The sequence below is a fragment of the Dryobates pubescens genome, chromosome 36, assembly GCF_014839835.1.
Source record: "Dryobates pubescens isolate bDryPub1 chromosome 36, bDryPub1.pri, whole genome shotgun sequence".
Classification (NCBI taxonomy): Eukaryota; Metazoa; Chordata; class Aves; order Piciformes; family Picidae; genus Dryobates; species Dryobates pubescens.
The window spans coordinates 4694725-4764581 of NC_071647.1; the positions used below are offsets into that span (position 1 = coordinate 4694725).

Genomic DNA, 69857 nt, shown 5'->3' on the forward strand with positions numbered 1-69857 from the left:
GGTTTTCTCATGAGCCATTCGCTCCTGTGGAGGGCCAAGCTCCCCGGGATGGCACCTGAGGTGCTGCCTCACAGGAAAGGTCCAGAAAGGCTAAAGGAGAGCTGTGGCTTCTTGCAGTAGGGATAAAAGTGCAAACTGGGCTCAATAGGTTGTTGTCTTTATCATTTCCAAGCTCACCTCTGTCCTATCCAACACTCAGGGCCCACATTTACAAAGAAAGCCACAACCTTTCAAAAGCAAACTCAAAGGAGGAGGACCCAAGAGCCAAATAGAAATGTTCTGTTCTACCTGCAGCTGACCTTTCGTAGAGTCATGGAATCAATAAGGCTGGAAAAGAGCTCAGAGTTTATCAAGTCCAACCTGTCAGCCAACACCTCCTGACAACTAAACCATGGCCCCAAGGGCCTCAGCCAGGCTCTTCTTAAACAACTCCAGGGGTGGGGACTCTACCACCTCTCTGGGCAGCACATCCCAGTGGCCAATCTCTCTTGCTGGGAAGAACTTTCTCCTCACCTCCAGCCTAAACCTCCCCTGGTGCAGCTTGAGACTGTGTCCTCTTGTTCTGGTGCTGGGTGCCCAGCAGAAGAGACCAACCCCCACCTGGCTCCAACCTCCCTGCAGGGAGTTGCAGAGAGCAAGAAGGTCTCCCCTGAGCCTCCTCTTCTGCAGGCTAAGCAACCCCAGCTCCCTCAGCCTCTCCTCCCAGGGCTGTGCTCCAGACCCCTCCTCAGCTTTGTTGCCTTTCTCTGGACACCTTCCAACATCTCAACATCTTTCCTAAGCTGAGGAGCCCAGAACTGGACACAGGACTCCAGGTGTGGCCTCAGCAGTGCTGAGCACAGGGCACAAGGACTTCCCTGCTCCTGCTGGCCACACTCTTCCTGCTGCAGGCCAGGCTGCCCTTGGCCTTCTTGGGCCCCTGGGCACTCTGCTGGCAAATGGCACAGAGAGCTCTCTCCTGGGGAGCAGTGAGCACTGTCTGCCTCACCTCATCTCCCAGCTTTGGCAGCAGGGTAGCAATTATCTGTTAGATTGGAGGTGGTTTTTTGCCTTGTTTTCTCAGCTCAGCCACTTGAGGAAGGACAATCAGGGTTGCCAAGGCAATGCAAGGATGACTTCTTAATTTTGGAGGATTCTTGCTCTTAATTACTCTGCAAACTGCAATCCCATGAAAACTGCTGCCTTTGGAGACTGTCAGTGAAGGGCTGGCACTGAAGGAGAACTTCTAAAGGAAGGAAAGTTAATGAAGACATTTTTGGGCAAAAGAATGGGAGGGGAAGACAAAAAGAAAACCCCAAGGCAAATATGTCAGGGAATTTCCCCAGCCTCTTCCATGTGCTGATGGGAACAAACAGCTGGCAATACCCAGAAACAAGGACCTGGAATGGGTCCTGAACTTGAATTATTCCCAGCAGACAGCTGGAGGGAAGGGATCCATCCAGAGGGATCTGGACAGGCTGCAGAGCTGGGCCCAGGACAGCCTCACGAGGTTCAACAAGACCAAGGGCAAGGTCCTGCAGCTGGGGCAGGGCAATCTCAAGCACTGATACTGGCTGGGCAGGGACTGGCTTGAGAGCAGCCCTAAAGGAAAGGCCTTGGGGGTGCTGGGGGAGGAGAAGCTCAGCAGGAGCCAGCAGGGAGCACTTGCAGCCCAGAGAGCCAAGCAGAGCCTGGGCTGCAGCAAGAGAAGTGTGGCCAGCAGGGCAGGGAGGGGATTCTGCCCCTCTGCTCCACTCTGCTGAGACCACAGCTGGAGCTCTGGGGCCAGCTCTGGAGCCTCTGTGCCAGGAAGGATCTGGAGGGGCTGGAAGGTGTCCAGAGCAGGGCCACGAGGAGGAGCAGAGGGCTGGAGCTGCTCTGCTGTGAGGCAGACTGAGAGAGTTGGGGTTGTGCAGGCTGGAGAAGAGAAGGTTGGGCAGCACATTCCAATGGCCAATCTCTCTGGGAAGAACTTTTTCCTCACCTCCAGCCTAAACCTCCCCTGGCACAGCTTGAGACTGTGTCCTCTTGTTCTGGTGCTGCTTGTCTGGAAGAAGAGACCAACCCCCACCTGGCTACAGCCTCCCTGCAGGGAGTTGCAGAGAGCAAGAAGGTCTCCCCTGAGCCTCCTCTTCTGCAGGCTAAGCAATCCCAGGCCATTCAACTCTGCCAATCTGCTGTGGGTGGCCCTGCTTTAGCAGGGGGGTTGGACTGGGCTGTGCTCCACACCATCCTTGGTGGGGGTGGGGTGGGGGGGGGCTGGGATTCCAGGATGCCTTCAAGTTCTTTCCTAATGTGAGTATTTTTAGTAATCTTTCAAGGAGTCTTCCCTCCCCCCCCACCCTTAATTACTTTAATTGCTTTCATTTCTATACCATTGTAAATCCAATCATCTTATTACACACATCAAAATCCAATCACAGTATCAGCTTCATACACAGACACACACATGTATATATATCCCTATATAAGTCATTTAATAGAGCCAAAGCTCTACTTGGGAAGGGAGAGGTTTTAATTCCACGGGAAGCATCAGCATTCAGCATTGTATTCCCAGCTGGAAAGGCAAACCCATCGAGGCAGCCAAGCTCTCTCAGTTCATTGCAGCTCTGGGTCCCCAACGGCTTGAAGACAGTGGCAGTAAGCAGTTGGGGGATAAGAGGGTCCCAAATGGTCCCAAATGTGAAATGAAGGGAGACTTGTCTGACCATGGACAGAGAATTACAGACTTGTCAGGGTTGGAAGGGACCTCAAGGCTCAGCCAGCTCCAACCCCCCTGCCATGGGCAGGGACACCTCACACCACAGCAGGTTGCTCACAGCCACCTCCAGCCTGGCTGCAAACACCTCCAGGCAGGAGGCTTCCACCACCTCCCTGGGCAGCCTGTGCCAGGCTCTCACCACCCTCCTGGGGAACAACTTCTTCCTCACAGCCAATCTCAATCTCCCCACTTCTAGTTTTACTCCACCCCCCCCCCCCCCCCCAGTCCTATCCCTCCCTGACACCCTCAGAAGTCCCTCCCCAGCTTTCTTGAATCCCCCTGCAGATACTGGAAGGCTACAGTAATGCCACCTCAGAACCTTCTCTTCTCCAGACTGAACAGCCCCAACTCCCTCAGTCTGTCCTCATAGAAGAGCTTTCCCAGCCTGCTGCTCATCCCTGTGGCCCTGCTCTGAACTTTTGGAGCAAAGTTCTTCCTTTTGAGACACTCCCTTTTTACAAGGAATCCCAAAGATAAGGCAGGGGAAGGATGGGGACAAGTTTAGAATAGAATAGAATAGAATAGAATAGAATAGAATAGAATAGAATAGAATAGAATAGAATAGAATAGAATAGAATAGAATAGAATAGAATAGAATAAACCAGGTTGGAAAAGACCTCAGAGATCATCAAGTCCAACCTATCACCCAGCACCATCTGATCAACTCAACCATGGCACCAAGGGCCTCATCCAGGCTCTTCCTAAGCACCTCCAGGGATGGGGACTCCACCACCTCCCTGGGCAGCACATCCCAAGGGCCAATCTCTCAACAACTTTCCTATCCTGAGGAGCCCAGAACTGGACACAGGACTCCAGGTGTGGCCTCAGCAGTGCTGAGCACAGGGCACAAGGACTTCCCTGCTCCTGCTGGCCACACTCTTCCTGATCCAGGCCAGGATGCCATTGGGGAGACTCCCATTGGACTCCAGAAGAAAATGTTACCCCAAGAGAACAGTCAGAGACTGGACTCATCTCCCAAGGGACCTGGTGGAGTGCCCTACACTGGTCAGGTTTTAGACTCAGCTTGCCAGGGCACAGGGCCAGCTCATTTCAGTTACACCATCAGCTAGAGAGGTTGGATCAGATGAGCCTTGGGGTCCCTTCCAACCTGGCTTTCTGTGTGGTTCTTTTTCAAGGGCTCATCACCATGGGCCAAGTGCTTCCTGGCTTATCCTCCAAGTGCCTCCTGTCCTTCTTTATTGCATGGAGATGCTGTGAAAGCAAAGCCCTGTGAAACCCAAGCCCCTGTGGGAATCCAGTGGGGACGCTGTCCTGGTGCTCAGTGCAACCACACTAATGATCTGCTGCTGGGCCAGGGATGGTGAACACCTCCTGGCCTGCAGCCATCACTGCTTTTCCTTTTACTTCTTTCTTCTCCTGATCAGTCCCAGAGGGAAATGTTAAGCCAACAAATTGGCAGCAAACAGCAATCCCCAGTGCTAAGGAGAGGGCTGTGGGCCAGAGTGGTGTGGACCATGTGCTGAATCACAGAGAGGGGGGCAAAATAATCCCCTTTTATCTTGAAAGCAGCCCCTTGCTCTGCCTGCCAGGCCAGTCCTGGCTTTCCCACTGCAAACCCTTCACAGAATCACAGCTTGGTGGTGGTTGGAAGAGACCTCTGGGTCCCTTCTAGCCCAGCCCCCCTGCTAAAGCAGGCTCGCCTGGGACATGCTTCTAGGAGGGCTCTGGTGGGGCTGTGGCAGCAGAGTAGAACACACAGGTGGAGGGACTCCCCTTCATCTCTTCTCCTTCCCCGAAGCAACTCGTTCTCCTCGTGCTTTAGGGCTGCATCCCAACGCTGGGAGGTGCAACGTGGGCTTGAGACACAAGAGGGCAGGCACAGGCTGTGTAATCGAGAGGGGACTCCAGCTCTGCTCCTGGTGCCGCTCAGCCACCCTGCTGCCCTCCTGCCCTGCTCCATCCCTGTAAGGGAGGAGCAGCCGGGGGGCTGTTTGTGTCCGTGTGCGCTTGCGGAGGCTCAGGGCTTCCGGGCCGGCCTGGCTCCTCTGGCCTTGGTGCTGAAGGAGAGCTGAAGCAGCAAGATCTCAGCCGGACATTCAGAGGCCACAGCTGGCCTACGAGCTCCCAAAGCAGTTACTTTGCCCCCCTCAGAGATGCAACTCCCGGCGCTGTGTGCCCCAAGGAAGGGGAGTGCAGGGCTCCTTAGCCATCTCAGAGGCTTCTAAGGGAGTTCCCAGGCTGATTTGTCCCTCCCATGCACATCCACCTGCAGAGAGGTCAGTTAGGTGGTTTGTGAGAGGTGCCAGCACCCCTCACCATCCCTCACAAACCAGCTCCATTCTTGCTGCCATCATCCCCAGGCACAATCAGAGCAGTTTTCTTCCCCTCTCAGGACATTTTGGCCAACAGCAGCTGCTGGGCACAACCTGAGCCACAGGCACTTGCTGCAGAGCATTTGTCCCTCCTGATTTGTCCCCAACCCCTTGAGCAGTGCAGTGAAGCCGGGTGAGATTGTGTCAGTGCTGGGCATGGTGTGCTGGGCATGGTGCTGGGCATGGTGTACTGGGCATGGTGTGCTGGGCATGGTGTGCTGGGCACAACCTGAGCCACAGGCACTTGCTGGAGAGCATTTGTCCCTCCTGATTTGTCCCCAACCCCTTGAGCAGTGCAGTGAAGCTGGGTGAGATTGTGTCAGTGCTGGGCATGGTGTGCTGGGCATGGTGCTGGGCATGGTGCTCATTCCTCCAGACTGCAGCCAGAGCACTCTGCAGAGTTAAATAACTAAAGCAGCAGATGGTTTATGGTGGGAATTACAGACCCAGGAGTGCATGGGGAGCAACTGAAGCCACTAAAGCACCCAGGCAGATGATGCAGATGGTGGGGAGAGGAGGGAGATCTGCAGATGGCTTGGTCATGGGTGGGAAAGAGAGCCCATTCCTGCCAGGGAGTGTTTAGGGAGGAAATAGGCTTGTCCTTGGCCGTGGGGAGATGGTGAGCACAAGGGCAGACAGCGAGCAAGGTCTGGAGCCCAGGAAGAAAGGTGCTGTGGCCACTCTCCTTAGCTGCTTTCACTGTGGCTCACACATTGCTTGGATCTGCTCCACACTGCCTTCTCCACCCCTCCTGGTCAGGGTATGGCAAGGTGCAGGAGGTTTTCTGGCCTGACCTTGGCTGAGTTTCTGTCTATTAACAAAGAGGCACAGCTCTGTTTAGCCACCAGTGGGCTTGCTCTGAGAGCCTGGCTTTCAGTCACCAGCAGAGATGCAGGAGGAGGGAGCAGAGTGTGCATTTTAGGGCTGATGTGGATTCATACCAAGAGGAAACCAGCCTCTGCTGGCACCTCCTGCTCCCTCTGCACCATGGCTAGCCATGGCCTTGATACAGCCCTGGAGCCTTCAGGCTGTGGAAGGAGGCTTCATCTTTAGGGCACTGAAAGACCTGCTGGGAAATTCCACTCATGGCTCTGTTGCAAGATTCCTGCTCACCAGTCACAGAATTCCAGAATCCCTGAGTGGGGAGGGTTAGAAGGAAGCTCTGGAGATCATCTGGTCCAACCCCCTGCTAAGGCAGAGACACCTAGACCAGGCTGCAGAGGAATGAGCCCATTGTCTTCTGTCTGCCTCAGTTTCCCTGCTGTGAAGTGGAGGGAGTAGCCCAGTGCTGCTGTGCAGCATTAGGGAGTAGCTCAGCCCCAGAGATGCTCCCATAGGACAACCTGGGCTGGGAGATCATAGAATCATAGAGTCAGTCAGGGTTGGAAGGGACCACAAGGATCATCTAGTTCCAACCCCCCTGCCATGGGGAGGAAAACCTCACACTAGATAAGGCTGGCCAGAGCCTCAGATGCCAGAGCTGGGCTCACATTTGGCTCCCAGGGCCACAAGTGGCTTTGGAGGTGGCACAAGATGAATCTACCTTCTCTCTGGGTGAAGATTATCAGGGTGGCTTGGGGGGCTCAGGTGGCCAGGGGACAAGGGATTCAGGGGGCCAGCAGTGGAGGTGAAGCACCTGGAAAGCTGAAGAACCTGAAGAGCTGAAGGGGCCAAAGAGTGCAGTGTGCAAAGGCTCTGCCAGGCTCTGCTCTCATGGTAACAGCACTTGGGGGTTTGAACACAAAACCTGAGCTCACTTTGCCCCTGATAATCTTTGGGTTTGTCTTTGAGGTAACTTCCCAGGTGGCAGCAAGTCAATGGCCACCAGACTGCAGGCTGTGATAGGCTCTCTTTCTGCTTTGCCCCTCTGCTTCCACCTCATCCAAGATGGGAAAGTCACCTCCTGGGTGCTGCCATGGCTCCTGGGACCCTCACCTGCCCTGGTGCTGGGTGCTCTACAGAGAGCAAAAATGGGCTTTGCTTCTGGCTCTGAACAAAATCAGGCAAAGATACTGGTCTGCACTGAGGTCATGGAATCATGGAATCATCTGAGTTGGGAAAAGACCATCAAAAGATCATCAATCCCAACCATCAACCCAACACCACCTCGGCCACTAAACCATGTCCCCAGCTGCCATGGCCACACAACTCTTGAACACCTCCAGGGCTGGGGACTCCACCATCTCCCTAGGCAGCCTGCTCCAATGCCAGGTGATATGGGAAGGAGCTACCCCAGAGCCTGCTCACCCTCCAGCACCTTTCATCTCCAGGCTGAACCCCACTCGTTCCCACCTCCTGCAGCGTGCACCAAGGATGTTCATCATATCAGTCATAGTATAGAATCAGTCAGGGTCGGAAGGGGCCACAAGGATCATCCAGTTCCAACCCCCCTGCCATGGGCAAGGACACCCCACACTAGATCAGCCTGGCCAGAGCCTCATCCAGCTTGGGCTTAAACACCTCCAGGGCTGGGGCCCCAACCACCTCCCTGGACAACCCATTCCAGGGCTTCACCACTCTCATGGGGAAGAACTTCCTCCTCACCTCCAGCCTGAATCTCCCCACCTCCAGCTTCATTCCATTCCCCCTAGTCCTATCACTATCCTGAGATCCTGATATGTTCTTGTGTATGGAGGAACCATTACAGGATTTCTGCAGCATCTCTTGGGTAGGAAACCATCCCAAATTTCCCTCCCTCACACCTCCTCCTTCCAAACCTCCTGGCTGAATGCACAGCTGGGAGCTTCTTCTCCAAACACATCCATCACAGCTGCCTTTCTGCAGCAAGCAAAACAGCTGGAGAGCCTGCTGGCTTAAAGCATTCCAGAGTCTTGAGCCTGGGGGTGCATTGGGTTTGGTTGAGTTGGGGCTAGTTCTCCCCACAGCTTTGGCTGAGATGGGGCTGGTTCTCCCCACAGCTTTGGCTGAGAAGGGGCTGGTTCTCCCCACAGCTTTGGCTGAGATGGGGCTGGTTCTCCCCACAGCTTTGGCTGAGATGGGGCTGGCTCTCCCCACATCTTTGGCTGAGAAGGGGCTGGCTCTCCCCACATCTTTGGCTGAGATGGGGCTGGCTCTCCCCACAGCTTTGGCTGAGATGGGGCTGGCTCTCCCCTTAGCATCTTCGATGAGAACTAACTCCATCTCAGCCAAACCCAGTCCAGGAGGCTATAGGAGCTGCTTGGCACAGCCTCCCCGCAGGCACCCCAGCGAGGCACGGCTGCTGCAGACTCCCCCCGCGGCAGGAGCTGAAGGTCTCCGATGGCAGTCCCCTCTCCCTGCCCTCCCCAGGCTGCCGCCCAGCCGCGGGGCTCTGGATCGATGCATGACTCACGGCTCCTTCCCCCTGTCGAGAGTCCTGGAGCGAAGAGAAGCTCTGAGACAGGGAGAGAAGGGATGAAGGATGCTGCAGCTCCTCTCCTCCTGCTGCCCGTCCCCCACCGAGTCCTGCCCTGCCTGGTTTTGTGCTCCGAGCTGCTGTGTGCCAGAAGGGAAGGCTTCCTGCTGCTGTTTTGTGCCCTGCTCCGTCTGCCTCCGTGTGCATGCATGGAACTCAGAAGCAGTCCCCCCCGCCCCCCCGCTTCTCCCCCTCCTATTTTTTCTCTGGGTTTAAGCCTTTCCCTCGCCCTTTTCCTCTCGCACTTCCCCTGCTGACCGACCTGCCCACCTTCCCCCCCGAGAGAAGCCCCTCACAAATAGCACCAGCAGCCTGACGGGGGGGTTTCGGGGGGGGTGGCAATTCTTCGGCGCCCAAAATGGAGGGGGATGGAGGGTGGGGGGAGGCTGAGAGAGATGCCTGAATCCAGCGGCTCCCATCCTCGGAGCTGAAAGCCTCTTCGCTCTGCAAGCCAGCAGCAGCCCTGGGCTTTCTGCACTAGTGAACAGGCTGCGAGCTGCCTGCGCTTGTTTTAAGCTGGCTCGCCGGCTCCATCGCATCCCGTTGGACGCGTGTGTGTGCATGTGTGCCCGGGTAGAGGGGGAGGACCTCCTCTCCATTGGCTCAGCCTTCCCTGCCCACCCCCGGCTCGTCCACATCACCTTGGTGTCTCCCTAAATAAAACCAGCCCTTTCCCATCGCGCCGGGGAAAATCGAGAGCCAGAGTTTGAATGGATTGGAGATAAATATTTACCCCGAGGAAGCCGCCGCGGAGCTCGTGGGGGGCGGGGGGGGGGGAAACTGGCGGCAGCCGGCCTGAGATTCTCCTCCTCTCTGCTGCCTCTCGAAGGGTTTCATTACTTTCCAGAGGGGAGGGGAGAGAGCCGGCTCCCAGTCGCGGCCGCGGACTGACCCCGGATTTAAGTAACTCTTCCCCCGATGGATCTGAAGGACAGCACCAGCGAGGGCAGCATGGGCAGCCTGCAGCCCTCCAGCATCCAGATCTTTGCCAACACCTCCACGCTCCACGGGATCCGGCACGTCTTCGTCTACGGGCCGGTGACCGTCCGGCGCCTGCTCTGGACCTTGGCCTTCGTGGGCTCCCTGGGTCTGCTGCTGGTGGAGAGCTCGGACCGGGTGGCTTTCTACTTCTCCTACCAGCACGTCACCAAAGTGGACGAGGTGGTGGCCAACAGCTTGGTCTTCCCTGCGGTCACCATCTGTAACCTCAACGAGTTTCGCTTCTCCCGGCTCACCACCAACGACCTGTACCACGCCGGGGAGCTCCTGGCGCTGCTGGATGTCAACCTGCAGATCCCCAACCCCCACCTGGCCGACCCGGCCGTCCTGGCCATCCTCCAGGAGAAGGCCAACTTCAAGCAGTACAAACCCAAAGTTTTCAACATGCAGGAGTTCCTGGCCAGGGTTGGCCACGACCTGAAGGATATGATGCTGTACTGCAAGTTCAAAGGCCAAGAGTGCAACCATGAGGACTTCAAAACTGTGAGTAGGAGCAGCAGGCGCGCTGCTTTCCTCTTCTCTGGGCGTGTGGACCACGGCGGTGGTGGTGCAGGGCCAGGGCAGGGTTGGAGGTCCCTGGCCACGCTGTGATGAGTGAGTGGTGGCTGGTGGGCTCGGGCAGAGGAGGAGAAGGCAGCCTGTTGAGCTGAAGTTTGCTAGATGCAGTGCTGATGGGGGTTGTGCGGGTCCAGCCCCTGCGAGGGGCTCGCAGCCTCTGTCCTGCGTGAGGCCCACAGCATCCAGGTGGCTGCTTGGTGTCAGAGCAGGGTGTCAGATGGGTTCTGCTGAGCGTCAGAGGGGGCTTGGGGAGGTCCCTTGCTATGGCCAGTGGACGTCAGCCTGCTGAAGAAAGTGGAGAGGGCTGGAAAGAGGCCAGCCAAGAGAGGCAGATGTTCAGGGTTGGTCTGAGTGGTGTCCATTAGCCAGCTGGATTTCTCTGGGTGTTTTTAGCTCTGCTGAAATCATGGAAAGGGAAATGCTTCTGCTTGTTTCTGCTGGTTGTGTCTCATAAATCCTCGTTTGTTGTGTGGTGTTGGGCAGTGGGCAGCAGCTTGTTACCTTCCTGGTGATGTGTTAAAGAGAAGAGGAAAAGCAAGCCGGGCTCAGCTCTGATCCTGTCTGCTCTCAGGCTGGTGGGGAGGCGGAGTGGGCTGGGTAGCCTGAGGAGCCTGAAGGAAGCAGACGTTGCTCAGTTTACAGCTTCTGGATGACACCCTGAGGGCAGCACAGGCTGGCCTGGGTAGCTTGGCTGGCAAAAAGCATCAGCTTAAAATAAAACCAGAGAGGTGGTTGCTTGGAAGAGGTGATGCCCCACCGTGTGCTTCTGGGCCAGGGGAAGGGGGGCTGGGCCAGCAAGGGGCTGCAGAGGGGTCTGCTTCCCCCTCTCCCCCCCCCAGGCTGGTGGTTTGAGTCATATCCTGGCAGAGATGTGGATGAGCAGGCTGGGGACTGGGCTAAGTTGCACTTTGCTCTCAGGCCATGCTGGCCAGTCCCTGTGTGCTGCTGGAGCTGGCCGGGGGGGGTCGGTCAGCAACGCTCGTCTGTTTGTCTGGGAGGGATGCTGCTTGCCCTGCTCCCTGCTCCGTGTCCTGCAGACAGGCAGGTGCCACAGCGGGGCTTGTGATGGTCTGGTTTGTCAGCAGGATCTCTGGCTGGTCTTAGGGGCAGGGAATGTTTTGTGTCACTGCTGCTTGTGGATCTCCCAGCAAATGAGTCCGACTGACTCACGCCACAAAGTCACCGCCGTCACCTACACCCTGCCCTCTTCGCGCGGCCGAGCAGGAGCGCGGAATCTTGTGCCTCAGTTATTGCCTGTGCAGAACCCTGGTGCCTTGCCCGTTGCAGACTGAACATCCAGGCAAACTGCTGCTCTGCTTCTGCTCCCTGGGCAGATCTGAGCAGAGGTTGACTCATGCAAGTCGTGGGAAGGTATCAAGAAAGTCACCGGGAGAAGAGCTTGCTAAAGGGAAGCCGTGTGCGACTGGGGCTGGGGAATGGGATGGCAAAGGAGGAGCAGATGCAGAAGTCCAGGGGGCAGAAGACTTGGGGAGGGAGGACAGTTCTCAACAGGATGGGCAGATGTTGCCTAACCATGGTGTGGATGTGGGCAGAGGGAGGGATTCTGCCCAGGGGCTTCCCAGTAACGCATTATACACCACCCTAGAGCAAAAGCCTCCAAGCCAGGCAGCAAACAGCTTGTTCACAACATCTGCAGAGCTTAAACCAACAGATCCTGCTCTCAGCTGAGACAGGAGCTCTTGGCAGGCTCCCTGGGACATGTTGGGGTGGCATCTCTCTGGCTATTTAGTCTTTTGAGGTATTTGCTTCTGAGACAAGGATTTTTCTCTCATATCTATCTATCTATCTATCTATCTATCTATCTATTGATCTATCTATTGATCTATCTATTGATCTATCTTTCTATCATCTCTATCATCTATCTACCTATCTACCCATCTGTCTATCTATCTAGTCATCTATCTGTCTATCTATCTATCTATCTATCTATTGATCTATTGATCTTTCTATCTATCATCTCTATCTATCATCTCTCTATCTACCTATCTACCCATCTGTCTATCTATCTATCATCTCTCTCTCTCATCTCTATCTATCTATCTATCTATCTATCTATCTATCTATCATCTCTCTCTCATCTCTATCTTTCTCTCTCATCTCTGTCTTTCTATCATCTCTCTATCTACCTATCTACCCATCTGTCTATCTACCCATCTGTCTATCTATCTATCTATCTATCTATCTATCTATCTATCTATCATCTCTCTCTCATCTCTATCTTCTCTCTCATCTCTGTCTTTCTATCATCTCTCTATCTACCTATCTATCCATCATCTCTCTCTCATATTTATCTATCTATATCTATCTATCTATCATCTCTCTCATCTATCTATCTATTATCTATTAATCTATCATGGCTCTCTCCCTCATCTCTCTCTCTCTCATCTCTATCTGTCCATGTATCATCTCTCTATCTACCTATCTGTCTATTAATCTATCTATCTTTCTCTCTCTATCATCTCTCTCTCATATCTATCTATCTATCTATCTATCTATCCATTCATCTATCTATCTACCTACCTACCTATCCATCTATCAATCTATCTATCTATCTATCTATCTATCTATCTATCTATCTATCTATCTATCTATCTATGTATTTATTTTTCCATAGAGGATACAGTAGTTTCCAGAAAGGCAAAACCTTCCCTGTGTGCCAAATAAATCCATGCTCTGCTGAAAAGAGGTTCAGGCCAGCCAGAACCACATAGGGTATTAGGGGCTGGCAGGGTTTGTCCTGGTCAAAAGTACTGGAGAGAATCAGGAACAGGGCAGTGAGATGCTTCAGTCTGCTCTGCAAAGCAGCTCCTTAGGTGATCCAGGGAACAACATCCCCCCAGCGCTGCCCACAGAGGCAGGTGATTCAGTCTCACCCACTCCGGGTAATCCCTCAGGTGATGGATATCCAGGGAGCAGCACTCCAAAGGGAGGGAGCAGCACTCCAAAGGGACGCAGCAACCCTGCTTTTCTTCCAGACTTGTACCTCTCGGAGATGAAAGGCAGTAGAGAAAGCTGGGAAGCTGAGGAGGTCTTTCCACAGGGAGCGTGCTGGAAAGGTCTTTGAACCGCCTCCGGGCTGAATCAGAACCTCCTGTCCTGGATGGCTCTGGCATTCAATCACCAACGACCTGTTGCAGCGGCACCCGGGCTCCCTGACAGCACACATCCATCCTGCTGCACTGCCAGCTGGAACAAAATAAATCAATTAAAAAAGAGAGAGAGAGAGAGAGAGGAGAAGCATCATCACAGGAACCTGATGGATTGCTTCCCTCTCAGGAAACAGAGGGTGTAAATCCCCCAGTGGTTTTGTGATGCATCATCGTGGGGAGGAACTCCAGCTCCTTTCCTGTGCTCCCCTCCCCCCCCTCTCCCCCCCCAATCTGTGCATCTGGGAGCAGAGGAGGCAGGAGTTTGGCAGCAGGAGGCTGCATCAAAGCAGTGCCCTCTGCAATAAGAGGTTGCTGAAGAGGTAGGAGCAGGGTTGCCAGCTGGTCAGTCAGCCCTTTGCATGAGCAGGGGGGTGTGTGGTGGGGTGTTGTGTGTGGTGTGGTGTTGTGTGTGGTGTCCCCCCCCCGAATTAACCCCCATGGTGCTTTTGCTGAAGCAGAAGCTGCAGTGGCAGTGTCTTGACACTTTGAAAATGTGACTTCACTCTCCTTCCTCCTCCACTTCCCTGTTTCAGTTCTCTGTAGCTGCCTTGTTAACAGGATTGGAGCTCTGCTTGCCTCACACTCCCTGTTCCTTCTCCCCAGGATGATGTCTAATGCCTCTCAGACAACCTATCCCCACTTTGCTCAGAAGAGCAAGTCCCCCAAGCTCCCCTGCAGGGACACATCCAGGGGGAACAGCAAGGTCTTAGCAGAACAGGTGCTGGCTCCTGAGCTGGCATTGGGATGCACTGAGCAGCAGATAAGATAATGCAGACCTCTGCTGTAGGCAAAGCAATGAAGAACAGAAAATTGGCAGAACATGCTTTAGCAAACCCATTCCCTGAGAGTGCTTGGAGGAGGGAAGCCTGATAAGAGCAGCAGCCAAGGAAATCCCTTCCTTCCTTCCTTCCTTCCTTCCTCCCTCCCTCCCTCCCTCCCTCCTTTCCTTCCTCCCTCCTTCCCTCCCTCCCTCCCTCCCTCCCTCCCTTCCTTCCTTCCTTCCTTCCTTCCTTCCTTCCTTCCTTCCTTCCTTCCTTCCTTCCTTCCTTCCTTCCTTCCTTCCTTCCTTCCTTCCTTCCTTCCTTCCTTCCTTCCTTCCTTCCTTCCTTCCTTCCTTCCTTCCTCCCTTCCTTCCTTCCTTCCTTCCTTCCTCCCTCCCTCCCTCCCTTCCTTCCTTCCTTCCTTCCTTCCTTCCTTCCTTCCTTCCTTCCTTCCTTCCTTCCTTCCTTCCTTCCTTCCTTCCTCCTTCCCTTCCTCCCTCCCTCCCTCCCTTCCTTCCTTCCTTCCTTCCTTCCTTCCTTCCTTCCTTCCTTCCTTCCTTCCTTCCTCCCTCCCTCCCTTCCTTCCTTCCTTCCTCCCTTCCTTGCCCCTCCCTGGGTTGAAAATGACCTCACAGATGGCATTTTTTTCTGGAGGAGCTGTGCTCATGCTGCTCACTATGGCATTAAGGTCTTCCCTTCCTGCTGCTGAGTGTGGTAAAGCTGTGGCTCCTCAGCCCTGGAAACACAGGGAGGGTTTGCTGGCTGTCTCTGTGGGTGCCCTGGAGCGAAGACTCTTCCCTGGACCTGCTGCTGCAGCTGGTGGCCCAGCATGGCATGAACAGAGCCCTGCAGGAGGTTATTGTGTGTGGCACAGCAAATGCTTGGGGCTGTGGGGGGAGAAATGTCTGTGGAAAGCCTTTCAGCCCATGAGACAGAGGCAGGGTGACTGAGGGGGTGACCTGGCAGTAGACACCAAGGATGTGAGCAGCAGGGATGTGAGCTGTGGGGGGAGAAATGTCTGTGGAAAACCTTTCAGTCCGTGGGGCAGAGGGAAGATGGCTGAGGGGGGATGCCCTGGCAGCAGACACCAAGGATTTGAGCAGCAGGGACCTGGGCTGTGGGAGGAGAAATGTCTGTGGGGGGAGAAATGTCTGTGGAAAGCCTTTCAGCGCATGGGGCAGAGGGAAGATGGCTGAGGGGGGTTGCCCTGGCAGCAGACACCAAGGATTTGAGCAGCAGGGATGTGAGCTGGGGCGTGGGGAGAAATGTCTGTGGGGGGAGAAATGTCTGTGGAAAGCCTTTCAGCCCATGGGGCAGAGACAGGATGGCTGAGAGGGTGACCTGGCAGTAGACACCAAGGATGTGAGCAGCAGGGATGTGAGCTGTGGGGGGAGAAATGTCTGTGGAAAACCTTTCAGTCCGTGGGGCAGAGGGAAATGGCTGAGGGGGGATGCCCTGGCAGCAGACACCAAGGATTTGAGCAGCAGGGACCTGGGCTGTGGGAGGAGAAATGTCTGTGGAAAACCTTTCAGCCCATGGGGCAGAGGGAAGATGGCTGAGGGGGGATGCCCTGGCAGCAGACACCAAGGATTTGAGCAGCAGGGACCTGGGCTGTGGGAGGAGAAATGTCTGGAAAGCCTTTCAGCCCATGGGGCAGAGGCAGGGTGACTGAGGGGATGCCCTGGCAGCAGACACCAAGGATTTAAGCAGCAGGGACCTGGGCTGTGGGAAAACCAACCCCAGCAGCCAAGGCCTCCCAGCCACCTTCAGAGATGATGCCAGTGAGGGCCTGAGCACGTTCTGGGCTGTGAGGATGCTTTCCACTCAGGCCATTTGCCAGGTGGGACGTGCAGTGTGCGCTTCCACCGCCTCCCAGCCCGTGGCAGAGGGAACAATAACTTAGCTGGTGCCTGCTGTGCCTTCACTGCTGGCTTGTTTCTGGTGGCCATGGCAGTGGAAGGCTACAACTCATTTACTTTTCAATCCACACTCTTGCTGACAGACAGTGGCTGCATAATGGAGAGTAGCTCATGTGAGCATTGCTATTTAGGGACACACAGCTCTGTCAATCTCTCTCTCTTGCTCCATGCCTGTGATTTTTTTTTTGCCTCCCATCCTTTCCAAGCATTACCCTTGGGGTCATTATTCAGTAAATAGCTTTTGGGTTTTGGGCTTCTTTTGGGTTTTTTTTTTCTTCAGTTTTGTCCATTTTCTGCTCTCATAACTTCCACTTCCCCCAAAGGCAAAAAAAAGAAAGGGAAGAGAAAAGGAAAGATCAGGATCTTGCTTCAGAATTGGCTGGCCAGAGAAAGGCAACAAAGCTGGGGAGGGGTCTGGAGCACAGAGGAGAGGTTCGGAGAGGAGAGGTTCAGAGAGGAGAGGTTCGGAGAGGAGAGGTTCAGAGAGGAGAGGAGAGGAGAGGTTCAGAGAGGAGAGGAGAGGAGAGGTTCAGAGAGGAGAGGAGAGGTTCAGAGAGGAGAGGTTCAGAGAGGAGAGGAGAGGTTCAGAGAGGAGAGGTTCAGAGAGGTTCAGAGAGGTTCAGAGAGGTTCAGAGAGGAGAGGTTCAGAGAGGTTCAGAGAGGTTCAGAGAGGAGAGGTTCAGAGAGGAGAGGAGAGGTTCAGAGAGGAGAGGTTCAGAGAGGAGAGGTTCAGAGAGGAGAGGAGAGGAGAGGAGAGGAGAGGAGAGGAGAGGAGAGGAGAGGAGAGGAGAGGAGAGGAGAGGAGAGGAGAGGAGAGGAGAGGAGAGGAGAGGAGAGGAGAGGAGAGGAGAGGAGAGGAGAGGAGAGGCTGAGGCTGAGGGAGCTGGGGTTGCTTAGCCTGCAGAAGAGGAGGCTCAGGGGAGACCTTCTTGCTCTCTGCAACTCCCTGAAGGGAGGTTGTAGCCAGGTGGGGGTTCAGGTTGAGTATTAGGAAGAAGTTCTTCAGAGACAGGATTCTCAGGGTCTGGACCAGGCTGCCCAGGGCAGTGGTGAAATCTCCATCCCTGGAGGCACCTAAGAGCCATGTAGATGCTCAGGGCTGTGGTTCAGTCAAGGACTTGTCAGTGTTGGGTTAGTGATAGGACTGGAGGACCTTAAAGGTCTTTTCCAACCCAGGCAATTCTGTGCTTCTGTGAAAGGAGCAGAGCAAAGTATCTGAGCCAGCTGGAGATCAGAGGGGTTTGAAGTGCAAATGGAGATGAAGCACAGGGAAGGTCCTGGAGGAGGAAAGACAAAGCACTTCTGTGTGTAAGAGCCAGCTGTGGGCTCAGCCTCCCCTTGCCCGAGGCACCAGCTCACACTGTGCACCTGGTGACATTGTCTGGGGGACAGCAAGAACCACTCCTGTCTCCCAAGTGATTCCCATTCATCAGTTACTCATCAGCAGGCCAAGTGAGAGCTCCTCTGTCTCCCCATCCATGCCCCACCTGCTGAGGGGGTCTGCACTCAACCCAGCATCTGGAGATGAAGCAAAAGGCAAACACTGCTCTGGAGGTGAGGCAGAAATGCTGAGCCAGAAGGATGTCATTAGAGCTGCAAGGCCACAGGAGATGCCTGAGGGCTGAAAGGCCTTGTCAGAATCCTCCTGGGAACGACAGGAGGCTTGCCTTTGCACTGGAGGCAGCTCTGAGTCTGGCTTCTTGCTCCTCAGCTCTCCTGCCTGGAAAATGGGGAGGGGGGGGAGGGAGGAAGGACCTTTGTCCCAGGGAGACACTGAGAACTGAAGTGCTGGAGAGCTGTGGAGAGGCAAGGTTGTTAAAAACAGAACAAGGATGATGAATGTCTCTCAGGCAGCATGTCCTGGAGTTCCCTTAGCCCGTGGCTCTCTCTGACTACCACATTTCATCTCAAAGCATCTCCCTGACAACTGGTCTCGGATGGAGGTCTCCTGGGTACAGCTTGCTGGCTGTAATGGATGAAGGGTGAAACCATGGGAAGCATTCAGAACTCTTTGTGCTCTTTCTGCATGTACCAGGCTGGAATCTAGCCATGCCCCAAACTGGAAGTGAAGGCCAGGAAAGACAAGAAACATATTAGTAACCCCAGCTTGGTTTCCAGCTTCTCCTGACCTTCAGCCCCTTGGAGGCTTCCTCCCAAATAACAACTGAGCTCCTGCAGGATCTTGGTGCATCCCAGCCCCCAGTGCAGCCATGCCCTGTGGCAGCCAGGCTGTGGTTGCTCTAAGCCACTCTGTGGGTTTAACCTGGACACTCCTTGCAAGGTCTTGAAGGAGAGGCTGAGGGAGCTGGAGTTGCTTAGCCTGGAGAAGAGGAGGCTCAGGGGAGACCTTCTTGCTCTCTGCAACTCCCTGCAGGGAGGTTGGAGCCAGGTGGGGGTTGGTTTCTTCTGCCAGGCAAGCAGCACCAGAACAAGAGGACACAGTCTCAAGCTGTGCCAGGGGAGGTTTAGGCTGGAGGTGAGGAGAAAGTTCTTCCCAGAGAGAGCTGTTAGCCATTGGAATGTGCTGCCCAGGGAGGTGGTGGAGTCCCCATCCCTGGAGGTGTTGAAGAGGGGATTGGATGTGGCACTTGGTGCCATGGTTTAGTCATGAGGTCTGTGGTGGCAGGTTGCACTTGGTGATCTTTGAGGTCTCTTCCAACCTTGGTGATTCTGTGACCACTGCAGTCCAATGTCCATCCTCCCCACCACAGGAAATGGGCAAAGGTAAAGCCCAGCAGGCAAAAAGTGAGGCAGGAGAAAGTTCTCACTCAGTTAAAGGAGAAAACAGGGCTGAGCAGAGATGCCTTGGGAGGCCTCTTGGGGTCCCTTCCAACTTGGGTTGTTTTATGGCTCTCTGATGTAAAGCAGGTGGTCCCTGCTGGGTCTTAACCCTTTTTACTGGTGCCCTGCTTTGAGCTAGAGCAGAGCTGATTCTGGTCAGGGGTTTGCTCAGCCCTAACCTTCTGAAGTTCAGAGCAGGTTTGCACAGCCAGGGGCTGCTTCTAGCAGGGAGAACACTGATGGGGAGAGGTCCTGCCAAGGCCTGGCTGCAGGCCACTGCTCCATGATGTGTTCTGCATGGGGGTGCAGGGTAAAGCTGCACCTGTGGGGAGGAGTGGACAGAAGAGGTGACCCTAAACTGACCAGCAAGGAATTCAGGCCCATGGCCATCATCTTTGCTACAAAGCTGAGCCATCACCAGGGGCCAGCTATCTTCTTCCTCCTCTTCAATGAGCAGCATCCAGGGGGGACTGAGTCCATTCTGGTTCTGATCCCAGTTCATAAGTTCCTGAATCTATTTCCCATCTGCTGCTGACTCCAGACTGGGACTTCTGCCACAGCACCAGGGGTTGGCTTCAATATTGCTCTGTATCTATTTGTACTCCAATTTATTGCTCTTACTTTCATTGAAGCTGGCTTAGTTTTCTTTTCCAAGCCATAAAGCTCAATCCCTTGCTCCTTTTCTCTTCCCTTTGGGAATGGAGAGGGAGATGGTAGAGAGCATCTGCCAATGGTTGAGTGCCCAGCCCAGTTGGTTTGGGGAAGGGACATTTGTTTCGTGCTCTAAATCCCTGTCAGGCTTCACTGGGAGCATGAAGAGTGAGATCCAGTTTTGGAAGACAGTTTCCTCCCCTCCTGTGAGCCTTGCAGATGAGTTTGAGTTGGCATCAGTGACCTAAGGGGGAGGAAAAAGAGCTGTCCTAAGATGCAGAGTTGTTGACAACTCTATCAGCATGGAGCATCCCAGGCAGCCACAGCTCCAACTCCAGAATAGAATAGAATAGGATAGGATAGGATAGGATAGAATGGAATGGAATGGAATGGAATGGAATGGAATGGAATGGAATAGAATAGAATAGAATAGAATAGAATAGAATAGAATAGAATAGAATAGAATAGGTTGGAAGAGACCTTCAAGATCATCATGTCCAACCCATCAACCAATCCAATTCACCATAACAACTAACCCATGGCACCAAGCACCCCAGCAAGTCTCCTCCTGAACACCTCCAGGGATGGTGACTCCACCACCTCCCTGCTCAGCCCATCCCAATGGGCAATCACTCTCTCTGTATAGAACTTTTTCCTAACATCCAGCCTAAACCTCCCCTGGCACAGCTTGAGACTGTGGCCTCTTGTTCTGGTGCTGCTTGTCTGGCAGAAGAGACCAACCCCCACCTGGCTACAACCTCCCTTCAGGGAGTTGGAGAGAGCAATATGGTCACCCCTGAGTCTTCTCCTCTCCAGGCTAAGCAACCCCAGCTCCCTCAGCCTCTCCACCCAGGGCTGTGTTCCAAACCCATCACCAATTTCATTGCCCTTCTCTGGACACCTTCCAGCAAGTCAACCTCCTTCCTAAACTGAGGAGCCCAGAACTGGACACAGGACTCAAGGTGTGGCCTAACCAGTGCAGTGTACAGGGGCACAATGACCTCCCTGCTCCTGCTGGCCACACTCTTCCTGATGCAGGCCAGGATGCCCTTGGCCTTCTTGGCTGCCTGGGCACACTGCAGGCTCATGTTCAGCCTACCATCACCCAGTAACCCCAGGTTCCTCTCTGCCTGCCTGCTCTCAGCCACTCTGCCCCCAGCCTGTAGCACTGCCTGGGGTTGCTGTGGCCAATGTGCAGCCCCTGGCACTTGGATGTGTTCAGTCTCAAGCCCTTCTGCCCATCTGCCCAGCCTGTCCAGGTCCCTCTGCAGAGCCTCTCCAGCAGCTCAACTCCTGCCCCCAGCTTGGTGTCAGCTGCAAATTTACCTCTGATGGACTCAATGCCCTCCTCCAAAGCATCAATAATGAGCCCATCGCAGCTCCTCTGAGCAAGCCTCTTGTCTTTTCCCGTCTCCTGAAACCCTCCCCGACCTCTTCCGCAGGAGGCAGTGGAGATTCCCTGCTCGAATCCAGCGCTCAGCTCCTCTTGCCTGAGACAATCTGCCTCGCAGCTCCGGCGGAGCGCAGCCGGCCGCACGGCAGCCGGGGCGGGGGAGGTCATCCGAGGCATCCCCGGCTCCTCTGGCACAGCCTGAGCGCCTGGGACCCCCTCCCACCCCTTCACAAAGGCAGTTGTTCAAGCACTGGTGTACCTGGAGTGCCGGCCAGCCTCAGCCTGGCCAGCAGAATGCAGCAGGATTCAGCCTTCGTTGGCACTCCGGGGTGGGGAGGGGGCACAGGGGGTCAGGGGGTGGGCAATGAAAGGGGATACCTTGCTGAGGAGGGTGGGGGGCACAGAGTGTCAGGGGGTGGGCAATGAGAGGGGATACCTTGCTGAGGAGGGTGGGGGGCACAGAGGGTCGGGGGGTGGGCAATGAAAGGGGATACCTTGCTGAGGAGGGTGGGGGGCACAGAGGGTCAGGGGTGGGCAATGAAAGGGGATACCTTGCTGAGGAGAGTGGGGGGCACAGAGGGTCAGGGGTGGGCAATGAAAGGGGATACCTTGCTGAGGAGGGTGGGGGGCACAGAGGGTCAGGGGTGGGCAATGAAAGGGGATACCTTGCTGAGGAGGGTGGGGGGCACAGAGTGTCAGGGGGTGGGCAATGAGAGGGGATACCTTGCTGAGGAGGGTGGGGGGCACAGAGGGTCGGGGGGTGGGCAATGAAAGGGGATACCTTGCTGAGGAGGGTGGGGGGCACAGAGGGTCAGGGGTGGGCAATGAAAGGGGATACCTTGCTGAGGAGAGTGGGGGGCACAGAGGGTCAGGGGTGGGCAATGAAAGGGGATACCTTGCTGAGGAGGGTGGGGGGCACAGAGGGTCAGGGGTGGGCAATGAAAGGGGATACCTTGCTGAGGAGGGTGGGGGGCACAGAGGGTCAGGGGGTGGGCAATGAAAGGGGATACCTTGCTGAGGAGGGTGGGGGGCACAGAGGGTCAGGGGGTGGGCAATGAAAGGGGATACCTAGCTGAGGAGGGTGGGGGGCACAGAGTGACAGGGGGTGGGCAATGAAAGGGGATACCTTGCTGAGGAGGGTGGGGGGCACAGAGGGTCAGGGGGTGGGCAATGAAAGGGGATACCTTGCTGAGGAGGGTGGGGGGCACAGGGGGTCAGGGGGTGGGCAATGAAAGGGGATACCTTGCTGAGGAGGGTGGGGGGCACAGAGGGTCAGGGGTGGGCAATGAAAGGGGATACCTTGCTGAGGAGGGTGGGGGGCACAGAGGGTCAGGGGTGGGCAATGAAAGGGGATACCTTGCTGAGGAGGGTGGGGGGCACAGAGGGTCAGGGATGGGCAATGAAAGGGGATACCTTGCTGAGGAGGGTGGGGGGCACAGAGGGTCAGGGGGTGGGCAATGAAAGGGGATACCTTGCTGAGCTATCCTGCTGAGGTGGGCTCAGGCAGGGTGCCAGAGGGATGTGTTGCTGCCATTGCTATGCCAGCTCTGTGCAGTGCCCAAAAGCTGAAGTATTTTCTGCCTGCTGGGTCACAGCAGACCCTTGAGCCCCCCGTGAAAAAAGGACAGGGACCTGTTGGAGCAGAGCCAGAGGAGGCCACAGCCACGATGTGAGGGCTGGAAGCCCTCAGCTGTGAGGCCAGGCTGAGAGAGTTGGCCTTGGGCAGCCTGCAGAAGAGAAGGCTCCATGGAGACCTTCTTGTGGCCTTCCAGGATCTGAAGGGGGCTCCAAGAAAGCTGGGGAGGGACTTTCGGGGGTGTCAGCGAGGGATAGGACTGGGGGGAATGGAACAAAATGAGAAGTGGGGAGATTGAGATTGGCTGTGAGGAAGAAGTTGTTGCCCATGAGGGTGGTGAGAGCCTGGCACAGGCTGCCCAGGGAGGTGGTGGAAGCCTCCTGCCTGGAGGTGTTTGCAGCCAGGCTGGAGGTGGCTGTGAGCAACCTGCTGTGGTGTGAGGTGTCCCTGCCCATGGCAGGGGGGGTTGGAGCTGGCTGAGCCTTGAGCTCCCTTCCAACCCTGACCATTCTATGATTCTATCATTCTCTAACCAGTGTCAGGAATGAATGTAAGCTTAACCCTTAATTAGCTGAACTTTCACCACCACACTCCACTGCTCCCTGGCACTTTAATAAGTGGTATGTACAGAGGCAACCATCAGTGTTCCTTCCCCAGCCACCTGCCAGGCTTTGGAAGAGCAGTGTGTGTGATCCATCCTTGCCTACCAGGCATGACCCAGCAGTGCTGAGAACTGCTCAGCAGTTTTCCAGTCGTGGGGGAACCTGCTGGAGCTGCACAAGGACATCAGAGAGGCTTGGCTCTGACCTCAGATGGGTGACAGCAGTGCCTTTGGGGGGGTGGGAGGGAGCCATCTGGAAAGCGAGGACCGAGTTGAGGGGGCCCTGGGGCCAGCACAGGATTGTTGCCACCAGGTCTCTTGTTTCCCTCTCCAACTGTCTGAAGCTGAAATGTTGCTGTGGATTCTGCCAGGAACTGCAGTTTCTGTTCCTCACACTGCTGTTTCTCTCTGGACACCCTGCTGGGATTGCATCTCCCAGAACATAATGAGTTGCCTCCTCTTTGGCTGGGCAGGCAATGCCTGGTTGCTGTCACACGATTCTGATGGGTGCATTTCTGTCTTTGAAGCATTTCTTGCTTGGAGATTCTTCCTTACAATGAAAACAAGCCCTGTGTCCAGCTCAGGGGCACCCAGCACCACAAGGACATGAACCTGATGGAGTGGGGCCAGAGCAAGGCCATGAAGATGATCAGAGGGCTGGAGAGCCTCCCCTATGGAGACTGGCTGGGAAGGTTGGGGGTGGAAGAGAAGGCTCTGGGGAGACCTTAGAGCAGCATTTCAATATCTGAAGGAGGATCTACAGGGAGGCTGGGGAGGGACTGTGCAGAAGGGGCTGTGGGGGTAGGATGAGGAGCACTGGTTTGAAATTGGACCAGGGGAGATTCAGGTTGGACTTCAGGAGGAAGCTCTTCATAGTGAGGGTGGTGAAATACTGCAACAGGTTGCTCAGGGATGTGGTTGAGGCCCCAGCCCTGGAGGCATTCAGGTCCAAACCTGATGGGGCTCTGAGCAACCTGTTCTGCTTGGAGGTGTCCCAGCTGACTGCAGGGGGGGGGGTTGGACAAGGTGACCTTCCAGGGTCCCTTCCAACCCAATGCAATCTGTGAGCCACTGCTGTGGCAGCTTCCCAAGGAGCCTTCCCATCTACACAGATCTTTATGTGAGCAATTTAAACCACATTCATGAGCAGCACCAGGAGACAGCCTGTAGCCATCATGCCCTCATTAAGAGGAGGAGTTGCTGTGCCAGGTACTTGTTGATGGAGCAGCATTTGTTGTACTCCACCCTGGCAATGAACCCTACAGCCACCATCCCTCCTGCAGGTGCTCCAGGAATGCTCCAAGTGGCCATTAACTGATGCTAAACTATGATGGAGCACCTCCTGGAATGCATGTGACACCCACATGCACCACAGATGAATTTGTTTCTGTCAAGGCAGTGACAGCAGATTGCAGTGGATTGAACAGGAGTGGTGCTTGCTGCTCCACACCAACTGCCACCAGCTCTCAGCAGGGCAGGTGCAGCCACAGGGACACCAGGGGCAGTGGAAGGATGGTGTGAGTCAGGAGGGGCTGTGGTGGGGATGAATGGAATGGAATGGAATGGAATGGAATGGAATGGAATGGAATGGAATAGGATAGGATAGGATAGGATAGGATAGGATAGGATAGGATAGGATAGGATAGAATATAATGGAATGGAATGGAATGGAATGGAATGCAATGCAATAGAATAGAATAGGATAGGATAGGATAGGATAGGATAGGATAGAATAGAATAGAATAGAATAGAATAGAATAGAATAGAATAGAATTGAATTGAATTGAATTGAATTGAATTAACCAGCTTGGAAAAGACCTCAGAGATCATCAAGTCCATCCTCTCACCCAACACCATCTGATCAACTGAGGGAGCTGAGGTTGCTTAGCCTGCAGAAGAGGAGGCTCAGGGGAGACCTTCTTGCTCTCTGCAACTCCCTGCACGGAGGCTGTAGCCAGGTGGGGGTTGGTCTCTTCTGCCAGGCAAGCAGCACCAGAACAAGAGGACACAGTCTCAAGCTGTGCCAGGGGAGGTTCAGGCTGGATGTTAGGAAGAAATTCTTCCCAGCAAGAGAGATTGGCCATGGGAATGTGCTGCCCAGGGAGGTGGTGGAGTCCCCATGCCTGGAAGGTGCTCAAGAGGGGATTGGATGTGGCACTTGGAGCCATGGTTTAGTAGTCAGGAGGTGTTGGGTGACAGCTTGGACTTGGTGATCCTCGAGGTCTCTTCCAACCTTATTGACTCTATGATTCTATGACTCTATGTGGAATGGGAGGTTAAATGAGACAGGGAAAGGGAACAAGAGAGGAAAAGTGTAAGTGAGGCAGGAATGAGATAAAGCTGTGTTTATGGCAGGAAGAAGCAGAGCCCTGATGCTGGCTCAGAGGCAAACAGACTCTGATCAGAAGCCAGCAGGGGGTTTGGGAACAGAGATTGATGAGCCTGGAGCTGGTCTGAACATTTCCACTGAAAACTTCCCATCAGAAAATGTTTTCTGAGCCCAGCAAAAAAGAAAAAAGATTGTTTCCCTGAAGTGACTCTGACTGGGATGAGATTTCCCATGAGGAAAATGAGCACAGTTTTATCTTCAAGCAGCTTTTCTTATTAGTATTTATTCTAGTCCCTTCCCCCCCCCCCCCAGCCCTCCCCACCCCCACCCCATGAAATTAATTAAAAGCAACTCTCAGAGCAAAAAAAAAATACAATCTGCACACCCTGGGATGTCTCATTAAATGGATGCTCTGATTTCTTTCAGCTAGCTCTGCATTCAGCATGGAAAAGGTCACCCCAGAGCTGGGGAACTTTTCACCACCTGCAGTCTCTACACTTTGGGCTTGCAGCCCAGGTGCAGCCCAGGCTCTGTTTCAAAGTGGGGCTTGAGGGAAAACCTGCTGGCATATGATAGAGCAGAGTAGAGTAGAGTAGAGTAGAGTAGAGTAGAGTAGAGTAGAGTAGAGTAGAATAGAATAGAATAGAATAGAATAGGATAGGATAGACTAGACTGGAATGGAATGGAATGGGGTAGGATAGGATAGGATAGGATAGGATAGAATAGAATAGAATAGAATAGAATAGAATAGAATAGAATAGAATAGAATAGAATGGAATAGGATGGAATAGGATGGAATAGAATAGGATGGAATGGAATAGAATAGGATGGAATGGAATGGAATAGAATAGAATAGGATAGAATAGAATAGGATAGACTAGACTGGAATGGAATGGAATGGAATGGGATAGGATAGAATAGAATAGAATAGAATAGAATAGAATAGAATAGGTTGGAAGAGACCTTCAAGATCGTTGCATCCAACCCATCACCCAACACCATCTGATCAACTAAACCATGGCACCAAGCACCCCATCCAGGCTCTTCCTAAACACCTCCATGGATGGGGACTCCACCACCTCCCTGGGCAGCACATCCCCAGGGCCAATCTCTCTTGCTGGGAAGAACTTTCTCCTCACCTCCAGCCTACACCTCCCCTGGCACAGCTTGAGACTGTGTCCTCTTGTTCTGGTGCTGCTTGCCTGGCAGAAGAGACCAACCCCCACCTGGCTCCAACCTCCCTGCAGGGAGCTGGGGAGAGCAAGAAGGTCTCCCCTGAGCCTCCTCTTCTGCAGGCTAAGCAACCCCAGCTCCCTCAGCCTCTCCTCCCAGGGCTGTGCTCCAGACCCCTCCCCAGCTTTGATGTTAATAAGGGTGTCAAGCTGCACCAGGGGAGGTTTAGGATTGAAGCTTGAGGAGGGCAGATTTAGCCTGGGGATTAGGAAGAAATTCTTGGGAGTGAGGGTGGTGAGACCCTGGAACAGGCTGCCCAGAGATGTTGTGGATGCCTCTTCCCTGGGGGTGTCCAAGGTCAGCTTGGATGAGACCTTAAGCAGCTGAGTCAAGCTGAGAGGTGTCCCTGCCTGTGGCAGGGAGGTTGGAGGAGATGATCTCTGAGGTCCCTTCTCACCTGAGCCATTCTGTGATTCTCTCTTTCAAAGGGCAGGCTTGAGAGCAAAATCCTTTGTGATGGATCATCCTCTGAACTTGCAAGAGGTGGCTCCAGCTGAGCCTCAGCTCCTGACAGTAGAAGACTTCAGCAATTTTGCCTCTGGCTGAGCAGTCTGAGCAACCATTTGGTTTCCACAAGTTTCATGCAAACTGGCAGCTGGGAGAGCCCCAAACTCACATCCACAGAGGACAAGCAGGGTCAGGGATGGTATTACACATTTTGTCTGACAGCAACCAGCTGTCCAACAAACATATGTGCCCCAATTTCTCCAAGAGCAGCCTGGCAGTAACAAGGCAGCTGACACTTCCCTGACAGAACAGGCAGCACCATGGACCAAGAAAAACAACCCCAGCAGGTCCAGGGCTGTGCCACCCATGGGACATGGAGAAACCACCCCGAGGTAGATCTGTGTGCCTATGTGTGAAGCCAGGAACATGGATGTGGATGTTAGCTGCTCCTGGCTTATTCTGCTTTAGCCAAGCTGTGCCAGGGGAGGGTTAGGCTGGGGGTGAGGAAGAAATTGGACACAGAGAGAGTGATTGCCCACTGGGATGTGCTGCCCAGGGAGGTGGTGGAGTCACCATCCCTGGAGGTGTTTAGGAGGAGACTTGATAGGGTGCTTGGTGCCATGGGTTAGTTGATTAGGTGGTGTTGGGTGATAGGTTGGACTTGGTGATCTCCAAGGTCTTTGTCAACCTGGTCTCGTCTCGTCTCTTCTCTTCTCTTCTCTTCTCTTCTCTTCTCTTCTCTTCTCTTCTCTTCTCTTCTCTTCTCTTCTCTTCTCTTCTCTTCTCTTCTCTTCTCAGAGTCACAGAATTGTTTCTGTTGGAAAAGGCCTCTCAGATCATCAATTCCAGCCATCAACCCAACAGCACCATGGCCACCAAACCATGGCCCCAGGTGCCATGGCCACACATTTCTTGCACACCTCCAGGCATGGGGACTCCACCACCTCCCTGGGCAGCCTGTGCGAATCCCTGGCCACTCCTGCAGCAAAGGAATTTTTCCTCATACCCAATCCCATCCTCTCCTGGCACAGCTTCAGGCCATTCCCTCTCACACTATCACCTGATCCAAGGGAGAAGGGACCAACCCCACCTGTCTGCAACCTCCTTTCAGGGACTTGCAGAGAGAAAACATCCCTCATTGCCATCTGGAAGGAATATTTTCTACCAGGCTCTTTTTTTCCCCCCTGTGAGTATTTTCCAAATGGATTTTTCTCTCAAACTTTCCCCTCTCAGCCCCTGTGCAGCAGCCTTGCTTGCTGTGCTTGCAAGTCAGGCACAGGCTGTAGCTGAGCAGCCACAGCTGCTCCCAGCTCTGCAAAGCCCAGATAACTCCTGCAGGCGCCCTCAGGCTAAACAGCATCCCTGAGGGAACCTCCTGCCTCCCTTCCACTTTGGAATGCTGTTCAGTCTGGAAGGGCATCTCTAAGCCTAAGATTAGCCTCCCATTCCCTGTGCTGTTGGCTGCTTGTTGGTGCAATTAATTGCAGCTTAGTCTCCTCCCCTGTTCCGAGACAAGTCTCCAACAGGAGCCCCCCGCAGGGGGCTGTGGTAAAGTGCAGCTGCAGCACTCAAATTCGTGTGGTGAGCTGTTTGTGGGGATGGAGCAAGCACAGCTAAGTCACCAAAGGGGCAGGAGATGTGCTGGGCAGTGGGTTTTGTTGGAGGTGAGGTAGGCATGGCCACAGCCCTCAGCTGCAAAGGAATAGAATAGAAAAGAAGGGAAAATAGGATGGACTGGACTGGACTGGACTGGACTGGAATAGGATAGAATAGAATAGAATAGAATAGAATAGAATAGAGTAGAATAGAGTAGAATAGAATGGATAGGAATGGAATGGGATGGAATGGGATGGAATGGAATGGAATGGAATGGAATAGAATGGAATAGAATAGAATGGAATAGAATAGAATAGAATAGAATAGAATAGAATAGAATAGAATAGAATAGAATAAACCAGGTTGAAAAATACCTTGGAGATCACCAAGTCCAACATATCGCCTTTAGATCAACTCAACCATGGCACCAAGTGCCTCAGCCAGGCTCATCCTAAACACCTCCAGGGATGGGGACTCCACCACCTCCCTGGGCAGCCTGTGCCAAGCCCTGACCACTCTTGCAGCAAAGATATTGTTCCTAATCTCCAACCTAAACCTTCCCCTGGCACAATTTCAGGCATTTCATCTCCATCTATCACCTGAGACAAGGCAGAAGAGCCCAACCCCCAGCTCACTGTGACCTCCTTCTAGGGAGCTGTAGAGAGGTCTCCCCTCAGCCTCCTTTTGGGGTCTGCAAACTGTGTCACTCCCTGCAGCACAGATGGCCACAGCAAAGCACAACCAGAAGAAGCATGCCTGATGGTGTCAGCTGATCTTCTCCCAGCACTGAGCTCAGCTGCTTGCTCTGCTGCCTGTGTGATCTTGAGTCCTGTGTCCAGTTCTGGGCCCTTCAGCTTAGGAAAGATGTTGAGATGCTGGAAGGTGTCCAGAGAAGGGCAAGAAAGCTGGGGAGGGGTCTGGAGCACAGCCCTGGGAGGAGAGGCTGAGGGAGCTGGGGTTGCTTAGCCTGCAGAAGAGGAGGCTCAGGGGAGACCTTCTTGCTCTCTGCAACTGCCTGCAGGGAGTTTGTAGCCAGGTGGGGGTTGGTCTCTTCTGCCAGGCAAGCAGCAGCAGAACAAGAGGACACAGTCTCAAGCTGCACCAGGGGAGGTTCAGGCTGGATGTTAGGAAGAAATTCTTCCCAGCAAGAGAGATTGGCCATGGGGATGTGCTGCCCAGGGAGGTGGTGGAGTCCCCATCCCTGGTGGTGTTTAGGAAGAGCCTGGGTGAGACACTTGGTGCCATGGTTGAGATGATCAGACGGTGTTGGCTGAGAGGTTGGACTCAATGATCTCAAAGGTCTTTTCCAACCTGGTTTATTCTATTCTATTCTATTCTATTCTATTCTATTCTATTCTATTCTATTCTATTCTATTCTATTCTATTCTACTCCACTCCACTCCACTCCACTCCACTCCACTCCACTCCACTCCATTCCATTCCATTCCATTCCATCTTGACTCCAAGAAAGCATTTCAATTCGCGGCAGTCCCTCACTTGCAGGAGCCTCCAGCCCTGGCAGCAGGGCTCAGCTCTGCTCTCTCCCCATCATTTTGATGCCAAACTGCCACAAAACCCAAAGATACTTCCATGCTGAATTTCCCAGCTCTCCTCCCTCCCCTGCTTGTAACACACCACTACCTTCCTGTTGCTTTAAAAGTCTGAGGTTCAGCAAGTAGATAAATCACGCCTCTAAAAACCCCAGCCCCAGCTGTGCAGCAAATATTCCTCTCAGGGAACCATTCCTTCCCCTTGTTATTTCCAGCTCCACCGTTGCTGTTGCCATGCAAGGGCAGCTTCGTGGGGAAGGAGGCTAAATGCTGAGGTTAAAACAGGTTCAAGCATAATCCAGAGTGCCCTTGGCAAAGACAGAAGTGTTTTAGTGGCTCTCATCCATCACTGCCCGGCTGCTAAAAGTGGTGGAGTGGCTCATAATTGTTTTTATATCCCTTTATGAGGGCTGCAAAAGAGTCAGAGAGAGAAGTGCCTCTATTTTCCTCCCTTAACCCCCACTCAAGGGGAGGGCAGTAATATTTAAGACCTCAGGGTGCAGGGGGAAAGGTGTCCTCTTCAGAAACCACATTCCTTTGCATGAGACAAGTGGGGCAGCTCAGGCTCAGCTCCAAGAGAAGGCTTGAGCTGATTTGTGGAGTTACATCTACAACAGTTTTGGAGCTGATGGCCGCTGTGTGGCAAGCAGGAGCAGGGAACTCATTCTGCCCTGTGCTCAGCACTGGTTAGGCCACACTTTGAGTCCTGTGTCCAGTTCTGGAAGAAGTTTAGGCTGGAGGTGATGAGAAAGTTCTTCCCAGGAAGAGTAATTGGCCCCTGGAATGTGCTGCCCAGGGAGGTGGTGGAGTCCCCATCCCTGGAGGTGTACAAAAATGATTGGATGTGGCACTTGGAGCCATGGTTTCCCCTGGCACAGCTTGAGACTGTGTCCTCTTGTTCTGCTGCTGGGTGCCTGGCAGAAGAGACCAACCCCCACCTGGCTACAACCTCCCTTCAGGGAGTTGGAGAGAGCAAGAAGGTCTCCCCTGAGCCTCCTCTTCTGCAGGCTAAGCAACCCCAGCTCCCTCAGCCTCTCCTCCCAGGGCTGTTCTCCAGACCCCTCCCCAGCTTTCTTGCCCTTCTCTGCACACCTTGAAGTCTCTCAATGTCCTTCTTGAACTGAGGAGCCCAGAACTGGACACAGGACTCCAGGTGTGGCCTCAGCAGTGCTGAGCACAGGGCACAAGGACTTCCCTGCTCCTGCTGGCCACACTCTTCCTGCTGCAGGCCAGGATGCCCTTGGCCTTCTTGGCTAGCTGGGACTGCTAGTGCACAGCAAAGGGTTAGTCTCTGACGTGCAGAAGCAGCTGACCACGAAGTGGCACAGCTACGGAGGGAGACCAGGAGGTGGATTAAGCAATAGAGGCACCTGTTCAAGGAGGGAAGATGCTGAGGGAGTAGCTTGCTTAAGCTGTGTGAAGGGCTGTGATTACTCTGGAGGAAACACATCAAGGGGATCAGCGGGGCGAGGGAAGCGGAGCTGCCTCAGCTCAGTGATGCTGCTGCCTCTGAAGCTAGTGGCAGAAAGTGGGGAGAGAGAGCTTGAAACTGGAAGTTGGAAAGGTTGGGTTTGTGGTTTGGGTGGTGGTTGTGGTGGGGTTTTTTTTAATGCTTGAAGGAATGAAATCCTGAAGTAACTGCTCAATGGCAGTGATGTGGATAAAGAGCCTAGCAGGTTTTAAAGCAGGATCATCCCCTGTGGATGGGATTAGGTGATGTGGTTGCCAGTAACAGGAGGCTGCCTTCAAGGACCTCTCCCACTAGATGCACACCAAGGTTGTCCTTTAACTGAAGGAGTGGGTTGGGTGCACACCTGGATTGTGGGTGCTAGGCACTGGGTTCAGCAAGGCAGGGAGGGGTGCCTGGGAAACCTGAAAAACACAGTCCTGTCCTGGAAAGCTCTTCCCCCTCACTTCCTGGGGACACAGAGTGGGAATTCTGGGTTTCTTCATCATGGGAAGGTCATTGTCAGACAAAGAGAAGGGCAAGGAGGCTGGTGAAGGGCCTGGAGCACATGGCCTGTAAGGAGCAACTGAGTGAGGTGGGGTTGTTCAGCCTGGAGAAGAGGAGGCTGAGGGGAGACCTTCTGGCTCTCTGCAACTCCCTGAAGGGAGCTTGGAGCAAGGAGAGGGCAGCCTCTGCTCCTTGGTGCCAAGTGACAGGACCACAGGAAATGGTGGCAGGCTGCACCAGGGGAGGTTCAGGCTGCATGTTGGGAAATATTTCTTCACTGAAAGGGTTCTCAAACATTGGAATGGTCTGCCCAGGACAGTGCTGGAGTCACCATCCCTGGGGGTGTTCAAGCAGCGTGTGGAGCCGGTGCTTAGGGACATGGTTTGGTGTTGACCCCTCAGTGCTGGGTCTTAGATGGTGTTGTGTGAGAGGTTGGACTTGAGGATCTCAAAGGTCTTTCCAACCTGGTTAATTCAATTCAATTCAATTCAATTCAATTCAATTCAATTCAATTCAATTCAATTCAATTCAATTCTATTCTATTCTATTCTATTCTATTCTATTCTATTCTAGCCTAGCCTATTCTATGGACATGGTTTAGTGTTGACCCTTCAGTGCTGGATTGAAGGTTGGGCTGGTTGAGCTTGGAGGTCTCTTCCAACCAGATACATTCTGTGATGCTGTGATCTGGAAATCTGATGAACTCAGACCCTGCCTATGTCTGAGAGGACATATCAATATTTAGCCCATGAGGGTGCAAATCCTTTAGGTGTTTAACCCCATCCAGTGCTACTTGAGGGTCCCACATGGAGGCTGAGTCGGCTTCTGTGGTTGAAAGTGTTCATGCTGCTTGGAGCATCTACCCTAAATATGAGTGTGAGACAGCTGAACTGCAGACAGGCTCTGGGCTTACAGTCACAGAGTCATAGAATCATAGAGGCATGGAATCATAGAGTCATAGAGGCATGGAATCATAGAGGCATAGAGGCATAGAATCATAGAGTCATGGAGGCATAGAATCATAGAGTCATAGAGGCATAGAATCTTAGAATCATAGAGGCATAGAATCTTAGAATCATAGAGGCATAGAATCAGAGGCATAGAGGCATAGAATCTTAGAGTCATGGAGGCATAGAATCATAGAGTCATAGAGGCATAGAATCAGAGTCATAGAATCATAGAGCCATAGAATCATAGAATAATAGAATCATAGAGTCATAAAGTCAGAGGCATAGAGGCATAGAATCATAGAATCATAGAGGCATAGAATCTTAGAATCATAGAGGCATAGAATCAGAGGCATAGAGTCATAGAATCATAGAATCATAGAGATATAGAGGCATAGAATCGTAGAGTCATAGAATCATAGAATCATAGAGTCATAGAGTCATAGAATATAGAATCAGAGTCATAGAGTCAGAGGCATAGAGACATAGGATCATAGAGTCATAGAATCATAGAGACATAGAGGCATAGAATCATAGAGTCATAGAGGCATAGAGTCAGAGGCATAGAATCATAGAGTCATAGAATCATAGAATCATAGAGTCATGGAATCCTAGAGTCATAGAGTCACAGAGTGATTGCCCATTGGAATGTGCTGCCCGAGAAGGTGGTGGAGTCACCATCACTGGAGGTGTTCAGGAGAAGACTTGATAGGGTGCTTGGTGCCATGGTTTAGTTGGTTAGGTGGTGTTGGATGATAGGTTGGACACGATGATCTTGAAGGTCTCTTCCAACCTGGTCTATTCTATTCTATTCTATTCTATTCTATTCTATTCTATTCTATTCTATTCTACTCTATTCTATAGAGTCATAGAATCATAGAGTCATAGAGGCATAGAATCATAGAGGCATAGATGCATAGAGGCATAGAATCATAGAGGCATAGAATAATAGAATTATAGAGTCATAGAATCATAGAGTCATAGAGGCATAGAATCATAGAGGCATAGAGGCATAGAATCATAGAATCATAGAGGCATAGAATCATAGAATCACAGAGTCATAGAGTCATAGAATCATAGAATCACAAAATCATAGTCCTAGAATCACAGAACCACAGAACCATTGAATCATGGAATGCATTGGGTTGGAAGGGACCTGTAAAAGTTGCCTACTCCAACTCCCTGCAGTAAGCAAGGACATCTTCAACTACAGCAAGCTGCACTCTCTCTCAGACACAGATGCTAATGCTGAGGAGCCCCCCTGAGTGGTATCCAATATTTTTCCCTTCAAGGGACGGCGAAGAACCTCCTGAAGGTTTTGCTAATGGCCATTCTGACTGAAGTCAAGGCACTAGATGTGGATGGGATGTTTGTGTATCACCTGTATTGATGTCACACCTGTGAGCCCCCGGGCCCCAGCTGTGTTAGCTGTGCAAAAATGGATCAGAGAGGTGCTCTGTCCTCTCTGTTGCTTAAAAAATAATAGGCTGTTCTCTCTGATTTAAGGGGGCAGCATGGGAGAGGGGAAAGCATGGCCCAGGGTGGCTCTGCCAAATAGCTTTCCAGCGCTTGTAATACAACAGGGAGGGAGACACAATCCTCATTCAGAGAGACAATAACACACTCCCTCTGCAGAAATGAGTTAGCTGGTCTTGATTTCGCCCACCTAGGAGCTCTGATGATTGTCTCATGAAGCAGAGCACCTGGTCTATTATCCCATAAATAAGGCAGAGCAAATGCTCTGTGCTTTCATTACAAAGCAAGGCTTCCCTGCAGGGCTGCCGTGTGCCTGGCGATGGACTGCGGGAGAGGAAAGGCATTTGGAAGCTTGCCCTCAGCTTTCCTAGAGAGACAAGGCTGTGGCAGCAGTTAGAGAAACCTCCCCTCTGCCCACGGGGGTTTCCCTCCCAGGGCTGAAAAAGTGCTTGTTGTTGCTGTTAATTAGAGCTGCGTGGAAACCTCCACAGGCAAGCCTGGAGCACGGCGGACGCGCCTGCCGGGGCTGCGTTAGAGCCTGAAGTCGCAAATCAGCTCCCTTGGAAGCTGCGCTGCGCTGCCTGAAGGCAGCAGGGAGAGAGGCAGAGGGGTCTGGCATGAAGCAGGAGTGCACCAGGGCAAAACAAGGTCCAGATGTGGGCTAATTATGACTCATTTTCTGTTGACCTAGGGGATATTGTCTAACAAGCCTCAGACTGGCGTTCCAGCTCTCTGCTGAACCACAGAATCACAGACGTGTACAATGGGTTGGCTTGGAAGGACCCTTCAAGATCATCCAGTTCCAGCCCCCTGCCATGGGCAGGGACACCTCCCACTAGACCATATTGTTTAAGGCCTCATCCAACCTGGCCTTGAACACCTCCAGGGAGAGGGCATCCACAACCTCCCTTGGCAACCCCTTCCAGTGTCTCAGCACCCTCACTGTCAAGCCTAAATCTCCCCTCTTCCACCTCAAAGCCGTTGACCCTTATCACTATAAGCCCTTGGAAGAAGTCCCTCCCCAGCTTTCTTGTAGGCCACTTGCAGGTCCTGTTCAGGTTGAATATGCAGTTCATAGAAAGAGAGATTGGCCATTGGAATGGGCTTCCCAGGGAGGTGGTGGAGTCCCCATCACTGGAGGTGTTTAGGAAGAGCCTGGAGGAGGCACTTGGTGCCATGGTTTAGTTGATCAGATGGTGCTGGGTGATAGGTTGGACTTGATGATCTCAAAGGTCTTTTCCAAACTGGTTAATTCAATTCAATTCAATTCAATTCAATTCAACTCAGTTCAATTCAACTCTATTCTATTCTATTCTATTCTATTCTATTCTATTCTGTTCTGTTCTGTTCTGTTCTGTTCTGTTCTGTTCTGTTCTGTTCAACCTCCTTTCTTCTTGGTTTTAATGTTGTCACTGAAAGCTGTGAGCCCATTTTGTCCTCTTTTGAATCCTAACCTTAGTGGTGGAAAGCTCCACTCAAAGCAAGGACAGCAATGACTCTGCTAACACCACTTTGGTCAGCAGCCAGAGCTACTACTACTGAAACCCTTTGGTGCTCACTACTCCACTTTATCACCCCAGGAAAGATATGGAGGTGGTGGGTCCAGAGAAGGGCAATGAGCTTGTAAAGGGGCTGCAGAACAAGTCCTGTGAGGAGTGGGGAGCTGGAGTTGTTCAGCCTGGAGAAGAGGAAGCTGAGGGGAGACCTTCTGGCTCTCTACAACCCCCTGCAAGGAGGCTAGGAAAGGTGGGGGTCAGCCTCTCCTTGCAGGTAACAAACAACAGGGCAGGAGTTGTGCCAGGGGAAGTGTAGGTTGAACATTGGCTGGTCAAGCCCTGGAACAGGCTGCCCAGGCAGTGGTGGAGTTCAGGTCCCTGGAGGGATTTAAAGGCTGTGTAGATGTGGTGCTGTGGGACGTGGTTTGGTGGTGAAGCTGGTAGTGCTGAGTCAATGTTTGGACTCAGTGATCTCAAAGATCTTTTCCAGCCTAAATGGTTCTATGACTCCACAGCTTAGATGAGCCACAGCTCATCTCCAGAGGACTAACCCTGATGTAAAAGAGAACTCCTAATGAGAATGACTAATAGAGCCTGCTTGGCTTTCTTCTTTGCTCTGAGAGCCAAGGGGGACAACTTGTGCTTTGGAAAGCCAGCTAGACCTCAGCTGGTCCTGCTGCTAAAGGAGGAGTGTTCTACTTAACCAGTGCAGCCAGCAAGGAGACTAAAAAACAAACCCATGCTGCTTGTTCAGCACAAGGTACAATAAAGCCATTTGAATGAGTGGGGGTAGCTTTGCTGGAGGACCCTTGGACATTGAAATTGCCTCTTCTGGTCAGCAGTGAAAGGGCTCATGTTGGTGAAGATGCTGCAGAAAATGCTCATCACTCTCTAGAGCTACCTCAAAGCAGGCTGGAGGGAGGTGGGGATCAGTCTCTTCTCATGTGCAAGAAGTGAGAGGACAAAAGGAAACAGCCTCAAGTTGCAGCAGGAGGGGTCAGGTTGGCTATTAGGAAAAAATTCTTCCCCAGAAGGGGTTCTCAGGCACTGGAACAGGCTGCCCAGGGGGGTGGTGGAGTCACCATCCCTGGAGGTGTGTAAAAGCTACATGGATGTGGTGCTGAGGGACGTGGTTCTTAGCAGCAGTGGTAGGGTTGTGAGCTCTGGGTGAGTGATTGGACTTGATGATCATGAAGGTCACAGAGTCACAGAATCACCAAGATTGGAAGAGACCTCAAAGATCACCAAGTCCAACCTGGCACCACAGACCTCATGACTAAACCGTGGCCCCAAGTACCACATCCAATCCCCTCTTGAACACCTCCAGGGATGGGGACTCCACCACCTCCCTGGGCAGAACATTCCAGTGGCCAATCACTCTCTCAGTGAAGAACTTTCTCCTCACCTACAGCCTAAACCTCCCCTGGTGCAGCTTGAGACTGTGTCCTCTTGTTCTGGTGCTGCTTGCCTGAGAGAAGAGACCAACCCTCACCTGGCTCCAACCTCCCTGCAGGGAGTTGCAGAGAGCAAGAAGGTCTCCCCTGAGCCTCCTCTTCTGCAGGCTAAGCAACCCCAGCTCCCTCAGCCTCTCCTCCCAGGGCTGTGCCCCAGACCCCTCCCCAGCTTTCTTGCCCTTCTCTGGACACCTTCCAGCAGCTCAACCTCTTTCCTAAGCTGAGGAGCCCAGACCTGGACACAGGACTCAAGGTGTGGCCTGGGCAGTGCTGAGCACAGGGCACAAGGACTTCCCTGCTGCTGCTGGCCACACTCTTCCTGCTGCAGGCCAGGATGCCCTTGGCCTTCTTGGCCACCTGGGCACCCTGTTGGCTCATGTTCAGCCGGCTGTCAATCAGCACCCCCAGGTCCCTTTCTGTTTGGCAGCTCTCCAGCCACTCTGACCCCCAGCCTGTGATTCTATGGTTCTAAGAAGGCTCTGCCCCAGCCAGCAGCTCAGCATCACCCCTGAGCTAGGCATCAGCCTGGGATGTGAGTTTTCCATCTCTCGCTGCTCTATTGCAGATCAATTGCTCTGGCTGTGTGCATATGCTGCCAGCCCACCAGCACCTTTACACAGCCACTTAGGAGGCACAGTGGCTGCTTTGTAACGAGTGTTTGTTCACTGGAGCACTTTCCAGGGAGTGTGTGCATGGCCTGTGGAGCCAGCCCACACTCCAGCAGCCTCCAACACAATCTATGGCCAGGAGTGGAGCTTGGAAACCAGTCAAGGCTCTATGACGGGCCACGTGCCGCCTGCAGTGTGAGACAGAGGGGACTCTGTGAATGGGAGCCTTGCAAAAGAAGCCCTCAGCTGCCCTGCAGCTTGGCTGCTTCTTGGCAGTGCAGTGGGAAAACCCAGGGATAACCATAGCCCCACTGAAATTCCCTTGGAATCCAAACACAGGCTCGGGCGCTGCCACGCTGAAGCATCTCAGCACCTCCTGCTCAAGGTTTGCTCTCTGGGTTGCTCTTCCCATCAGCCAGGTGGAGAATGGAAGCTGCTGATGGCATGGTGGTGTCAGTGTGGCCTTTGAGAAGCACTCCAGGAGCTCCAGAGCTTCAGGAACACAGAGAGAGCCAGGACTCAGAGAGGAAAGGGAAGGCAACATGTGGGCTGTGGGAACACTTCAGAGGGTGCTGCAGCCCAATCGGTTTTGTTGATAGAGCAATGCAAATACATAATTACTGTAGATAAACATGTTGGAGTTAATTACTTCTCCCACTTGATGGCTCTGCAAATGATGCAATGACTAATAGAGGCTGCTTCCCTTTCTCCTTGGCTGGGAAAGCCAAGGCTGCAGCCTGTGCTTGAGAAGGACGTGTTGGGAAAGCCAAGGAGCAGGCAGGAGAATGGATGCTCTGAATCAGAATCAGCCAGGTTGGAAGAGACCTCAGAGATCATCAAGGCCAGCTGATCACCTAACCCTAACCAATCAACCATGGCCCTAAGAGCCTCATCCAGGCTTTTCTTAAGCACCTCCAGGGACGTCACCCCCACCCCCTCCCTGGGCAGCCCATCCCAAAGGGCAATCTCTCTGTGAAGAACTTGCTAAGATCAAGCCTAAACCTCCCCCTGCACAGCTTGAGACTGTGTTCTCTTGCTCTGGTGCTGGTTGCCTGGGAGAAGAGACCAGCCCCCACGTGGCTACAACCTCCCTTCAGGGAGCTGGAGAGAGCAAGAAGGTCTCCCCTGAGCCTCCCCGAGCCTGTGAGCAGGGAGCTGGACTTGGACTTCAGAAGCTTTTACTTCTGCCTCTTTGCCCTCCAACGCAGCTGCTGCTTGGACAAAACCAGCCTGGCTTTAAAGTAGGTCAGGCTCTGCAGAACTGAAGTCACCTCAGGATGCTCTGCAGCAGAGGAAATGCATGTCAGTGTGACACCGCTCTCCGGAGTGCCTTTTAATAGAGCTGCCCTCCACTTGCTGCTCTGTGGGATTCAGACAGTGGCTGCAACACAGAAGGAATGTTGCATCCAGCTGGGACAACCCACGGGTCACAAAGCTCACCTCAAGGGATGGACTCGAGCAGAGAGGAGAAGAGTGGAAGAGAAATATGGGAGTGGAGGTTTGAATCCTCAAGCTGCTTCCACAACTAAAAGGAAAATGGACTTGATTGGAATGGAATGGAAAGAAATGGAATGGAATGGAATGGAATAGAATAGAATGGAATGGAATGGAATGGAATGGAATGGAATGGAATGGAATGGAATAGAATAGAATAGAATAGAATAGAATAGAACGGAATGGAATGGAATGGAATGGAATAGAATAGAATAGAATAGAACAGAATAGAATAGAATAGAATAGAATAGAATTAACCAGGTTGGAAGAGACCTTCAAGATCATCAAGTCCAACCTATTATCCAGCACCACCTAATCAACTAAACCATGGCACCAAGCACTCTATCAAGGCTCCTCCTAAACACCTCCAATGATGGTGACTCCACCACCTCCCCTGGGCAGCCCATTCCAAAGGACAATCACTCACTCTGTGTAGAATTTCTTCTTCACCCCCAGCCTGAACCTCCCCTGGCACAGCTTGAGACTGTGTCCTCTTGTTCTGCTGCTGCTTGCCTGGCAGAAGAGACCAACCCCCACCTGGCTACAACCTCCCTTCAGGGAGTTGCAGAGAGCAAGAAGGTCTCCCCTGAGCCTCCTCTTCTGCAGGCTAAGCAACCCCAGCTCCTTCAGCCTCTCCTCCCAGGGCTGTGCTCCAGACCCCTCCCCAGCTTTCTTGCCCTTCTCTGGACTTGGAGGAGCACCAGCAGCTTTTTAGCAGATTTGGGGGCCCAGATGCCTGGTTACCACTCAGACTCTGGTGTCTCATTAACCAATCCCTTCTATTTTCCTCTTCTTTTTGGGGGGGATAGTCTGCAGTTCTGCCAGGACTGCTTGAACAGCAGAATGGGATCCTGGACACTGCTTTTAGGTCTCAGACACATCATTAGCAGCGGAGGGCTCTGAACAGCTTGTTACTGTTTTGGGAATCAGAAAGGTGACATCAATGAATCCTGATTTCAGGCACCTGCTCAGCAGCTGTGACTTTTGGATCCCCTCTGCTAGCAGTCCCAGGGAGCTTCCAAGCTGTTTTCAGGGAAGCATTTCCATGAACCAGGAGAGGAACTCGTGGGGATTTTTCTCTCCCCGTCGCTCCCCAGCAGCCAAATCCTTCTGCTTCATTTTGCAGGGAGGCAGCAGACCCAGGCACTGCTGAGCTGCAGTTTGCCCTGGTTGCTCTGTGCTCTCCAAATCTGTGTTTAGCTGCACACAGGAAGCCAATCTGCTTCCCAGAGCCAGCTGCAGCTGCAGCCCTCGGGGAGAGTCTGGCAGCGCGGCCGACCTGACACCGCCGCTCCGGCTGCTGGGGAAGGCGGTGGAGGGGAGCAGAGAGGAGGAGGGAGATGGGAAAGCAGATCAGCACACCACCTCTGGGCGACTTTCCCTTCTCCCAGAGCCACCCAGCACTCCACACAACCACAAAGGAGAGCAGGAAAAATAACATTTGCTGACTCTCTGAGGACTGTGAGGCTGAAGCAAACTCCATCTGAGGCATCCATGCATTATTTATGGCTGCCTGTGCTTGCCTGCTAGCCCCCACTGGGTGAGCAAGCTTTCTTGTTCAGAGAGAAGCTCTTAGCAGACAGCTTAAACCTCAAGCCCTCTTTTCTGCACTGAGCTGAGGCTGTAGGACATGAGGGCATCGCTGCATTGCCTTCATCTCCCCAGGTGAGAGCAGCCAGCTGGTTGTGTCTGTCCAGCCGTGTGTGGAACGCGGACCCACGGCCCTGGAGAGCAGAGGGGTTTGCTGCTGCTGCTGCCCTCAGCAGCTCAGTCTGAGCCAGCAGACCCTGCTGAGCCAGGCAGCAATTAGCCCCTGTGCTCTGCCTGTCTAGACAGCCCTTGGAAATGGTGCTTGTGCCTCGAGAACTTCCAGCTGGGGGTTAGGTTGGTTCCACAGCCTCGCCTGAGGCCTTCCCATGGAAATGAAATGCTGCTGCTGCTGCTGCTGCTGCTGCTGCTGCTTTGTGATGGGTCCTGCTGGAGCAGAGCCCAGCCCAACCTGATTTCCAAAGAGGGCTGGGACCAATTCGTGTTGCTGTGCTCCGTGGTGCATGTAAAACCAGTCAGGCTCAAAAGCAGAGCAGCGTGAGGGCAACACTGGCGTGGCCTTGTTTGCATTTGACTTCTTTATTACCATGAAATATGAAACTCTGCTAACCCAGGGTAGGGCTTTCTGTTGTGGTATCACATGTGGGGTTAAATGGGCTCCCATGCCACATACATGAAGTGGGTATTTAGGGTAAATGAAGTGAGCTGGTGATGGTGAAGTGCCATCAGCCCTTCAGCACAGCAACGTGTTCAAAATAAAAGGGGTGAAAATGATTAGTGGGAGCTGGTTTGCCATCCCATAATAAACCACTTGAGCAGTGCTGAAGCTAGACGAGGGGGGCCCCAAGTGATTCATTTGGACTTTTGTCCTGAAGTGGGTTTCACTGAATCAAATGGACACTTGGCTGGGAAATGCTAGGGAGGAGATGATGATGCCACACTTGCCTCTCAAGTGCTTGCTGCTCATCTGCCTCTTCCCAGCCTTGGCAGTGAGCAGCCTTTCCAGCCAGGGCTACAAGGGCTCTGGGAGGTTGGTGGAAAGCAGCAGTCACCATAAAATCATAGATCTGTTTGGGTTGGAAGGGACCTTAAAGCTCATCCAATTCCAGCCCCCAGCCATGGGCCAGGACACCTCCCACAGCACCTGGTTGCTCAAGGCCTCATCCAGCCTGGGCTTGAACACCTGCAGGGAGGGGACATCCCCAGCCTCCCTGGGCAACCTGTGCCAGTGTCTCCCCACCCTCACTGTCAAGAATTTCTTCCTAATCTCCAGTCTCAATCTCCCCTCTTCCAGCTTCAATCCATTCCCTCTTGTCTTATGACCAGAGAAGAGGAGGCTCAGGGGAGACCTTCTTGCTGTCTACAGCTCCCTGAAGGGAGCTTGTAGCCAGGAGGGAGTTGGTCTTTTCTCCCAGGCAACCAGCACCAGAAGAAGAGGACACAGTCTCAAGCTGCACCAGGGGAAGTTTAGGCTGGAGGTGAAGAGAAAGCTCTTCCCAGAGAGAGTTGTTATCCATTGGAATGTGCTGCCCAGGGAGGTGGTGGAGTCCCCATCCCTAGAGGTGTTCAAGAGGGGATTGGATGTGGCACTTGGAGCCATGGCTTAGTCATGAGGTCTGTGGTGCCAGGTTGGACTTGATGATCTTTGAGGTCTCTTCCAACCTTAGTGATTCTGTGAGTGATTGCAAAGGAGAACATTCAGCACCCTGGAGAAGAAAGCCAGAAGTGGAATTATTCCTCTGCTTCCTCTGGCTTGATTTTACCTCTTGGGCTTTCCATGCTGCTGGCAGCACTTGGAGAGCAGCTGTGGCTGGTGTGAGTGTGCATGTGTGTTCATTTGGGTAGGGACATGTAGGTGCAGAAGGGTTCTCCATGAGGACAGATGTCCCCAAAGACCATCCATTAGCTGGTGGCCACCTGAGCCTCCTGATGCACGCCCCCATGGAAAACACCATGCCAGAAACCAGCCACAGATACAGACAGCCCCTGCTGGGTATCAGTCACTACTCCTTTCCTTGGTGGTATAAACCACTCAGAGTGACAGCCTGGGACAGGGGGAGTTTATTTTGCTCAGTTGTGCCTCTGGGTGTTTGGTTTCAGAAGAGCTGAGGGATTTGGGCTGAACTTTGGAGAGCCTGAGTAAATGGAGCAGAGAGGAAGGCAGAGAGGCAGGCAGCTACTTTTCCTCCCTGGAAAAAAACCATCCACAAGGCTCTTCTGGCCTGATTCAGCTGCAGCAAAACTCTCTGAGGCAGCTTTGGGCTGAGATGTGGCTGCTTGAGAGGGTACAGCAAAGGGCTACAAAGGTGTTTTGAGGACTGGAGCATCTCTCTCCTGAAGAAGGGCTGAAGGACTTGGGGGTTTTCAGCCTCCAGAAGAGCAGACTGAGGGGGGATCTCATCAATGCTAATCAATACTTACAGGGTGGGTGTCAGGAGGATGGAGCCAGGCTTTTTTAGTGGTGCCCAGGGACAGGGCAAGAGGTAATGGGCATGAACTAGAACACAGGATGTTCCATCTGAGCATGAGGAAGAAACTCTTTGCTTTGAGGGTGGTGGAGCACTGGCCCAGGCTGCCCAGCACCTGGGACCTCTCAGACTGCAGCTAGTGCAGGTTCTGTCTGCAGTCAGATGCACACATGGTGCAAGGAGGAGCTGTGAATGCTCTGTCCAGGCAGAAAGCCCAAGGAAGGACACCCACAAAGTCAAGAGCAACTGCCAAAAGCTCCCTTTCTCTTCTCCACCAGCACTACTCCCCCTTGGCCACAGCCCAGTTCTCACAGTTGGGTTCATCTGGTGATTGCATACATCCAGGCTCCACTCTTGGCTCCTCTGGTGAGGAGGATTTGTGGAAGCAGACAAGCCAGCATGGGAAGCAATTCTGGGCCAGCATATCTGAGGCTGCTCCAAGGAAGCAGAATAGAATAGAGTAGAGTAGAGTAGAGTAGAGTAGAGTAGAGTAGAATAGAATAGAATAGAATGGAATGGAATGGAATGGAATGGAATGGAATGGAATTGAATTGAATTGAATTGAATTGAATTGAATTGAATTGAATTGAATTGAATTGAATTGAATTAACCAGGCTGGAAGAGACCTTTGAGATCATTGAGTCCAACCTATCACCCAACACCATCTGATCAACTAAACCATGGCACCAAGTGCCTCATCCAGGCTCTTCCTAAACACCTCCAGGGATGGGGACTCCACCACCTCCCTGGGCAGCACATTCCAATGGCCAATCTCTCTTTCTATGAAGAACTTCTTCCTGATATTCAGCCTGAACCTCCCCTGGTACAGCTTGAGACTGTGTCCTCTTGTTCTGGTGCTGCTTGCCTGGCAGAAGAGACCAACCCCCAGCTGGCTCCAACCTCCCTTCAGGGAGTTGGAGAGAGCAAGAAGGTCTCCCTTGAGCCTCCTCTTCTCCAGGCTCTTCTCCTTGCTCTGCAGCATGCCTGCTCTGTAAGTAAAAGCTGTAGTGCTTGATTTCTGAGCTCCTCACCTAGAAGCAGAGGTTCCACAAATCATGGAGTCATAGAGGTGCTGGGGCTGGAAGAGACCTTTGAGATCCTCAAGTGCAACCACTCACCCAGAGCTCACAAGTGCCCCACTGTAGCTAAGCCATTGCCACTGCACCACATCCCTCAGCACTACATCCAGGAGTCCTTTAAACCCCTCCAGGGATGGGAACTCCACCACCTCCCTGGGCAGGCAGATGGAAGGGGAACTCCAAATCTCTAAGGTCATTATTAGACCATGATAAATGTCAATGTGAGTTCACACCAATGGGCCATAAACCTCCTTCACCCCCAAGGATGGTTGGTTTTTATTATCAGTGGGGGAAAAAAACCACTAGAAAGAAGAGATTTCCTTTGGCTCTGTGATGGAGCAAACTGTCCCCCAGATCCCAGCCTGATGGTCTGAGCACTTCAAAAGCCCCTGGTTATGGGCTACCAAAGCAACCACTGTGGCTCCCAAAGCAGAGAGAAGCACCTGGATGGGCTGGATGTATTGCCACAGAGAATCATAGCATGGTCCAGGCCAGAAGGGACATCCAGGTCATCCAGTTTGACCTCCCTGCAGTCAGCAGGGACATCCTCAGGCTGCCCAGAGCCCTCTTCCAGCCATACACTGAATATCTCCAGGGATGAGGCCTCAACCACCTCCCTGGGCAACCTGTTCCAGTGTTCTACCGCCTTCATGGTGCAGAAATTGTTCCTAACACCCAATCTAAATCTGCTCTTCTCTTGTTTGAAGTCATTGCCCCTTGTCCTGTCCCTGCAGGCCTTTGCAAACAGTCTCTCTCCATCCTTGTAGCCTCCTTCAGTACTGGAAGGCTGCTACTAGGTCTGCCTGGAGCCTTCTCTTCTCCAGGCTGAACACCCCCAGCTCCCTCAGCCTGTGCTCATAGCAGAGGTGCTCCAACCCCCTGATCATTTTTGTGGCCCTCCTGTGGACCCTCTCCAGCAGGTCCAGGTCCTTCCTATGATTTTGAAGGTCTCTTCCAACCTGGTCTCGTCTCGTCTCGTCTCGTCTCGTCTCGTCTCGTCTCGTCTCTTCTCTTCTCTTCTCTTCTCTTCTCTTCTCTTCTCTTCTCTTCTCTTCTCTTCTCTTCTCTTCTCTTCTCTTCTCTTCTCTTCTCTTCTCTTCTCTTCTCTTCTCTTCTCTTCTCTTCTCTTCTCTTCTCTTCTCTTCTCTTCTCTTCTCTTCTCTTCTCTTCTCTTCTCTTCTCTTCTCTTCTCTTCTCTTATTGAAGGCTCCAGACCTGTACACAATACTCCAATATATGAGGGGGGGGCCTGCAGCTGTCAGAGCTTGGTCCAAGCACCTGGAAGGCTCTTCTCCTCAACTGCTGCTGGCTTCTCAACCACAGGTATCCCTCTGGCTTTGGAGCCATGGGGGAGTTAATTTTCCTGGCTGCATCCATTGAGGGTTCCAAGGCAGCATAAAGAAAAGCTCTGCCCAGGGGAAGACATCTCATAAGGCACCACTATTTTTTCCCTCTCCCTTCAAGGAGTTCACGCTCTTCATTCCTGCCCTATCCACACCAGGCAAGGGTCAGACCTGTGATGAAGAGGAAACACCTCCCTCACCCCTTCTAGGGGGCTGTCATCAAAAGAGGTGCCCTGTAAATAACCCTTGTTGCCTCTTGCAGCTGTGGGAGGTTTACCTCCTGGGCTGCAGAGATAAACTGACTCCCTCCTCACGGCGGGGAGGGTTGGGAGTGTTTATTTCCAGTGCTCTCCCCCCCCACCTCCACACATCCCCCCCCCCCACCTTGGCATGACAAAGAAGAGGCTGTAATTCTCTGGGAGGCATGCTTTATGGGAAGCAATGTATTTTCCTGTCCAAGCAGCTAAATATTATGTAGCTCAGCAGCTGATAGGAGGCTGGGCAGTATATTCTCTGGCAGCCCAGCCACGACTTTCCAATTCACTGAGCTAATATGGGATGATAAAGAGAAGTCTTCCTTACTGCCTTACAACCATCATTTCCCTCCCCCCCTGCACCATGTAATTATCTCCTCTTTTAACTTTTGCATAAATGCAGTTGTTTCTCCTTCCTCACAGAGGTTGAAGGCTACCATTGATCTGGATGAGGGGATGGAGTCCATCATCAGTAAATGTGCAGATGACAGCAAGCTGGGGGCAGGAGTTGAGCTGTTAGAGGGTAGGAGAGCTCTGCAGAGGGACCTTGCCAGGCTGGACAGATGGGCAGAGGCCAAGGGCATCAGATTGGTCTGTTCTATTCTATTCTATTCTACCCCATCCTATCCCATCCTATCCCATCCTACCCTACCCTACCCTATCCTACCCTATCCTATCCTATCCTATCCTATCCTATCCTATCCTATCCTATCCTATCCTATCCTATCCCATCCCATCCCATCCTATCCTATCCTATCCTATCCTATCCTATCCTATCCTATCCTATGCTACTCTATTGAACACATCCAAGTGCCAGGTTCTACACATTGGCCACAGCAACCCCAGGCAGTACTACAGGCTGGGGGCAGAGTGGCTGAGAGCAGCCAGGCAGAAAGGGACCTGGGGGGACTGGTGGACAGCAGCTGAACATGAGCCAGCAGGGTGCCCAGGGGGCCAAGAAGGCCAAGGGCATCCTGGCCTGCATCAGGAAGAGTGTGGCCAGCAGGAGCAGGGAAGTCCTTGTGCCCTGTGCTCAGCACTGCTGAGGCCACACCTGGAGTCCTGTGTCCAGTTCTGGGCTCCTCAGGTTAGGAAAGAGGTTGAGCTGCTGGAAGGTGTCCAAGAAGGGCAAGAAAGCTGGGGAGGGGTCTGGGGCACAGCCCTGGGAGGAGAGGCTGAGGGAGCTGGGGTTGCTTAGCCTGCAGAAGAGGAGGCTCAGGGGAGACCTTCTTGCTCTCTGCAACTCCCTGATGGAGCCAGGTGGGGGTTGGTCTCTACACAGCTTCTAGATGCATGAAGGGATGGGGACTCTACCACCTTTCTGGGCAGCCTTTTCCAATGCCTGAGAAGCCTTTCTGTGAATCAACTTTTCCTAATAGCCAACCTAAACCTCCCCTGGTGCAGCTTGAGGCCATTTTCTCTTGTTCTGTCACTAGTTCCTTGGGAAAAGAGACCAAGCCCACCTCACTCCAGCCTCCTTTCAGGGAGCTGTAGAGAGCAGTGAGGTCTCCCCTGAGCCTCCTCTTCTGCAGGCTAAGCAACCCCAGCTCCCTCAGCCTCTCCTCACAGGGCTGTGCTCGAGGGCTCTCCCAAGCCTCGAAGATGCACTGCAGAGAGCCTCCAGTATCTGAGACACAATTTGAACTTGTTCTGAGGACAAGCAGCCTTCTATTGAGGTCACTGTTGTCCTGTGCTACCCACACTCTGCTGTTCTGTTTTACACCATGCCCAGGTCCCAGCAGCCCTGGGGCTCTGGGCTTGTTCACAGTGGCTCAGCAGGATTTGTGGGCACGTTTGGCTCTCTCTGCTGCAGATGCTGGCACTTCACTTGCTAATATCATTGCCTTGACACCATTTGGATGCTGTCCTGCAGTTAACAGGTTCTAACCCAGCTCTTTTGCAGTGCTGATCCAGTCCTTGCCTTCACCCTGGGAAATTCCCTCTGCCAGCTCCTGCAGGCATTGTGTAACAGCCACAGCTCCAGGGGGCTCGGTGCTTGCTCTGCTCTCTGTGCTCATCCCCACGCTCCCTGCTTGGTGATGCTGACCCAGCAGGAGCTGGTTGCAGTTCTCACTTCCAGGCTCAGCAGGGCATAAGGAGCATGACAGAAGTACAAGCACATTAAAGAACAAGGAGTCTGTGGAGAAGCTTGGGTTTTATTTTTGCTCCTGGGAGAGAAAGTGTTAAAAGATGGAGGCCCTGTGCTGAGACCTGGGAAAGTGCAGCTCAACGAGGTCACCCTCTGCTTGTGCTTGGGAGCAGAGCATCATGCAGGGAACTCAGGTTCCCTGATTCTCCCTGAGGGTTTTCTTTCCTCACTCCATGTACTGGAGGGTGCAGAGAGCAAGTGGCTGCAGGGCAGGCTGTGCACACACTGCAAATTGATGTGCTAGCACAGCTCTGGGTATCAACTCCCTCCTGCACTACAGGACTGGGATAACATCCAGCAGCAGAGGTAATGGCAGCTACATACCAAGTGAGGTATGGAACAACACAACATTAGCAGTATAGCCCTGATGAGTATCTCTGAATCCAGAGATCACATCCTCCTCTTCATTTGTATTTTGTGACTGTGCCTGTGCTCATGTTAGCTCAGCTGCATGGTGAGAGCAGGGGAGGAGGATGAACCTGGGGTTATCAGTGGCCTGGGGGCAAGGGTAGGATACTTCTTGTGATTCAGTGAGGATAAAGGCAAAAGCAAACCAAGGGAAAGCGTTTCAAAAGGACATGGAACTGCTGGAGTGGCTCCAGAGGAGGTCACAAAGATCAGAGGGCTGCAGATCCTCCTCTGTGGGGACAGGCTTGGGAGAGTTGGGGCTGTTCAGCCTGGAGAAGAGAAGGCTCCAGGGAGACCTCAGAGCAGCCTTCCAGTAGCTGAAGGGGACTACAGGAGAGCTGGGGAGGGACTTGTGACAAGGGCAGAGAGTGACAGGATGGGAGACAATGGCTTTGAGCTGGGAGAGGGGAGATCGAGACTGGAGATGAGGAAGAAATTCTTGTGAGACCCTGGCACAGGCTGCCCAGGGAGGCTGTGGCTGTCCCCATCCTGGAGGTGTTCAAAGCCAGGCTGGGTGAGGCCTTGAGCAAGCTGGGCTGGTGGGAGGTGTCCCTGCCCATGGCAGGGGGCTTGGAACTGGATGAGCATTAAGGTCCCTTCCAACCCAACCCATTCTGTGACACTGGCAAAAGCTGCATCAATCCTCTTTCTCCTAGAGGAATCTGGGTGCATTCTCTGTGTGTTACAAACCCCAGACCTTTTCTTCCAGTCTCCAGCCCCCCCTCTGCCACCTTAAAGCCATTCCCCCTCCTCCCATCGCTTGTGGAAATCCCAGCCACAGAGCTGAGCAGCTCATCCCTGCCAACCAGGAGCCAGGAGGAAACAGAGGGAGGAGGACAGAAGGACACCACAAGCCACTCCTGCAGGTTTAAAATGAATGGAAAGAGGCAGAGAAGTGACTTCTGCCCTCGGTGTCGTGCCATGCCAGCAGCAGCAGAGCTGTGGCAGGACGCAGGAAGGTGCAAGATGAAGGTAGCAGAGGAGATGAATCCCAGCAGAGAAAGACTGTGAGCATTAAGGGATTTTTAACCTAGCCTGGAGCTATCCACTGCAAACATTTTCAAGCCTAACCTCTCTGCTGACCTTGGAAAAGCTTTTTCCACCCTCCCCCTCCCCTGTTTGAATGGAAAATTCAGAAGGAGGAGATTGATAGGAGAGGCACTCACTCCAGGCTCTAAGCACAGCCTACATCAGGCTTCCTCAACCCCTCATGCACCTCCTGAGGGAAAGCTTTCCCTCTTCTTCCAGCCTCTCTGCATTTTGGGAGGGTGGCTGACAGCCATTAGGGCACTAGATTGAGCACCAAGCTTTGCAGGCACTGGCAGGAGGGACAATGAAACACGAGGCCAGGGTTAGGGGCTGTGCTATCCCCTGGCTGCTTGGAATGCAGCTCCATAGGCTGTGCTTCTTGCCAGCACCTCAAGGCTAAAAATAGGAACGTTGCCTGCCCAGTTGGCATGCAGGAGGAAGCTGAGTCTGGGAACAGGATAAAGTTTCCTGGGGGAAGTCCCTCACTTGTCAGCTGTACGTGGCCAGGGACAGGAGCAATGAGCAGCAGCAGCTGTGGTGCGTCAGGAAGAGAAGAGGATAGAATTAACCAGGTTGGAAGAGACCTTGGAGATCACTGAATCCAACCTATCACCCAGCACCATCTGATCAACTAAACCATGGCACCAGGTGCCTCAGCCAGGCTCTCCCTAAACACCTCCAGGGATGGGGACTCCACCACCTCCCTGGGCAGCACATCCCAGTGGCCAATCTCTCTTGCTGGGAAGAACTTCTTCCTAACATCCAGCCTAAACCTCCCCTGGTACAGCTTGAGACTGTGTCCTCTTGTTCTGGTGCTGCTTGCCTGGCAGAAGAGACCAACCCCCAGCTGGCTCCAACCTCCCTGCAGGGAGCTGGAGAGAGCAAGGAGGTCTCCCCTGAGCCTCCTCTTCTGCAGGCTAAGCAACCCCAGCTCCCTCAGCCTCTCCTCCCAGGGCTGTGCTCCAGACCCCTCCCCAGCTTTCTTGCCCTTCTCTGGACACCTTCCAGCAGCTCAACCTCTTTCCTAACCTGAGGAGCCCAGAGCTGGACACAGGACTCCAGGTGTGGCCTCAGCAGTACTGAGCACAGGGCACAAGGACTTCCCTGCTCCTGCTGGCCACACTCTTCCTGCTGCAGGCCAGGATGCCCTTGGCCTTCTTGGCCCCCTGGGCACACTGCTGGCTCATGTTCAGCTGCTGTCCACCAGCACCCCCAGGTCCCTCTCTGCCTGGCTGCTCTCAGCCACTCTGCCCCCAGCCTGTAGCACTGCCTGGGGTTGCTGTGGCCAATGTGCAGCCCCTGGCACTTGGATGTGTTCAATCTCCTGCCCTTGGCCTCTGCCCATCTGCCCAGCCTGGCAAGGTCCCTGTGCAGAGCTCTTCTACCCTCTAACAGATCAACTCCTGCCCCCAGCTTGCTGTCATCTGCAAAGTTACTGCTGGTGGACTCAATGCCCTCCTCCAGCTCATCAATAATGATATTAAAGAGCATGGGGCCCAGCACTGATCCCTGGGGGATCAGGTTGCAGTTGATGATCTTTGAGGTCTTTTCCAACCTTATTGATTCTATGATTTGATGATTCTTTCAGCTGGCCATGGCCATGGCTGATGATCCAGGGGAGTTCACACTGCTCTCTTCTCTGCCACAGGCACAGCTGGTGGAGACCTGGTGACCTTCCAAGGGCTGTCACAGGAGGTCTTGCTCAGCCTTGCTGCAACTGCAGCAGTGGAGGCCACAAGCCACTGCTCAGAGAAGCCTGAGTGGTTCTTCTCTCAGCTTCCTGTTGAAGCAACCCTGGTTTGGATCACTGCTTTGGGTTGTCCTTGCTGCAGCACACCCTGGCACAGCTTCACTATCTTGTTGTGTCCATGTGGGGAAAGAAATTGATTGGGACTAAGCTTCACCCTCTTTGGGTTCACAATGGGGTAGCTCTCTTCTTTCTGCCTGTGTGGTGGTGAGGAGCTGCTGTAACAGAGTCACCTCTCCCCACTTACATTTGTAAGCAGCATGAACCATGGTGAAATGTCTACTTACAGCCAGACTTACTCTTTTTTAACAGGTCCTTGCAGAGCAGCTTTTGCTGCTGGCAGGAGCAGCCAAACACCCCCTCAGCAAATGCTAGAGGCAGTAGGCAGCCAACCTCTCCACTTCCTTCTGAAGGTTCAGCTGTTCTGCAGCTTGGGGTCCATAAGTGAGGTCCTGACGCCCACTGAGGAGGTGAAAGGCAGAGTGCCAGTGGTAATGTGTGTGCCAGGAGGAGCTGAGCCTTGCTGTGCCTCCAGGCCCCCTCCATGGCTTGTCCAGCCTGCCCTCTGTGTGCTAGGGCAGAGCCTGGGGGTAGTGTCCAAGCACCAACAGGAGCAGCTTGAAGCTTTTGAATGGTGTTTGCTCTGGAGGGAAAGGAGGAGGTGATTCTGCCCCTCTGCTGCACACTGCTGAGACCACAGCTGGAGGTCTGTGTCCAGTTCTGGAGCCTCTGTTCCAGGAAGGGTCTGGAGGTGCTGGAAGGTGTCCAGAGAAGGGCCACAAGCATGAGCAGAGGGCTGGAGCTGCTCTGCTATGAGGACAGACTGAGAGAATTGGGGCTGTTCAGTCTGGAGAAGAGAAGGCTCCCAGGAGACCTCATTGTGGCCTTCCAGGCTCTGAAGGGGGCTGCAAGAAAGCTGGGGAGGGACTTTTGAGGGTGTCAGGGAGTGATAGGGCTGGGGGGATGGAGCAAAACTAGAAACCCTGGATGCCAGGAAGCAATTCATCACTGTGAGGGTGGTGAGAGCCTGGCACAGGTTGCCCAGGGAGGTGGTGGAAGCCTCCTGCCTGGAGGTGTTTGCAGCCAGGCTGGAGGTGGCTGTGAGCAACCTGCTGTGGTGTGAGGTGTCCCTGCCCATGGCAGAGGGGTTAGAACTGGCTGAGCCTTGAGATCCCTTCCAACCCTGACAATCCTATGATTCTATAAGTAGAAAAGATGGAAGGGAAGAGTCTTTCTCCAAAGGTTAAGGAGATCCTGACCCTTTAACTGTGGCTGCCCCCAAAGCCAGGCCAGGCAGAATGGGATGTTGGCTTGGGAGGAGCAAGGATTCTGTCAGTGTCATGTCTTTCCTTTCTCCACAGCTGCCACTGGATGGGACTAACATGAATCACCAAACACCACAGCTATGTGGTGTGGCCATGCAGGGAGGAGGAGGAGCATTGAACCTGATGCTTGTCACCATCCCAAGCTTGGACCAGCCATCCCAAAGAGGGATGCCACTATGGGCATCTCTGCCATGGGCACTGCCCAGCAGGTGCCAGCTGCTCAGTCACTGCCCATGAGAAGAGGACAGTGGTTCAGGAGTGGCTGCATGAGGAGGAGAGCAACCCCCAGCACTGAATGCCTCCTGGCCCTGTGAAGAATCATTTCACAGCCTGTATTTTAAAGGAGAGAACACTAGACCCAGTTTTGGATTTCAGACAGCTTTTGGATGGCATCCTCCCCTATTCCCCCAAAGATTTGGCATCTCTAGGTTAAGAAATGCCCCAAAGTTACTTTAAAAAGCCCAACCAAGCAAACAATAGCAAAAGCAAGACCTCCTCCACCAGCTTGCAGAAGAGCCAGCTGCTGCACAACTGACTTAAAACCTTCATGTCAGAGCATTTCCCAAGCACAGCTCCTCAGCATCGTTTGTCTGGCCTCCAAATTGCCAACACTGCAACCCTCCTGAGGGCATCCCTCTGGGCCTCATCTCAGTGGCTGGAGTAGGATCTCTTGCATTGTCACTGATCACAGGATCACAGGATCTCAGGGGTTGGAAGGGACCCAAAGAGATCATCGAGTCCAACCCCCCCCTCTGCCAGAGCAGGACCATACAATCTAGCTCAGGTCACACAGGAGCACATCCAGATGGGCCTTGAAAGTCTCCAGAGAAGGAGACTGTGGGCAGCCTGCTCCAGGGCTCTGTGACCCTCACAGGGAAGAAGTTGCCCCTTGTGTTGAGGTGGAACCTCCTGTGCTGCAGCTTCCATCCATTGCTCCTTGTCCTATCCCAGGGAGCAAGTGAGCAGAGCCTGTCCCCTCCCTCCTGACCCCCAGCCCTCAGATGTGTGTGAGCTCCAGGCACAGTGTGAGCAGGAGAAGCTAGTCCCTCAGGAGACTCTGTAGCTTCTAGGTGCTGATATTTGACTGGTGGCTGCAGGCTGTGACTGCTGGTTGCAAGTGTCTGGTGCTTGCTCAGGTTCTCCAGTTCAGGCTGACCTCTTCCTCTGCAGCACCATGCTCCTGCATGTAGCCTGCAGGATGAGCTAGTTAAAAGGCGGCTGAGGCTCCTCTTTGGAGATGTTAGGGTGCAATCTGCTCTCCTTTCTGCTCAGGCACCTCTGGTATGTGCTAAGAGGGAGCAATTTCATTTCCTCTGCTTCACTGTGTCCAGTTCTGGGCTCTTCAGTTTAAGAAGGACATTGAGAGACTTGAAGGTGTCCAGAGAAGGGCAAGAAAGCTGGGGAGGGGTCTGGAGCACAGCCCTGGGAGGAGAGGCTGAGGGAGCTGGGGTTGCTTAGCCTGCAGAAGAGGAGGCTCAGGGGAGACCTTCTTGCTCTCTCCAACTTCCTGCAGGGAGGCTGCATCCAGGTGGGGGTTGGTCTCTTCTGCCAGGCAAGCAGCACCAGAACAAGAGGACACAGTCTCAAGCTGTGCCAGGGGAGGTTTAGGCTGGAGGTGAGGAGAAAGTTCTTCCCAACAAGAGAGATTGGCCACTGGGATGTGCTGCCCAGGGAGGTGGTGGAGTCCCCATCCCTGGGGGTGTTCAAGAAAGGCTTGGATGTGGCACTTGGAGCCATGGTTTAGTTGTCAGGAGGTGTTGGGTGCCAGCTTGGACTTGATGATCTCTGAGGTCTTTCCCAACCTGGTTGATTCTATGATTCTATGATTGCAGGGTGGGTTGGAAGCACAGAATGTTTATGGAGGTCTTTTGCAAGTGGTGCTTGCTGTGAATGAACACCACCAACCACTGCAGAGGACTCCCCTAGAAAGCTTCTCTCCTGGATGATGCTTTGTGCTCCTCCTCACCACACAGAAGCTGCTGCTTCACTGGGAGCAACAAATTGGTTCCCACTCCGCTGTCATTTAGAAGCAGCACATGGAAGCAGGGAGTGTGGTGCCTCTGCAGACCCCCCCAAAAGCCCTTGATGAGTCTTTGGGAGCATCTCCCCCACTGGTGGCCACAGAACTGAAGCAGAACAGATCTTTGAGAGCAGGATGGGGAAAAGCTGAGGACATTTGTCAGGGCCAGCCAAGATGTTAGGAAGCTGTGGGATGCAGGAGCCTGGTTCCCTTGTCCCAGGGACATCCAGAGGGATTCTGCTGCAAGGAACAGACCTGTCTCAACCCTGTTGTTTCTCAGCGTGGACTTAGAAGAGAGGATGAAGGCTCTGGAGCTCAGCACTGTCCATCCCAGCAGACATCGACCTCAGGGGGCTGTTTTCCTTCTAGAGTTCCTTCATATGGATCCAATCAGCCAGGCCAAATCTTCACATGGACCCAGGCCAAGGATTGCACTTGCTAGGAGATGCTGCAGCAATTTCCTCTTCCAAGGGAGAGTGAGGCATCACCCAAGCACTCTCTGCCTGGTTCTGACAGAGAAAGACACTGCTCTGATTTACACCTGGGTTACTTTAGTCACTACAAAGAACTCATACCAAGAAAAGAGAGGTGTCCTACCATGGCAGTGCTCTTTGCTTTAGTTGAAGCAGATCTGGAAAGTGAGCCCAAGAGAGCCATAAACTCCTGCTGCCAAGTCCTGCTTCCAGAGCCCTTGCAGCTGGCATGGCCAGGAGTTGGGAACACCAGAAACTTGTGCTTTGGTGGGATGCTGAGCTGTCACTCAGCCACTGAAATGCACAACCCTGAACCCAGAATCACCAAGGCTGGAAGAGACCTCAAAGATCATCAACTCCAACCTGTCACCACAGACCTCATGACTAAACCAGATCCTGGCAGTGGTCTCTGCATTAGCTGATCCAGATCTGGAAAGTGAGCCCAAGAGAGCCATAAACTCCTGCTGCCAAGTCCTGCTTCCAGAGCCCTTGCAGCTGGCATGGCCAGGAGATGGGAACCCCAGAAACTTCTGTGCTTTGGTGGGATGCTGAGCTGTCACTCAGCCCCTGAAATGCACAACCCTGATCCCAGATCCTGGCAGTGGTCTTTGCATTAGCTGAACCAAGTCTGCAAGTGAGCCCAAGAGAGCCATAAACTCCTGCTGCCAAGTCCTGCTTCCAGAGCCCTTGCAGCTGGCATGGCCAGGAGATGGGAACCCCAGAAACTTCTGTGCTTTGGTGGGATGCTGAGCTGTCACTCAGCCACCTGAAATGCACAACCCTGATCCCAGTTCCTTGGCAAGCTTCCCGGGGAATCAGGTCGCTGGGTACCAAGGGCCCGTTCAGCGGGTTTGCAAGCCGCCCTGCTGAAGCACATTTGTCTGGTGCCTGAAACATCGCAAAGCTCTGCGGGCGACGGGCAGGAGGCTTCGGAGGGAGGCAGAGGGGCACGTTAGCAGGTGGAGACAAGTGTTAACATCCTGCAGCACCAACAAACGCCCGGCCAGCTCCTGCCGGGGCAGCTTGCCAGGGACGAGACGGGCTGGGCAGCCCCGGCCAGGCGCCGGGGAAGGGATTCGCCGCCGCTCGCCGACCGGATCACGTTGACGTTGCGGAGCGAAAGGCAGAGGTGCCAGGATTCAGAGGTGCCAGGATTCAGAGGCGATCCTGTGCCAGCAGAGAAAACCACACCAGCTCCCTGGGCTCGGGAGCTGTCATCCTGCACAGCTTCCATTGGCAGAGGTCCTCAGGTTGCCAGGCGGAGCTGGCTCAGGCTTTCCCAGCTCGATTAGCGCTTGTCTGGCTTGTGGGGATTTGGGGCTGAACTGCAACGTGCTGCTCTTTGGGGCAGGACTTCCTTGGGAAGGAAACTGGGGAGCAGGGAAACTCTTCAGCAGAACCTTGCTGGGTTTGGTTTGCTGTAACCTTCAGAGAGCTTTTTACTGTTTCTTCATTATTTCCCCTCCCACCCCTCAACCTCTGATTTGTTCTGATTGCTCAGAATAAAGCAACTCAAACCAAAAGATTCCAGCTCAAAGAGTTCTCTCTCTGTCCTCCTCCTCATTGGTTGGCCTTTTCTTTTCGTGTTGGGGTTTAGTTTTACTTCAGGATCAATGAGTGGCAAAACAGGAGGGAAAGGGGGGGGAAAGGTTTTATAGGGCAAAATGTGGCTTGCACCTAAGAATGATAAACTAATGATTGGACTCTAGGGTGTTAAAGATCTCTCCCAATCAGAGGGCAGCAGAACCTCTGCTGTGGGGACAGGCTGAAAGAATTGGGGCTGTTCAGCCTGGAGAAGAGAAGGCTCCAGGGAGACCTTAGAGCTCTATTTCAGTAGCTGAAGGGGACCTGCAGGCAGGCTGGGGAGGGAACTGTTCAGAAGGGCCTGTGGGGGTAGACTGAGGGGCAGTGGAGATGGAAATGGAATTTCCCCCTGGAACTGAAACTGGAGAAGGGAAGATTTCAGTTTGACATCAGGAGGAAGTTCTTTACTAGGAGGGTGGTGAGACACTGGGGCAGGCTGCCCAGGGATGCCATTGAGGCCCCATCCCCGGAGACGTTCAAGATCAGACTTGATGTGGTCCTGGGCAGCCTGATCTAGCTGGAGGTGTCCCTGCTGAGTGCAGGGGGGTTGGACAAGATGCCCTTTGAGGATCCCTTCCAAACAGCTGCAAAGTGTGAATGTGGCAGCTGTGTGCAAGCTGAGGCAGCTCAGCCTTGCCCAACCCCAGCTCTCTTTTGCTGGGGTTGAAATTCTCTTTCCCACTGAGCAGTTGGGTGGCAGGCTGCTGATTTGAGAGGAAGGGGGAAAGAAAATGACCTTCCAAGTATTAAATGAATGGGGGGGAGGGGGGGAAATGGCTGAAGAAAATCCTCCAGAAAGGAGCTGCAAACATCTTGGAGCATTCTGCTGCTTCTGGAGTGATTTTCAGTTAAGAAGAAGCCCAAATGACAGAGGTCTGGCAATGAGACATCACTTCAGATGAAAAGCAATCAAAGCCTGGTTGTGTTTGGGTTTGGGTTGATTTTTTCCCCCCCTTTCCTCCCAGCACCAGCTGGACACAAACACTAAATGTTGGTGTTCTCATTCCTCTCCCCTCCCCAATTAACAGCTTGGATTTACAACATGCATTAATATCAGGCTCATTTCTTCTTCTAACTGGGGGGGAGAGAAAAAAGGAGATAATCAAAATGATTATCTCCCTTCCTCCAAGCTCAGTGAGCTTTACCTCCCACTCCTTGCAGCTTCATGCTGCTGCCAACAGAAAACTTTAAGGCCAAGCAGAAACACAAACTTAATGGTGGAAAGTAATCAAGAAGGAAGGCGGGAAAGGAGTGCAGGGCTGGCTCTGATGAGGTGAGGAAGTTGCTTTGCAGGTGAAAGGCAGCATGGGTAGCACATAAGACCCTCAATGGGAAGGTTGTGAGTTCAAGCCTGCAGTGGGCAGTAGTGGCCTCCCTACTCTAGTCATGAGGTCTGTGGTGACAGGTTGGACTTGATGATCTTTGAGGTATCTTCCAACCTTAGTGATACTGAATACTGAAAGGCAGAGTGAAAATAACATTTTATTAGGGTTGTGGGGTTTTTTCCCCCCCCACCTCCTGAGACATGTCTCAAAAGTGCTATTGCACCCAAGGGTGGCTCCTTCTGTGCAGCACATGTGGCATTTGCTGCCACGGCACTGATGGGCCTGAACCTTCTTCACTGGTCACCAGTGGTGTGCCCCAGGGATCAGTGCTGGGCCCCAGCCTGTTCAATATCTTTATTGATGATCTGGAGGAGGGGGTGGAGTCCACCAGCAGTAAGTTTGCAGATGACAGCAAGCTGGGGGCAGGAGTTGATCTATTAGAGGGTGGGAGAGCTCTGCACAGGGACCTTGCCAGGCTGGGCAGATGGGCAGAGTCCAAGGGCAGGAGATTGAACACATCCAAGTGCCAGGGGCTGCACATTGGCCACAGCAACCCCAGGCAGTGCTACAGGCTGGGGGCAGAGTGGCTGAGAGCAGCCAGGCAGAGAGGGACCTGGGGGTAGTGGTTGGTAGTATGCTGAACATGAGCCAGCAGTGTGCCCAGCTGGCCAAGAAGGCCAAGGGCATCCTGGCCTGCATCAGGAAGAGTGTGGCCAGCAGGAGCAGGGAAGTCCTTGTGCCCTGTGCTCAGCACTGCTGAGGCCACACCTGGAGTCCTGTGTCCAGTTCTGGGCTCCTCACTTTCAGAATGATGTTAAGATACTTGAACAAAGCTGGGGAGGGGTCTGGAGCACAGCCCTGGGTGGAGAGGCTGAGGGAGCTGGGGTTGCTTACCCTAGAGAAGAGGAGGCTCAGGGGAGACCTTCTTGCTCTCTCCAACTCCCTGCAGGGAGGTTGGAGCCAGCTGGGGGTTGGTCTCTTCTGCCAGGCAAGCAGCACCAGAACAAGAGGACACAGTCTCAAGCTGTGCCAGGGGAGGTTTAGGCTGGAGGTGAGGGGAAAGTTCTTCCCAGCAAGAGAGATTGGCCACTGGGATGTGCTGCCCAGGGAGGTGGTGGAGTCCCCAGCCCTGGAGGTGTTCAAGAGGGGCTTGGATGTGGCACTTGGTGCCATGGTTTATTTGTCAGGAGGTGTTGGGTGCCAGGTTGGACTTGATGATCTCTGAGGTCTTTTCCAACCTTGTTGATTCTATGATTCTGTGATTCAGGAATTGAGGCATTTTGGGAAGCAGCACTCTGCACTGCCCTCCTCCTTCCCCAACCCAAAGATTCTCATGTTGGGGAAGCTAAAGCTCACAGCCCTGTAGTGGTTGGATCAAGAGGTGGCATGGGGAAGCCCTTTCAGGCTGAGCCCCAGCTGGAGAAGCCTGTGCTGGATCCAACAGCACCACACAACTAGTTCAAGCTTCCTAACTTGTGGACCTCTATAATTAAGGAAGAAACTCCACCCTCAGCTCCTCTGCTCCCCTCTGTTTGCTGGAGATAATGGCAATGCTCCATTTTCCAGGGATCTTGTAAAGATAAATATAGCCTTCAGGTGCTTGAGAGAGAGAGAGCTGTGGAGAAGAAGGCAGTAATGAGCTCTCCTTGTCCATGGGGAATCACATGAGAAATAGTGGGGCTTAAAGTTGTAGGATGAAAGATTTAGGTTAGGCATGAAGACAAGCCTCTGAAAGGGAAGGAAAATGAAACTCTGGGGCAGGTTGCCTGGGAAGGGAGGTCTCCATCTCTTCAGGTTTTGGACCAAGTTAGACAACCATCTCAAGTGGGCTTGGGGACAGCTGAGCTTGCTGGGGGTGAGCTGCCCAGGGGATCTCTGGGCTTTGCTTTTACCATTTCATGTGAAAGTCTGAGGGAGCTGGTAACAGAGGTCTGCATCCTGCTTTAAACCAGCTGGGGCTGCTGTCCCCACACCACCACACTCTTCTTCCTAGGCTGAGCAGATGGGCAGAGGCCAAGGGCAGGAGACTGAACACATCCAAGTGAAAGGTTCTGCACATTGGCCACAGCAACCCCAGGCAGTGCTACAGGCTGGGAGCAGAGTGGCTGAGAGCAGCCAGGCAGAGAGGGACCTGGGAGAACTGGTGGACAGCAGCTGAACATGAGCCAGCAGGGTGCCCAGGGGGCCAAGAAGGCCAAGGGCATCCTGGCCTGCAGCAGGAAGAGTGTGGCCAGCAGGAGCAGGGAAGTCCTTGTGCCCTGTGCTCAGCACTGCTGAGGCCACACCTGGAGTCCTGTGTCCAGCTCTGGGCTCCTTAGGTTAGGAAAGAGGTTGAGCTGCTGGAAGGAGTCCAGAGAAGGGCAAGAAAGCTGGGGAGGGGTCTGGAGCACAGCCCTGGGAGGAAAGGCTGAGGGAGCTGGGGTTGCTTAGCCTGCAGAAGAGGAGGCTCAGGGGCGACCTTCTTCCTCTCTTAAACTACCTTAAGGGAGGGGGAGGTTGTAGCCAGGTTGGTGTTGGTCTCTTCTGCCAGGCAAGGAGCAGCAGAACAAGAGGACACAGTCTCAAGCTGTGCCAGGGGAGGTTCAGGCTGGAGGTGAGGAGAAAGTTCTTCCCAGCAAGAGAGACTGGCCACTGGGATGTGCTGCCCAGGGAGGTGGTGGAGTCCCCATCCCTGGAGGTGTTTAGGAAGAGCCTGGATGAGGCACTTGGTGCCATGGTTGAGTTGATCAGATGGTGCTGGGTGATAGGTTGGACTTGATGATCTCAAAGGTCTCTTCCAATCTGGTTTATTCTACTCTTTTCTACTCTATTCTATTCTATTCTATTCTATTCTATTCCATTCCATTCCATTCCATTCCATTCCATTCCGTTCCATTCCACTCTAATTTGCTGGCTGCTGAGCACTCCAGCTCCGACAGGGTTAGTTAAGTGTTTGATGCTGAACTCCTCAGCTGCTGTGGTGTGTTTCTCTTCCTGGCTGTGGAAAGCTCATCCCTGCAATCATTTATTGGACACTGACAGAAGATCTCTTCTCCTCCTTAACATGAAGAGGTTTGGGAGGTAAGGATTAATCTCACGTGGAAGTCACAAGGTTGGCAGGAAAGGGCTCCAGCTAACTTGGAGCTCAAAGTGCCTTTCCCAGCATCAGCCCTTGGGCTGGGGAAGCAGCAGGCAGGCAGCAGTGCAGACCTGATCCCTCCTTCCTCCCAGCAGCAAGAGGAGGCAGAGGCAGTGCTGAACTCCTGGGCTCAGTGCCTTCAGAAGGCTTGGAAGGGGAAAGGCTGCTCGAGGAAGTGCAAACCCCTGGTACTTGGGAGCTGTGGGCTGCTGGGCTTTGATGAGTTTGCTCAGTCATCCTGGGCTGAAGGCTCTGCCAAGTGAAGAAGTGCTGAGAGAATATAGCCTGGGAAAGGCTTACCAAGGGGGAAAACAAAACCCCCAACCAAAACCCAACCCAGGGAGGTGCCTCCAGGGATGCAGGCAGGAGAAACTGCCTCTGGCCCCATCCTCTGCACCCGTGTGAGCCACTCAGCCACGGCAGGACTGGAGCCACTCACAGCCTTTGGTGTCTTTGAGCCCTTTAGCAGCTCCTCCTCGTGGCAGCAGAGTTGCTGACCCCCAGGCTGGCTGAGCTTAGGGACCCTCACTCCCATCCCAGGTCCACCTAATCACAGACTCACACAATGTTAGGGGCTGGAAGGAAGCTCATCCAGTCCAACCCCCCTGCCAGAACAGCATCACCTAGAGCAGATCACACAGGAATGCATCCAGCTGGCTCTTGAATACCTCCGGAGAGGAAGACTCCACAACCCCCAGGGGCAGCTTGTTCCACTTAAGCTTCATTAATCATTGCAGGAGCAACACAGGCACCCTGGGCTGGGAGGAAGGTGCTGAGCTACTGCAGCAAAGCCCAGCTGCAGCTTCCAGGGCTGTGCTGAAACAGCCAGAAACAGATCTGTGGCTCAGTGGGGTCCAGGGCAGCAGGAAGGCTTGGAGCTGGGGGATGCTGAGCTGAGGAATACACAGGCACTGCCCTGGAGGTCAGGAAGCTGTGGGGCTGTGAAGGCTTGGAGCTGGGGGATGCTGAGCTGAGGAATACACAGGCACTGCCCTGGAGGTCAGGAAGCTGTGGGGCTGTGACGGCTTGGAGCTGGGGAATGCTGAGCTGAGGAATACACAGGCAAAGGATCAGGAATTGATGGGGTGGTCTCATCAGTGAGCCCCACGTGGCTGTAGCATGAGGGTGACTGAATGGAGGGGAAACCTTTAGCTTTGGAGGGGAAACCTTTAGCTTTGGAGGGAATCAGGAGCCTTCCACTCCTGGAGACTGTGTTGAATCATTTCATTCTGCACGGTCTGAGGTTTAAAGCACACAGAGAGCACTCAAAGCTCTGCTTGCTGCCTGCCCCACAGCAGGGGAGCCTACTCAAGCTCCAGGGTTAAATACTGGCTGTTCTCTTTGGTAGCCTTTCAGGCTCTGTCTCGGGGAGGGTGTTTCATGTTAAAGGAACAGGACAAACAAGCTCTGGTCCTGTGGAGCCAGGAAACAGGCAACAAAGAAAGGAGAGACTTCCATCTGTTTTGAGATCAGGAGAGGTTTTTATCTTTCTGAAGGCCAAGTTTCTCTAGCAGGACACTGCCAGCACCCCCTGGGCAGCAGGCAGGGGGTGCAGCAAGGGAGGGACCCTTGCACCTTGCCCCAGGGCTGCAGTAGGATGGGGAAGATTCACTCTGGGCACCGTGACCCAGGGGGTGACAAACCTGTGTCAGATAGGCAGGAAGCGAAGTGAGGCTGCTGGAGGAACCTGCTTCAATGCATCAGCTGTCCTGAACCTCCTCCACCATCACACCAAGGCCACTGAGAGGCCTTCTAAAGGAGCCACCACTTTGCAGGTCTTGAAGTGGGAGCTGCAAGCCTGGTTTACCAAGTCAGAGCCCCACAATTCCTCTTTCCCAGGTGTCCTGGGGCAGAAGGAGAGCACCTCTGTGCAGAGCATCCAGAGCCAGGACAGAGACCCCAAAGCCAATGCCAACACAGGCTAGAGAAGACTCTCCTTCCAACCCTTCTGTTTGCCTCTCCCCCAGGCTCAGCTTTTGAGGAGCACAGCCCAGGGCAGCTCCCAGCTCAAGGCTCCTCATCAAGGCAAGTTGCCTGCCACAGATCCATTCTCCTAGACAAACCTGTTGCCTCAAGGATTATTCACAACAGAGCTGTGCAGAGACAGCCCAAACCCTTTCCTTCCCAAGGGAAGCAGAAGGAAAGACTTTAATTATCAGCCAACTCTGGCAAAGCAAACACATGGAGGTTAATGAGCATCCCACTGGCACACACCATAGCAGAGCAGGTAGATATTTCCCCATCACTGAAGAGAAAAGATATTCACTAGGCAAGAGTCCTTTTAATAATCCTAGAGACTTTCTTTAGGCAATTAAGCTGCTAATGAGACCTCTCAGGCCTCTTGCTCTCAGTACTTTCATACAGTCATAGAACTGTCAAGGTTGGAAGGGAGCTCAAGGCTCAGCCAGCTCCAACCCCCCTGCCATGGGCAGGGACACCTCACACCACAGCAGGTTGCTCACAGCCACCTCCAGCCTGGCTGCAAACACCTCCAGGCAGGAGGCTTCCACCACCTCCCTGGGCAGCCTGTGCCAGGCTCTCACCACCCTCATGGGCAACAACTTCTTCCTCACAGCCAATCTGAATCTCCCCACTTCTAGTTTTGCTCCATCCCCCCCAGTCCTATCCCTCCCTGACACCCTCAAAAGTCTCTCCCCAGCTTTCTTGCAGTCCCCTGCAGATCCTGGAAGGCCACAATGAGGTCTCCTGGGAGCCTTCTCTTCTCCAGACTGAACAACCCCATTGAGGCAACCCCCATGCTGCCATCACACACCAGACTCAAACAGGGAGGAGTTGCATTTCTTTGAGGCAGTTGATGGAGTTTGGAGGAGCTCAGGGTTGACAGGGAGGGTGCTGGCAGGACCCTTTCCCTCCTTGGGACTCAGAGTTTCAGCTGCAGGCTGTGAGGGGTCTGGGGCACAGCCCTGGGAGGAGAGGCTGAGGGAGCTGGGGTTGCTTACCCTAGAGAAGAGGAGGCTCAGGGGAGACCTTCTTGCTCTCTACAACTCCCTTAAGGGAGGCTGTAGCCAGGTGGGGGTTGGTCTCTTCTGCCAGGCAAGCAGCAGCAGAACAAGAGGACACAGTCTCAAGCTGTGCCAGGGGGGGTTTTGGCTGGAGGTGAGGAAGAAATTCATCCCAGCAAGAGAGATTGGCCATTGGGATGTGCTGCCCAGGGAGGTGGTGGAGTCCCCATCCCTGGAGGTGTTTAGGAAGAGCCTGGATGAGGCACTTGGCGCCATAGTTTAGTTGATCAGATGGTGCTGGGTGAGAGGTTGGACTTGATGATCTCTGAGGTCTTTTCCAACCTGGTTAATTCTATTCTATTCTATTCTATTCTATTCTATTCTATTCTATTCTATTCTATTCTATTCTATTCTATTCTATTCTTCCATTGCATTGCATTGCATTGCATTCCGTTCCATTCCATTCCATTCCATTCCATTCCATTCCATTCCATTCCATTCCATTCTTCTATCCTATCCTATGCTATCCTATCCTATTCCATTCCATTCCATTTCCTGTGCTCATTCTTAGCTCCAGGAGCCCAGCTGCAGATGCTTATATGAAAGCTCTTCCTTAGGCTGAACTTCAGTTTCCTTTAACCCTCTCTATTTTGGACACTTATTGTAGCTGCCTTTAACTCTCCCTCCTGAGCTTCCTTCTCCCCTGACCTGCCTAGGCAGTGCCTGCTCCTGCTTCGTGGCTGAGCCGATGGATGCTGAAGCAGGGACCTCTGCTGTCCGATCGTGTAAGCACTGCGAGCCGCGCAGCGCTCCTGCCTGCCCGGGAGGCAAACCGGACTGGGGTGGTTTCAGGCTTTGCTTCTGAAATGGAGCTGCAGATTTCGAGCAGCAAAGGAGAACACCACCAATAAATCACTGCTGGGGGGCAAAAGGAAAGCAAAAGATTGCTCCAAGCAAATTCGTTGGAGAAATGCCTGGGATGAGAGGAGCTGTCCCATAACAATGCTTCCCAATCCCTTTCCTTTTCTCTTCTCTTCTTGTAATCTGCCTGGACTCCAGCAGGGCCTTTGACACCATCCCCCACAGCGAGCTCCTGGCCAAGCTGGCAGCCCCTGGCTTGCACAGCAGCTCTCTGAGCTGGGTTAGGAACTGGCTGGAGGCTGAGCCCAGAGAGTGGTGGTGAATGGTGCCACAGCCAGCTGGCAGCCAGGCACCAGTGGTGTGCCCCAGGGAGCAGTGCTGGGCCCCAGCCTCTTTAACATCTTCACTGATGATCTGGAGGAGGGGATTGAGTCCATCAGCAGTAAATTTGCAGATGACAGCAAGCTGGGGGCAGGAGTTGATCTGTTAGAGGGTAGAAGAGCTCTGCACAGGGACCTTGCCAGGCTGGGCAGATGGGCAGAGGCCAAGGGCAGGAGATTGAACACATCCAAGTGCCAGGTGCTGCACATTGGCCACAGCAACCCCAGGCAGTGCTACAGGCTGGGGGCAGAGTGGCTGAGAGCAGCCAGGCAGAGAGGGAACTGGGGGTAGTGGTTGACAGTATGCTGAACATGAGCCAGCAGTGTGCCCAGGGGGCCAAGAAAGCCAAGGGCATCCTGGCCTGCAGCAGGAAGAGTGTGGCCAGCAGGAGCAGGGAAGTCCTTGTGCCCTGTGCTCAGCACTGCTGAGGCCACACCTGGAGTCCTGTGTCCAGTTCTGGGCTCCTCAGGTTAGGAAAGAGGTTGAGCTGCTGGAAGGTGTCCAGAGAAGGGCAAGAAAGCTGGGGAGGGGTCTGGAGCACAGCCCTGGGAGGAGAGGCTGAGGGAGCTGGGGTTGCTTAGCCTGCAGAAGAGAAGGCTCCACACCAAACCAAACCCAAACCAAACTTCAACCCACACACCAAACCCCACCAAACCAAACCCCACCAACCCAAAGCACACCAACCCAACCCAACCCACACCAACCGAACCACACCAAGCCAACCAAACCAAACTAAGCCAAACCAAACCATACCCTAACAAACCACACCATACCACACCACACCAAACCAAACAACTAACCCAACCCAAGCTCATTTCCTTTAGCCCAAACCACAGAGCCAGCACTGAGAGCTCAGCTGGAGGCATGCTCTTGTGCTTCCCCCCAGCCTCTCCTGCTAGCAGCCTCCTGCTTCTTCCAGTGCTTGGCCCTGGGCAGCGATGTGGGGGTTGGCCAGCAATATTCCAGCTCAGGATCCTTGTTCTGCAAGGAGCTGAGGCTGGTGTGGATGTGACTGGGCTTGCAAGTGGTTAAGCTCTTTAGGGAAATTGCATCTCATCCTTGGCTGCTTTACAGCTGTAAACATCATAAAGACAACAGCGTTGCAGGGCTGTGCTGGGCTCGCACCTGCTCCTGCTAATAGTTAAGAGTGGATGGACTGCAGGAGAATGAAAGCAGGATTCATAGGTTGGTGGCTCCCCCACCCCCTCCTTTCTCACCTCTGGCTGGCAGGGGAAGGCTGTGCTATCTCCTGAAGCCCCTGCTTTTAGTGCACTGCAACCACGAAAAGCCAGGTGATGGAAGCACAGAAGAGAGCTTTATGAGGCACTATGAGGAGTGATTGCAGAGCTAATTATAGACTGCCCCTGATATTTGCATGAAAATGTTTGGATGCCCTGGTGAAGGGCAGAGCAGAGCTGCACTAAATACAGACCTTGGCAGCCTCTTGGCCAACCTCTTGCAGCCTTAAGTAGAGAAGGCAAGGGGAAAGATGGGGATTGAGTAACTGCTGCCAACGTGTGCTGCAGGAGGGGAGTGGAGACAAGGGGAGCTCAGACAAGCTCTGAGGTTGGACCACTAGGGTTCTGCCCTGTGCTCAGCACTGCTCAGGCCACACCTGGAGTCCTGTGTCCAGTTCTGGGCTCCTCAGGTTAGGAAAGAGGTTGAGCTGCTGGAAGGTGTCCAGAGAAGGGCAAGAAAGCTGGGGAGGGGTCTGGAGCACAGCCCTGGGAGGAGAGGCTGAGGGAGCTGGGGTTGCTTAGCCTGCAGAAGAGGAGGCTCAGGGGAGACCTTATTGCCCTCTACAGCTACCTGAAGGGAGGTTGTAGCCAGGTGGGGGTTGGGCTCTTCTCCCAGGCAAGCAGCACCAGAACAAGAGGACACAGTCTCAAGCTGTGCCAGGGGAAGTTTAGGCTGGAGGTGAGGAAGAAGTTAGTCCCAGAAAGAGAGATTGGCCACTGGGATGTGCTGCCCAGGGACATGGTGGAGTCCCCACCCCTGGAGGTGTTTAGAAAGCGACTGGATGGGGTGCTTGGAGCCATGGTTTAGTTGTCAGGAGGTGTTGGGTGACAGCTTGGACTTGATGATCTCTGAGGTCTCTTCCAACCTTGGTGATTCGGTGATTCTGTGAATGCAAGATGTGCTCTCCTGTTTCAGGCCTGCCAGGTACTGTTGCTAAGCACTCTGGGGGTTTTTCAAGTGTATTCAGCCACAGTCATCATAGTGTCACAGACTGATTAGGGTGGGAAGGGACCTTTCAAGGGCATCCAGTCCACCCCCACCTTGCTGTCAGCAGGGACATCTGCAAGCAGAGCAGGCTGCTTAGAGCCCCAAACAGCCTGAGTGCTCTCCATGTACTTCCCAGTGTCCCCAGCATGTCAAGAGAGGGAATTCATTAAGCTTAAAGACAACTGAAATCTGGTTATTGTGAGCTGCTAAGGCTGATAATTTCCATCATTCCCTCTTTCCCCCTCCAGAGCAGTTACCATTCCTCTTCTCTGAACACTCTGTAGAACCAGGCCCTGTCTCAGGGATGAGATAAAGGCTAGAAATGTAATGAGCAGCTCTGCTCCTGTAGCCACTTCTCCTCCTTTGCAGAGCCTCTGGAGGACCTTGGAGCTTTGCCTGCCTTGGAAGCACGATAAGCTCCTGAGAATGTGACTGCAATATTTCTAGGTGTGGAGCACACTGTGCCAGGCATCTTACCCAGCTTGTAGGAACCAAAGCTACCTCCACTTTGCATAGGAGCTGCACCCAGCTGACTGCAGGCACCATGCAGATGCAATGTTTACCCATGCTAATGCTCACTGGAAGGTGTCCAGAGAAGGGCAACAATGAAGGCCAAAGGCATCCTGGCCTGCAGCAGGAAGAGTGTGGCCAGCAGGAGCAGGGAAGTCCTTGTGCCCTGTGCTCAGCACTGCTGAGGCCACACCTGCAGTCCTGTGTCCAGTTCTGGGCTCCTCAGCTTAGGAAAGAGGTTGAGCTGCTGGAAGGTGTCCAGAGAAGGGCAAGAAAGCTGGGGAGGGGTTTGGAGCACAGCCCTGGGAGGAGAGGCTGAGGGAGCTGGGGTTGCTTAGCCTGGAGAGGAGGCTCAGGGGAGACCTTCTTGCTCTCTGCAACTCCCTGCAGGGAGGCTGTAGCCAGGTGGGGGTTGGTCTCTTCTCCCAGGCAAGCAGCTCCAGAAAAAGAGGACACAGTCTCAAGCTGTGCCAGGGGAGGGTTAGGCTGGAGGTTAGGAAGAAGTTAGTCCCAGCAAGACAAGTTTGCCACTGGAACGTGCTGTCCTGGGACATGGTGGAGTCCCCATCCCTGGAGGTGCTTAGGAAGAGCCTGGCTGAGGCACCTGGTGCCATGGTTTAGTTGATCAGATGGTGCTGGGTGATAGGTTGGGCTTGATGATCTCTGAGGTCTTTTCCAACCTGGTTAATTCTATTCTATTCTAGTCTAGTCTAGTCTAGTCTACTCCTACTCCTATTGTAGTCTTGTCTTGTCTAGTCTAGTCTAGTTTACTCCTACTCCTATTCTATTCTAGTCTAGTCTAGTCTAATCTAGTCTAGTCCTACTCCTATTCTATTCTATTCTATTCTATTCTATTCTATTCTATTCTATTCTATTCTATTCTATTCTATTCTATTCTATTCTATTCTATGTGTGGAGCACACTGTGCCAAGCATCTTACTCAGTTTGTAGGAACCAAAGCTCTCTGCACTTGGCACAGGAGCTGCACTCAGCTGACTGCAGAGCCCATGCAGATGCAGTGTTTACCCATGCTAATGAGCATGCAGGTATGGTAATTATTGTCATTAGGAAGTGGAGGACAACCTGCATCGAGCAGCTGTGGAGCTCCATGCTGCTGTCAGCTGCTGCCACTGCTTTGGGCACTAGAGAAACCTGCCCTGCAAAAGCAATCTTGGCCTTATCATGGCCATAGCTTGCAGCCCATAACCCTGCCCTCTTGGCTCAGGGAGGTGCTAAGTCTGAGGAGTAGCTTAAAGTGGAGTGTGGTGAAGCTGGGTAGAGGATCCCAAAAGATGAGCAGAGGGCTGGGAAACCTCTTCTATGGTGACAGACTGAGGGAGTGGGGGCTGTTCAGTATGGAGAAGAGAAGGCTCCCAGGAGACCTTCTTGTGGCCTTCCAGGATCTGAAGGGGGCTCCAAGAAGCTGGGGAGGGACTTTTGAGGGTGTCAGGCAGGGATAGGACTGGGGGGGATGGAGCAAAACTAGAAGTGGGGAGATTGAGATTGGAGGTGAGGAAGAAGTTGTTCCCCAGGAGGGTGGTGAGAGCCTGGCACAGGCTGCCCAGGGAGGTGGTGGAAGCCTCCTG

General features: G+C 53.3%; 1 protein-coding gene across 1 annotated transcript; it reads left to right on the forward strand.

Annotated features, from left to right (window-relative positions):
- Window positions 1-9247: 9247 nt before the first annotated feature.
- Window positions 9248-53496, forward strand: LOC128898979 (acid-sensing ion channel 2-like). The gene is made up of 2 exons (XM_054176817.1): window positions 9248-9949; window positions 52847-53496. The coding sequence occupies exons 1-2, from the start codon at window positions 9386-9388 to the stop codon at window positions 53045-53047; spliced, it is 765 nt and encodes a 254-aa protein (XP_054032792.1). The 5' UTR covers window positions 9248-9385; the 3' UTR covers window positions 53048-53496.
- Window positions 53497-69857: the final 16361 nt, after the last annotated feature.

Bases quoted from the DNA above. Each gene is read 5' to 3' on its own strand.
- LOC128898979 (XM_054176817.1), top strand. From the start codon at position 9,386: ATGGATCTGAAGGACAGCACCAGCGAGGGCAGCATGGGCAGCCTGCAG. The intron at 9,950-52,846 runs GTGAGTAGGAGC...CTTTCTCCACAG, and splicing joins ACCATGAGGACTTCAAAACT to CTGCCACTGGATGGGACTAA.